The sequence below is a fragment of the Poecilia mexicana genome, unplaced genomic scaffold, assembly GCF_051168715.1.
Source record: "Poecilia mexicana isolate PSO_F unplaced genomic scaffold, ASM5116871v1 scaffold_4, whole genome shotgun sequence".
NCBI classification, from domain to species: domain Eukaryota; kingdom Metazoa; phylum Chordata; class Actinopteri; order Cyprinodontiformes; family Poeciliidae; genus Poecilia; species Poecilia mexicana.
In genome coordinates this window covers 26,399,561-26,460,508 of record NW_028263373.1, presented here as the reverse complement: position 1 = coordinate 26,460,508, position 60,948 = coordinate 26,399,561, and the positions used below count along the sequence as shown (strand labels likewise).

At 39.8% G+C, this 60,948-nt stretch overlaps 1 protein-coding gene and 1 long non-coding RNA gene across 2 annotated transcripts; both read left to right on the top strand.

The window, feature by feature from the left end:
* The first annotated feature begins 20,297 nt into the window (after positions 1 to 20,297).
* On the top strand, positions 20,298 to 23,753 carry sox14 (SRY-box transcription factor 14). The gene has a single exon (XM_014975715.2). It carries the CDS (start codon positions 22,011 to 22,013, stop codon positions 22,728 to 22,730), a length of 720 nt encoding a protein of 239 aa, XP_014831201.1. The 5' UTR covers positions 20,298 to 22,010; the 3' UTR covers positions 22,731 to 23,753.
* A 14,860-nt stretch (positions 23,754 to 38,613) lies between these two features.
* LOC148160017 (uncharacterized) lies at positions 38,614 to 41,453 on the top strand. The gene is made up of 2 exons (XR_015762774.1): positions 38,614 to 38,690; positions 40,283 to 41,453. It is a non-coding gene; the product is annotated as an uncharacterized LOC148160017 (long non-coding RNA).
* Positions 41,454 to 60,948: the final 19,495 nt, after the last annotated feature.

Below are 60,948 nucleotides of genomic sequence, written 5' to 3'. Positions count from 1 at the left end.
ATCTTTTATATTTTACGGGTCAAAAGCTACAAATTGTTACTTTCCTAAGTTTTGGGTTTTTTGCCAAAACTGATTTTTATTTGTTTTTTTTTTGTTGTTGTTGTTGATTTTCCCTAAATCAATCTTTGGAAAGAACCAGGTTGTTATGATCTGTGTTTTCTGTGTGGTTATTTTTGAGGTTTTTCTGTGTTTTAGTTTTCCACTGTGAGTCTGTCTTCCCTCTTGATTGCTTCCCAGATGTGTCTACTTACCTGATTACCCTCCCTGTGTATTTAAACCCACCTGTTGTCTTTGTCTCTTGTCGGGTCCTTGTCTAATGTTGACTTACATGCGTCGGTTTCTGTCGAGTTTCCAGTGGTACTGTGAAGTCCTGGTCAACTAAGCTCCGTGTCAGTCTTCGCGACAGGGCTACCGGTACTAGCCGTGTGCTTTAGTTCTCTCCCATGCTGCCTGTCCTGGACTGTCTTTGTGCATTACTGTCAGCATTAAATCCATCATTTCACTACAACCTGAGTTCAGCCTGCGTTCAACCTCTCCACCACCCACACCTTATGACACAGGTGGTAATTTTATTTTTTTTTTATAAAAACTTAAAAATAAAATTACCAACAAAACAAAATTAATTTCAGCTAGAAATGACTTTAGCCATTATTTTAGAAAGGTGACGAAATGTTTCCTATATATATATATATATATATATATACTGCTCAAAAAAATAAAGGGAACATTTCACTTTAATTTTGTGTGTGGCTCCAAATCCAGGCCTCCATTGGTTAATAAATTTGATTTTCATTGATGATTTTTGTGTGATTTTGTTGTCAGCACATTCAACTTTGTACAGAACAAAGTATTCAATGAGAATATTTCATTCATTCAGATCTAGGATGTGTTATTTGAGTGTTCCCTTTATTTTTTTGAGCAGTGTGTGTATATATATAATTTTTTTTTTTTCATTCAAATCACACAAAGAAATGTACAATTTGCTTCAGTTTCCTTCAAGCTAAATCTCAAAATCAAACTTGGGAGCCTCATCTTTCCTTCTATTTTCAGACGTAGCGGACAATGACCTACAGACATTCAGACAGACTTGCAGCTGTGCTGAGGTCACGAGGGAGGCACGCCAACAATGAGCGAGCGACTGGGCAGGCCTTGTGCGTTCTGTACATCCGCCATGACACAAGCTGACCTCCAGCTCTGGCTAAGGACTTGGAGAATAAGGATCCAAGAGATGAAAGACGCGGCGGATGTAAAACCCGGGGCTTTTGGACATTCTGAACAAGATTATGTTTGCCCTTCTCTCCGTGCCCTCCTCTCTGCACCATACTTCAAATGCTCCTGCAGGAGACTGTGGAATGTGCTTCACTTGTTAACTTTACTGCCGCTACTCCTTCAGAGAGGTCAAAAACTCAGAGAATGGGCGGCGGCGGCGCAGCCTGCTTGTGAATGAACGGGACCGACACTGGGAGGTTTTGAAATTTTCATACCGGGTCGCAGGCGAACGCAGGAGCTGAATGCCATGTTTTGGTGTCAGGCCCGTCAAATCCAAGAGCAAGGACTTCCTCACACACTCACAGGTCAGACAGGGAGGAGGAAACATTAGTGGCTCTGCAAACTGTCCCTTCAACAGACCATAATGCTTCAGGGCCACAAGTCGCCGTTTTGTCGTTGGTTCTTTCACTGTGATGTGAAGCACTAACTAACTAACACCACTGACCATGGATCTGTATTTAAAACCAGCTTTGTTAAAGATCTAAGATGTTACATTTACATATTTGTAACAAGTTAGCTCGACTTCAAAAACTATATTTTTCCATCCACAGACATCTTCAGGCTGTTTCTTTCTTTTTTTTTTTTCTTTTTTTTTAATCATGCTTCAGTTTTTCACATCATCATAAAAAAATGATGATGTGATAATGCAAGGATAATTCAATGCAATTATCCTTGCATTGAATTATGCAAGGATAATTCAATTAAATTTTATTTTATCAAGTACAGAACTGTAATGGATGCTGTGATGAAAACAAAGCGTCCATTTAGTGTGAAGGTTTAACCTCAGTGCAAAACATGAAAAGCAGTTTTCAAACGACAATTTATTCCATTAAGTGAAAAAGGTTACATGTTCCGATATGTAAGAAGTTTTTACATGTCACTACCAACAACTGGCAGTGACACTCTGAAACAGCCATCATGCATTTGCAATAAGAATCTTTTAGGGAAACATTTGTTCCATTTTCAGTTGATGTGCTTCTCTTTCATGCTGCCCTGTGTGAAACTAACCAAAGCCTGTTCACCTCATCACCTGTGGTGGCACTGCAACAGGAACCACAGGAGAAATTGACACGAAAACCTCGGAGGAAGACAGGTTTTTTTGAGTGCATCCTCCGTCTTCACAAAATGTAGACACAAAAGGAGTAGTGTGAGTTTTTAGCATTTCTCTTTTGTCTTTGGTAAAAGACTTGAGCCATTTGTCCCACTAGAGCTACACTAGCGTGTTTGTTTTGGTTGCGTTTACCCAGAATGCTCTGCGCTGCTGGTGGAGCAGTCTCCAGTCTGTTTGATGTTCACATATGAATTCAAAAAGCACCAGAGTTCATTTTAACAGAACTGATTCCTAGGTCTATTGGGGAACCAGAGTTCGATTCATTCACACCTTCCCAAACGACCAGAACTTTCTAGACAAACGAATCAGAGTTCAATTAAAGCGGATTAAACAGGACTGGTGTGAATGAGCCCTTCCATTGATGAGAACCAACCAACTCAACCCACTCTTCCTTGCAGAATTGTTTTAATTCCATAGCCTATCAATAGAATGTACATCCAGACTTTGACTATGCCACTCCAATTTCCTGTTTTTTTTTTTTGTTTGTTTGTTTTTTGTTTTTTTTAGTCATTCAAAGTGAGACTTGCTGATTAGCTTTAAATTGTCTTGTTGTTTGAAACTTTGGGTCAAAAGTAAAAAATAACCTTTGGATCAGTCCAACCAAACATTAGTTCAGCTTCTTTACTAAAGCTTTATTATGCTTTGCAAGGAAAACAAGTCGTAGCGCAACACTTCATACTGTGATGCAGAGTATTAATAACCACACTGTTAATAAAAGCACAATTTTAAGATGTAAACAAAACTATGGTTTTGGTTTTGTTTTTTATTTAATGACATTTCTAAGAGATTTTAAATTACGTTGGGTTCATCATAACAGATCAGAACAGCAGTAAAAAAATGAGTTGCTCTTTTAAAATCTACTTTAAGCAAAACATAATCAAAGACTGCAGCACTTCATCTCACTCAAATACAAACCACTGACAGAAAGCATTGGGTGAGATTTATGTCCTTTAGATGAATTTCTGTGCTTTGACTGGACCAGAATGATGGGGAGCTGAACAGTGAAATACAGACTGGTTCTGAATAAACATGAGCAGTCTCTCACTGGGTCAGGCTGTGGCTGTAAAAACGGTTCAGACAAATTAACATCATGTCAACCAGGGTTGAAATGAAATTATTTACCCAACCGATAGCCAGTATTAAGAAACATAAACCTTCTAATGATATTTTCTGTTCCAAGTGTTCATCCATCCTCATACCTTTGGTAAAAACAAATGACTCAGGTGTTATATTTTCACTTTTGTTTCTCTTTAACCTCTGAAAACTTTAAATAAACAATATTATTATTATTATTATTATTATTATTATTATTATTATTAATTTCCTCCCAACCTTCTGCAACCTTCAGTAGCAACATTTCCCTTGTCCCGTTTTTTTTTTTTTTTTTTTGTCAAAGCAACATGAAACAAACCAGAGAGCAAGCAATTTTATTGTTCAGTGGTATCTTTAATTGTGATGATAAAGGATTATGTAGATTTCCGTAAGCCTCCCTGACAAGACATATTTCAAAGTGAATAGGCCACAGAACAGGAATATGTGTCAGCGGTGGAGGCTTAGCGGAACGTCTCCTCAGTAATAGGGTAATCCTGGAGTCTAGGGATCCCTCATTTAGCCTCTCAGCCGACGGATGATGTGCACTGGTCTCCAGTTAGAGCTCATGGTGTCTTACAAGACAAAGAAAAAAGACTTAGACTGTATCTAAATGTCATAAAAACATTGCTTTTATCTTAATTACTCTGTCCACTATTAAAGAGTAATAACGTTAAAAGCGGCCAAAATCCGCCTTTTGATGCGCACAAAAACTTCTAAGTGATCCACACAATGCACGGCTGAACCCAGGTGTTTTAGAATCACGTCTTGTTCTTTTCTCACTGTGTGTTATTAAATCAGATCGAACGTTTCAGGCTTAGAAGTACCAATATTTATTTCTCTTGGCGAAATGTCAGAAAAATTAGTTTTGTTTTATTGACTTGCTTTATGATCAGAAATTTGCACACTCTAAGATTAGACGCCTTTAAACAATGTGTGAATGATAATGGAAGAGGAAGTGAATCTAATGACTGGTGTCAGATTTGGAGGAAGTAGATGAGCACAAAGTACCAACTGTGAAGTACAGGGGAGGCGGCATCATGCTGTGTTGGTGTTTTGCTGCCTGAGAAATTGGTGAACTTTACAAAGTCGATAGTTTTGTATCTGTATGGGCCGAGCTGAAGAAGTAGGTCAAACATTTGTGCCTGGAATTGGACTTTGGTCCTATCCTGCTCTGTCATTTTAAATATAAATACAGTAAAATGTTGATGGGATATAAGTTTTTATGTTTTTTTTTTTTTATTTTGATCAATGTATATGTAGATTGTTTTTGAAAACAATAAGCAAAAAATTCTTCAGAGTTATTGTAGATGGCTGTGAACATGAAGGCTCTCCTGTAGCAGTCTGTACTACTGCGAATTTCAAGAAGTCTCTGACTGAAGACACTCTATTTTTGTAGTTGGCACCAAAGGCGTACTCTAAGTAAGAACTTTGAAAAAAAACAAAACTGTTTTTCTAAGGTTGACATCCAGATCACATTTAGTCTCTGTGATGGCTATGTCCATACACATTTTGTTTTCAGTGACGTTGGACCAATGTGATTGGTCCACTAATTCCTGATCATCACTAAAGGCTCCAACATAAATTGTTAAATAAACATAAAATTATTATTTTTTTTCTCTATACAGTTCAGGAAGTTTAAAGGTACATAATTGTGCCAACTGTGATTTTTTTTCTAGTAAGAAATGTAGTCCTTAGGGGAACTAAATTTTGCACTCAGTTTCCAAATTTTGGCCTAATAGGCCAAAATATTTTTTTTGTTTTACATATATTAGAGGTTGCATGTTTGAAAAATGTTGTAAATTTGAAGATATTCCAGATATCCATTAATGCAGCTGGCCGCCTGATCACTGCCTGACTGTTGTGTTCCTGTCAGTGTCTGGGCTCGGACGGACAAATAAAAGAAGTTTCGCCTGTTTTTGTTTCCCCGTGATGAAGGCGACGAATTAGGGTGGAAAAATAAAGAATGAAAAGAAGTGTGTGATTTGCGGATAAAGCGGGCATAAACAAAAGATGAAGACTAATTACTGCTGGGGGGGTCAGCGTTTCAAACGCAGACTTAAAGGCCCGGGTGTTGCCAGAAATTTATAGCAGTCACAGTTATTTAATAAGCTGAATGGACAATTTCGCAGTGGATCTGCAGAGAAAGGGGACATGGAAACTTGTGAAGAATTGATGATCGTCTCTTTGAGAGAAAGTGAGATAAAATTGACCATGAAATCTGGAGCTTGGAGTTAAATGGACTGGAAGAAGAGGAGGGGTAAAAGGTGCGAGGCATGATCACAAAGACGCCTGTGTCTTTGTGAAAATGCCAAGGTTAATTTGCGGCGCAGTTAAAAGGAATATTCAAATGGTTTTGGTCAAAGGGAAGCAGAAAAGAGCTGAGCTGGATGGAGCGATTTCTGCACAGTTTGGCTTTTCCCCTTCACCGCTCGTCTTAAAGCGGGTTTCGGTGTTCTCTCTTACGTCGTGAAAAGATCGGGTTGTGCAAGCAATTTACAAAGTCTTATATCTTATAACTTCAGTGTTGCATTTCTGTTCAGATAGACAATGTCACGGTAGAAGAAAGCCCATCTGAACTCCAGGCTTTACTACTTATATAGCTTTAAGGATGTTCTTAGTTTTTTTACAGACTTTTTTTTGTAGAAGTTCTAAAACAACATCTAGAGGTCATGACTCTCCTATGAGTCATGGGAGAGTTCAAAGATAAAAGCCACTTCTGACCAGATTTACTCTTGTTTGTTTTTTAGGGCAACAAATAAAATCTTAAAATGAAAAAAACAAAACAAAAAAAATCTGAAGCATAACTCAAATAATTTCTCCTTTGTTAACCAGGTTTCTGCATTCATCTGAATTCATAATGTATAGCACCACAAACATCCAGGAAGTTTGTCTGAAATCCACATTTATCTGCCTCTTCATTAGTGCAGCCGAGCTTAGACGTAAAAAATTCTCTAACCCAAAAAATGAAAACAATAGCCCCCAAAATTTGAAAACAGTATGCCTGTCTTATTTATTTTACAATTGTGGAAAACATTTTTTCTGTTATAGAGCTACAGTAAGTCACAGATCCATTTTCTGCAAAGAAGCTATAAGCTAGCTACCTATGTAGCTATTTAACTATCTGTCAAGCTACGTGTAGCTTTACATCCAGCTCTGGAAAACATTAAGAGGTCACTTAAAATGATCAGTTTCTCTGATTTTACTTTTTATAGATATATGTTTGAGTAAAAATGAAGATTGTTCTTTTATTCTATGAACTACTGACAACATGTCTCAGAAATTCAAAACAAAAATTAAGTATTTATTAGCAGAAAATGAGAAATGGTCAAAATAACAAAAAAGATGCATTGCTTTCAGTCCTCAAATAATGCAAAGAAAACAAGTTCATATTCATTTAGAAACAGCAATACTGATGTTTTAACTCAGGAAGAGTTCAGAATCAATATTTGGTGGAATAACCAGGAGGTTTTCATTGGGGTTCAGTCCAGTGGTTTTTTCCAGAGCTGTATGTGCAGCTATGTAGCTACTATCTATACATAATATACCTACCATGTAGTCGTACCCCTGGATGGACAATATCTATGTTTGTCTGTCAGGCATATCATTGTTTTTAGATTGCCAAATCTCAAAGAAACACATTTTTACCACTTGTTTCTGACTTTTATTCGACATTTCTCCTGCAATATCAGTGCAACAACATAATTCAAGTAACTTGAAATTTGACTCAGACATTTTACTAATCAAAGCGAAAAGCTTTGCCTTTGGTTTGTCAAGGTTGCAATAAGTTTTGAAAACTGTGCCTTGTGTTATTTTTATTCAAAGGAAGATCCAGAAATTTTTCTTTTATTGATAAAAGAAATCTTTGGCATGCTTCCAAACAAAGCCCTCCTTTCTAACTGAGCCCTTTGCAGGGAGTCGGTTTATTTGCTACCTCCGTCGGGTCTTTCTCTCCCAGCAGCGCGTCGGTGCATTCACTCTGAGGCGTAATGGCTCTTACCTGCACAATGATAGCATCCTTTACTTCACAAAACTTTTTTTGACAGCCTCTGTTTTTGTCACTCCAAACCATGCTTCTAGAGAATTTGTGAAAACTGAAATTTGTTGAATACCTTCAGATAATGAAATAAATTGAGTGTTTTTAATGGTTTAATGGCATTGTGATGACCTTACCAGCTGCCTTCAGCATGTAGAGGATGGTGCTGGTGGAGGACGGATTCTGTCTTGTCCCATTTTCATTTGCATGACTCAGAACAGAGAGCTCTTTTGTTCTTCAGTGACTCTTTCTTCAAAATCTTTCACATACAGCTGTTAACATTCTTTTGACTTTGTGTCAGCCAGTGCCTTATTTTAAAATGATTTAACTGTTTTATAAAATCTGTCTAGAGACTACATTAAGTTAATCTACACTAAACCGGATTCAGCAGGATGTGGATCACTGGGACAGAACCAGTGTTGTTGCTCTACTCACACACATTTCTTTAACAGATGAAAATAGTTAAACATCAACTTTAAGGTTTTGAAACCGTGTTTTTTGTAAAAATTGAAAGAAGTAGGTTCTTCATTAGCTGTTGTTACATCAGACATTTCTGGTCTGATCTGAATATGCATTTCTCTTTGCATGTTTTCTCAACTATTCCCTCTAGTTTTGGATCCTGTGCAGTTGGAAGGATTTTTGCTCTTACTTTTGGACATCTATAATTGCTGCAAAACCGTGGCAGCAAGGTATTGTTTTTACATCTGGGAGCAGCTGATGAGAATTTCAAAGGTTCAAATAACACCTGAACGAACTACGACCCTGAACGAACTACGACCCTGGAAGTAGTTGGAGGATCAGGTCTTTTGGCGCCTTACCGAACTTATTCACGTGATTTTAATTTCCTATTTAACAAAAACCCTGCAACTGTGAAACTGTGACAAAGTTTTAAGCACATTTGTAATGGAAACTCAAACTGACCACAGCTACTGCAGATCCTTCCTGCCCACAACTCTTTGAAAATACTTGGATGAATTGAGTTACAACATTTCATTTCTATTTGGCATAAAGTATGTTTTAATTGAATTGAATTGAACTGAACATTTGAAATAACTTAACGTTACTTTACCTAGCCTTAACCCGTAAGCAGCAGCTTCCTACGGCGCTCAGAAGAACATCGGTTGTTCTGATGAATCTAGCCTGTCGTTAAGGTTTCACTTCAAATCTCTGTCACTTCCTAGAGCCTAGTAAGGCACTGGCTGCACTAAGGTCCTTTTATACATCACAGTAGAGAACAAAGAAGGCCAAAACTTTACACTATTCGATTAGATTCACCAAAACCAATTGTCGAACGTTAGCGTGAAGACGACACAGAGGAACAGACGACGGGGTCTTTGTGGTAGACGGAGTTTCTCCCCCCATACCATGAAATTTGTATACTTGGCCACTAAGAAAACAATTCTCGCTGGTGCGTTGAGCAGCCTTTTTGCCTCCCCCCACCCCCACGTTCTCGTGCAGAAGAGTGTCGCCGGGTGAGTGAGGGAGTGTGAAGCCTCTTTAATTGCCTTCGGTCACCCACAACGTCGAACCGGAGCGCCACGCGGCTTAGCGAGGGGAACCGGGCAGAGGGGGCCTGATAGATACTTTATCGCTCAAGTTAACGGTTAATGAATTCCCAAAGTGAAATCTGTCACTTCAAAAATAAAGAGGGAGGCAAATTAAAGGAAGATAGAGAGAGAAGAAGGGGGTGGGGGGAAGAGAAAGGGACTGGAGAGGGTGACACAGTTTTAGAATGCCCTATCTTCTGGCCATCCCCGTTTTTCAATGGAATAAAGAAAACTCAGCCTCTTTCTTCTCCTCTTTTTTTCTCCCATCTTTTTTTCTTTCTCTCCCTCCCATCCCGCTATCTCTCGCGCCGCTTTTCTCTGCAAAAAGAAAAAGGGGGGAAAAAAAGAAAGAAAGAAATTCTCATGAATGATTTATATGTGTCTTGTTATCAGCGACGATTTCTATAGACCCCGACGCATTCACCAAGACATTTGTGGCATAATTGTTAATTTTAATGCCATAATGGCTTCAGATGGGAGCTCTGATTAGACATTTATTACACAATTAAATGAAACATACTCAAGAATCACAAAAGCCTCCCGTAATTATTTCAGGCCATTAATAAAATGGGCATTAAATTATATTGGACACAAAAGAGAAGTGAAATAGATTTCCATTAGAGCAATAGAGGAAGGGGTGGGGGGGTGAGGGGGGGGTAATAGATCCTGGCTGAATTCGCTCTGAAATTAATTGTTGCCCAGCCTATTTCCACACACAGTGGAATAAATGAATGAGAAAAGAGAGGAAGAGAAGAACGAGTTGGTGGCCAAGAGGGTGAAAGGGGGGGGGGTTACATTAAGAGCCTCTGATAAAAACCTTTTGTTTGACACTCGACAATGGACCCTCAACTCGAGAGAGAGTGAGGGAGAGAAAAAGCGAGAGAGAGAGAGAAAGAAGTCGGACCAATTTCAATCTCCGTCCACCCCTGCAGAGTTTCAGCTCGAGGCTATAACCCTCTTTTCAAGTTTTGTTTGCTTGTGAATAAACAGCTATCGCACATCTCACAGGAGAATGCACAAAAACCCGAGAGAGAGAGAGAGAGAGAGACTTTTACTCAGCAGGAAGGTGAGGAAGACAGAAGCAGGTGGTTGGAACTTGGAGGAAAGTAAAAAAAAAATGCATCCTGTAACTCTGAATCAATTAAAAGCTTCCAGGATAAAATGTCAGGGAAGCTAATCAAATGTGTGATGTGGTTTAAATGAAATGTGAAGAAGATGATGATGATGAGGATGAGGGGTGGGGGAAAGGACAGAACACTGGAACACATTTATTTTCCGATTAGGACAGTTAAGACACATCAAAGCCGGATGTACGGTAAAGACTTCCTGAAGCCGTCTCCAGCGGGCGCGCCGAGCCGAGGCGCCGTTTGAACCGCCACCCTCATGAGACACTCAGTAATAAAAACTGATCATTTGACTGAAATTAATCAGTCACTGCTACAGATTAGTGAAATTGTATTTTATTTTCCTTCTCTCTTCTTCATTCTAACACATGGAGTAACTTCTCTTCATTTCGGCCCATTTGTGTGGCTCAATCTGCACCGACTTGACGTTTTGGCATCCGTCTTTCATAACTCATGTTGTTAGGGTCAGTAAATACGACTAACAGGAAGTGGACCAAATGTTAACCACACCAAGAGCTGAAAAGGAAAATCGTTTCTTTTTTTCACATTCAATTTTGGATTTTAAAGGGGCAGCATTATGTGTTTTACAGGCACATAGAATCATTTTATAGCACAGTCAAGTACTTGCTTAAGTTGTTATAAAAATGCTGTATATATCACATGACTTAAAATTAATTTTACGTAATTTAATTGGGCCTCTGTCTCTTTAAAAACTCCTCTTTCTGAAACTGCGCCTTCAGGAAGTCATCACAACATGGCTTCTCTTTTACCTTTAGCAATGTTTTTACCAGTGAAGTAGCTCCTATAATGAGATGCAGATTCGGTTAGTCCGCCAGCAGCAATCTGTTGACGGACTAGCCAACAGATTGCTGTTGGCTAGTCTGAATGAGTCAAGGGGGAGGGGCTGCTCTGTGAGGTGGAAGCTTGAAACTGCAGTTCAGAGGAGGAGCTGCGCATTGAAGGCGGAGCTAGGTCCACCCAGGCTTTTTGAATAACTGAATGGTTGCCATGGAAGATTAAATGATTTCACTTAAGGAATCAAGTCAACACTCCAGGTATGTTTTTGACGAAGGAATAACACTAAAGCATGATGTAAAGCTGTAAAAAAAAAAAAAAAAAAGTTGAGCCTATTTTACATAGTAAAACATCTTGGGCTGTTAATAACTTATTTGATCAATCACCAGCTGGCAGCAGTTATGTAGGGTTCCATGTAATGAGACAGATTTCACTTTGATAAGAAATGGTGAATAATATCCTTGTTTCACCCCTACTAAGCTACTAACTTGTGGAGAAAACATATTAGCTGCTCATAATCTCTCCGCAGAACCCCGCTTTGTAAAAACCCAACTTTGAAGAGAAATAAGAATTCTGTTTCAGATCAGCAGCAAACCTGCTTCATGGTGACATCGAGTCAATTTCAGCATAAAAACCGTCATTCTGAGGTCATGTCACATTTATTTAGGATGAATTAAAAGCTCCCAGGAAGCGACGTTACGTCCAGGGACTCTGTCACATTAAGCAGCTCCTGTTTACAACCTTCTAACTCAAACATTGGTGATAACACTTGTGACACGTTTACATGGACTCATTACAGCTGGGAGTCGTATCTCATCAGCGGATGTAATTTGTCTGTGGAGCTGCGTGGTCAGGCTCTGTTGGTCTTCCTTAATTACAGGGAAAAGTTTTTATGTGGACCTTTTATGAAGGACAATGTTTTTAATAATTGGACTAAATTGGTTTCTGGAGCGTGGAAGCTCAGATTTAATGAAGATTAAATTATTTTTGTATTGATTTCCCCATAAACAGCCTAAAGACCACACCAATATTAATAGAAATATTGGAATAAATCACACTTGTTGTTTTACTTTTATTGGCATATTTCTACTCAGGCCTGCCACTGAGAATCTGCCAGTTCAGATATGTATAGTCCTCAAACTTTATTTTTACACTATTTTTACACTATTCCACACATCATTGTATTATAATGGGATTTCTTAGACACACCCGCATAAAACAAATACACAGTTAGGAGGATGAATAAGAAAAATAGATGGTTTTCAAGTTTTTACAAGCAAAAGAAATCTGAAAGGTGTCCTGTGTTTTGTTATTATGACTCATTTATGCAGATATAATACAGCAAAAGTAAAAAAAAAAACGTCTAATTTTACCTCAGTAAAGATCAAGGAGTTCGATAAACCTATTAAAACTACTAAAACATGGCCAACCAGACTAATAGAGAAGAAAATGAAATGAATCTGCTTTCAATTTTTATGCTCCTCTAATCTGAAACAAACTTCCAGAAAACTGCAAAGCTGCTGAAACACTGAGTTCATTTAAATCAAGTCTAAAAACCCACCTGATTAAGAGTTGACTTTGATTCATTATAACTGGAACACTGATCAATACATTTGATGTGTATTTGCTTGATGATTTTGATGATGGCATTTGAGAGAATGTAAATGTTTCATAACTGATAACTGATGTTTTTGTGGCGTAAAGCACTTTGAGCTGCCTTGTTGCTGAAATGTGACACAAATAAACTTGACTTCATCAGAGAAGCAGTCAGGAGGGAGATCCATGGTAACTGGAAGAGCAGTAGACATCCAGGCTCAGGTGATGATGCAACATTTAAAACCTTTTCCAGAAGAGTGGAGAGAAAAAAGCTTTAAGGATGGAGACCAGACATCGGGTTTACAGTTTCCTTCAAAACACGACATAGTAGAAGAGACCAAAACTCAGCTTTGTTGTTCAACACAGAAAAATATGAACAACATCCTCCAAGCAAGATATGTTGGTGGCAGCAGCATGCTGTGGGCTTTTCTTCATCCTGGAGGCAGACTGAATCAAAAACATTCCTGGAGTGTTGCTTTGATTCTTTCATGCATGTTTCAACCATTTGGCTGTGCAGAATACCTGGGTGGAGCTAGCTCCGCCTTCAAGGACATAGGTGCAGTTTCCAAGTTCCCAAACTTCTGCCTCACAGTGCAGAACTCTGCTCCAACTTCCCCACTCAGCTCCTTCAGACTAGCGAGCAGCAATTAGCAACACCTGGTGGAACTGCTCATCTGCTGAGCTCATTATTGGACAGGGGTGGGCAACTCCAGGCCTCGAGGGCCGGTCTCCTGCAACGTGTCTCTACTTCAACACACCCATGTCAAATAATGAGGTCATTAGCAGGACTCTGGAGAACCTGACTGCACTTAGGAGGTGATACAGCTGTTGGATTTAAGTGTGTTGGACCAGGGAGACATCTAAGAGTTGCAGGACACCGGCCCTCAAGAACCTGGATTACCCACCTCTGTTATAGGAGCTACTGCTCAGAGCAACGCTGGTAAAAATGTTCTTAAAGGGTTAATAGAGAAGTGATGTTGTTATAGGCGGAATTTCAGAAAGTCCTGGAGTTTTTAAATTCCAAATTTCAAGATGTTCAACTGCAAAGTCCAACTTATTTTGTTGTATTTGATATATATAGCGCTTTTATTTATTTATTTATATATATATATATATATATATAAAACAAATGAAAGTAACATAGTTACTTAATTGTGCTGGAAATGGCAATAAGTACCTGGAAAACGCATAACACTGCCTCTTTAAAAGTGCTTTAAGCTTCACTCAGTGTGTTTATTTGTGATGATCTTAATTTGAAGTAAGAGCGGAAGTAGGTCTTGAGTTCCTTTGTTGTTTTGATGGAGTCGGCTAAAAAGGCAGGTTGTTGAACTCACCAGCAACACTTCGTTAGAAAAGCAGTGAAGCTTTCGCCACTTTAAACCCTGAGTGTGTGTGCGTGAGTGTGTGTGTGTCAGTATTTCACAGTGACAATTAGGATGCTACAGCCGGCTTCTGCTTATTGGCTCTAACATAAAATGCTTCTTCGTTGTTTTTTGGTGGGGGGGTTTCTAATGAATCTGGAACACATTTATCATGTCTTCTTAAAAATCTAAAATATTTCGGCTGATCTATTCTTTAGTGGATATTTGTTTGAGGCTTATTCTGTTTCTGAAAACAAACATTGATCATTTCGTTGTCCGTTTTGCATGTTACAGTAATATGCTACTCCAGCACGAGGATTAGTCGAACCTTGAATGAAACATTCTAAGCTGATTAAACGTTCTGTTAAACACAGGTTGTGATTAGTGAGACCTTTACTCTGTGGAAACCAGAGTAATTACAAAATATTTACTCATATATATATATATATATATATATATATATATATATATATATATATATATATATATAGTCTCATCCTCAATAGACCAATGCACAGGATATTTGATGTTTTATTACACCCTCACTGGATATTGTCCTTCAGGATCATCTTCTATGCATCTGCTGTCATGGAGACTGTAATATTTTCAGCCTTCATTTTTTGGGGGGCAGTAGAATCAAAACCAGGGACCAGATAACGGGATAAAGAAGGCCGGTTCTGTTCTGTTACAGATGAAGGCACAACAAAGGATTTCGCAGCATCCTCTTCATGAAGCTGCTTTACAACAGTGTCTTCAGTCAGAGGATTCTTCAGGGCCGCTGTAATACAGACTGCTACAGGAGATATCCTTCCCGCTCACAGCCATCCGAATCTACGACTATTTTTAGAACCGTGGATAAAATGAGCTGTAACATTTTATTTCACTTTATTATTAATAAAGTATGTTTGAATCTGAATTAAATAATGTTAGTTGCACTTTTTGTTTTTGTCTTGTGCTCATAATCTCCCATTTAACCCAGTGTTAGAGGTTTGCACTTTCATTGATGCTATTATTTAGATCAATTATATGCTAATTTGATTAGATGTCACCTGTTTTTAGAGTTTAACACGTAGGAACAGCTGAAGCTCATCTGTGTGCTCTGTGTGAGTAATCTGAAGTAATGATGATGGCGTTTAAAATCATACTTCAGCTGTAGATGAAACAGAAAACCCACCATCATGAACGCTAGATCTTCTCCTGACTGAATGTGGCCACTAGAAAACGTCATAGAGCTACGTTCATAGATCTCACAGCACTGAGGGACCAATCCGTTCAAATCTGGATAAAAAACCAACACAGTTGTTGCATTTAATTCATGAATAACGGTAACATTCTCGGTACTTCCTGCGCATTTTCAACGCACCTGTTTGGTTGGCGTTTGATAGCAGCTCCAGCTTAACTTCACATTAAACAAATGTTATCTTTTGAGTCGGTCTCATGTGGAAAACTCAAATCCCCCTGCAAGGAAAGGCGGGCTGTAAATGAGATTTTTTTTTCCCTCCCCTGTCTTAATGAAGGTCAGGAGAGAGTCACATCTTTCCTTGTGTGATAATTTATCCCCATCTTCTGTTATCTCTGTTTTGGCCCCTTTAATCCTAATTGTATTGTATAATTGTGGCGACGCGGACCTCACGGTCTTTGAAGCGCTGGCCTGCTCCTTTCATTATTACCTGATGCCTTGAACCTCTGCTTACTTTTCTTCTCCCTCCCGCTCTCTGCTCTGTTATCCGGCGCTGCGGAAGAAAAGGGAGAGCAGCTCAAGTTCAGCCATTTTTTTTTTTTTGGAATTTTATTCAGGCCTGATTTCACTATCATGCCGAGGAAAAGCGTTCCAATCACAAAGATGCGATGCACACGAATCCCTGGTATAATATAGTGCCACGTGTTGGAAATGCGGCTCGGAAGCGGCTTATTGCTGTTTCTGATTGCTTCTCACTGTCAGTGAATGGAGCCTGAAAAGGGATCCTGTCAAAAGGTCTGCGGCATTGTGAGCAGAATATGAGTTTTCTAATTGCTTCCAGAGAAAAGGGGAGCATGTTTGTGTTAAACACTATTAGAACAACAGAGATGAGTCTGACTGAGCTCTGCCCACACACACACACACACACACACACACACACACACACACACACACACACACACACACACACATATGGGTAACTTCACCTTGTGCTTTCCTCTCACTTTGCTGTTTCATTTGTTTTAGGAAACAACAAATGAATTTACCACAAGAGTTTATGCTAAATAAAGACTAGAGGTTTATGCTAAAGCTCAATAACTGTTTGCATTCTCCAGAAATGTTTTACTTCATTTAATAATTTCACAGAAACCATCAAATGAAAACTTGTAGATATTGTGTATTGCTTGATTTTGGGTTAACCAAATGCTTTAGTGGCACTGACAAATTAACTGGAACTCCATGTAGGCTGTATAAACAAGCTAACATCAGATTACTTGGCTTTTTAACATGCAGTTTTATCACAATATTTTGCAGTACTGTTGTGATAAAAGTGATAGGAACTGTTTATTTCATCTTCTTTAGGTAACTGTATGACTGCAAGTGTGTGTCACAGCAATTATAGTCCCACAAACACAAACAATGCTCTTGAGAAACATTCCCTTTCTTACTGTGTAAAGAAGTGAGGTTTGTGTCACAAAGTTGCGCGCAGTAACTGTATTTTCAGACCTATTGATGCTTTTATTGGAAAAACAGTGGAGAAAAATAGTAAAACCTATCTGTCTCAAAAACAGAGACAGTTTTGGTGAGTTTTAAACATCGTTAACTGGAATTTATTGTGTCGACAGTAAATCAAAATTCTTCTGACAGAAAATGTATTGCGATAAATGATAAACGATACAATAAGCGTCCAACCCTCATAGAACCAGCTGAGGTCGAAGAAGATGTCAATTGAACAACAATTATTTATGCACAGCAAAAAGTTTGGCTACTGAAAAACTTGAACTTGAAGTCCAACTTGAAAAAAAATTTAATTGGTCCCAGTTAATTAAAGTTTGTCAAACCTACTTTATTAATGTCAGTTTTAATCGACAACCTAATAAACTTCATAAAGAAACTTGGATAAACTTCACTGTGCTCCTTGTAGCCTAATAACAAAATATATTTAAGTCGGATCAGCTGTTCTCTTTTTTAAGTGTAGGAGAGTGACAACAGGAAAGCCATTGTTAAAGGACACATCATGTTTAAAATTTGACATAAATAACCAGGCAGACACCAGACCAAAATGCGCCCTTTTGGTCTACAAAACAGTGTGTGTGTGTGTGTGTGTGTGTGTGTGTGTGTGCGTGTGTGTGTGTGCGTGTGTGTGTGTGAGAGAGAGAGAGAGAGAGAGAGAGAGAGAGAGAGAGAGAGAGAGAGAGAGAGAGAGAGAGAGAAAATTAGAGCACAGAGAACCATGCAGCATCATGCTACGGGGTCTTCAACAGGGATTCTGGGTAAGTTGGAAGAAAACCTCCAGAGGACGTGATGCTGACTTGAAGGCTTTGAGCAGGACGATGTTACAATGAACCGGTTTGGATAAAAACTCTGTATTTAAACATAAAACCAGGAGAGAATGTGTGACATTTTTATTTTTTAAAAAAAGAAAGGGAAGAATTCTTACTCTGCTTCACAGAGTAAGAATTTTCGCGTTCTGGCTTTTTCATAGAACCGGAACCCAGAAACAGGAAAAAAAAAAAGTTTATGGTTTGTGAATGTTTTAGTAGTTCCAACTTAATTCTGATAGCATAAAACACTGTACATTGAAAAGTAACTTTTCAAGAATGGAAAGTTGTACATCACTCAAGTTGTCTGTGCTTTTGACATTTTATTTATTTTCGTCATGGTGAACCACCAAACAGGATGAAAGTCCAATGAAAGGCATTGAAATGTCAACCGGAGCTTTTAGCTGGAGTTATTTTTTTTTATTATTATTTATTTTTATTTATTTAATTTCTTATAAAGGGGGACAACGCGGGATCGCAGTGAGGAAACCCTCTTACCGCTCCAGCACCATGGCCAGCTCCAGCAGCCGGAGCTTACCTCGGAGCTCTGCGGGGGCCCGAGTTGACTAACAGGCTCTGCGCGTGTCAGGCCGCTCCCCGCTCTCTCTCCTGATGGACGGACACGTGTCCGGAGATAATCCCGAGGTTGTTTTTTTTTCTAGACCATGCGCGCGCACGTTTCCCGTCTTTCCCCCGCGCGCTTTTGTGTGTAATTTAAAACGGCTGTTTTTATCAGTAATACACTGGTTACTGACAGCCAACAAAACCTATGTTCCTAAACCACTTTATGGGCCTAAAACTGATACTTTTTTTTTTTCTTTTTCCTCCGACGGTGAACAAATTTTAAATGACCTCAAGTTTGGACACTGTAGGTGGGATTTTAAACGACGCAGCCAGCTCGGTTATTATATTTTCCCATGTATTTACAGCAGACTATAACTAAGCGGATCTGAAACCCGGGCGACGCCAAAAAGAGAAAATGCGGGAGCCAATAATCATCTCGCTCCTCGACGAAAATCAAAACCTATTGCATTTCTCATTACCCCGTTAAATTGTCGAGGGAACTTTCAGGCGCGCGTTTATGAGACAATCAGTGTTTGAATAAGAAACATAGCCGACTGCTCCCCCGTGAGTGGGGAGGCTGAGCCCCTAAAATAATTCCCCCGTTATCTGACTCACCCATCTCAAATGAAGTCTATAAGCCGGTGTGGGTATGTGCGCGCCCGAACGCCACATGTCTGTGTAAGATAGCATAACGCAATTTAAAACTTCAAGGCGACTCGGAATTTACAGTGCAAAACATGCAGCATATATATATATTTATACTACCTCGTGGTTGCAGATGAACATATCGACAGCCGATTGGTAGGACTGGAGGAGATGTTTAATTTGTTTTTGGCAGACAAAAAAAAAAAAAATTAGAGGTATCCTCAGCTGATTGTTCTGAGTCTGGATGGAGAGGATCATTTCCCCCCTTTTTCCGCTTGTTTTTTTTTTTTTTTTTTTTTTCACAATTAGACCTGTTTCAAGGTTTTGCCACAACAAATATGATGGAAATCTTCCTGTAAGCAGCTGCCGACTGACGCATGCGCATGAGAGATGTAGAGGGAGAGGGCGTGAGAAAGAGACACAGATGGACTTAAAATATGGAGATAATAGCAACACCAGAAGGAGGTTAAAAAAAGAAGAAAAATACTGAAAAATTAGGCAGGGACTATTCGGTCCAATATCCAAAACAAAACAAAAAAATCGGATCTGAAAACAATATTAATAAGACAATGTTAATAATGATAAGGTACACTAACAAAACGAACTTGTAGGATTTAACCAATAAAATACGTGTAAAAATGTTCACGTGTTATCTGGACATCAGAAATGTAACTTTAACTATAATGCTTGCTAATTATTAAGGTTGTGTTTTCTTGCCTGATTCGTTCTCTCATGTAAAAACTAAAATAATAATAAAAATAATGATTAAGTTAGAAAATATTACTGAAGTAGCAACTTTTAAAATATATATTGCAACAGTGTGACATGTGGACATTTTCCCTGTCAAGCTAAGATGGTCCATCAACTGCCAACAACTTCCAACTTGATAGCATTATTGACTATAGCATTAGCGCTATTGCTACGCACTAAATCATACTCTTAACGCCAAAATTTATTTATTTATTTATTTATTTATTTTTACAGTATAAATAGATTTATAGCTCAAGGCATAAATATATTTGCCTTATCATTCTCTGGTGAACACTGCAAACCACAATTGATCGAACCAACATTTTAATCCAGATTCAAGATGTTAGAATGTATTACTAAAAATTAATCACTAATATTAGAATTAAAATAAGCTAATGTGTCTGATTAACATCTGAATAATTTTAATTGTTAATATTTAACACCCATTAAAATTATGTTTTATAGTGCAATAAATGAAAATATATATGCAACTTTCTGAAACCTTTTCTGCCACATTTTTATATATTTGTAAATTTAAAGTTTAGAATTGTTATCATTAGAGTGTGACGATGATTGAGCTATTTTTGAGCTATTTTTTTGGCTTCGGACAGAATGCTAGGGTAATTCGCATTACCAAAGGAAAAAAAATGGACTAAAGATTCCCTTAAATAAATCAACAAAAGTACCCTACTGTAAGTACAACGTTCTCATTTTAATAGTACTCTTAACATATGTGTGATGGAGGGAGGCAAAAAAGGGTCTTCCTCTCGTTTAATAATCACAGCTGAAAGAATCATACATCACACAGGCCCCCATTAGCCGGAGGGCTATTAGGCAACTACCCTCGTTTAAAAATTAGCATGTTAAAACGACTTCCCCCCACCCCCTCGCTGCCCCCCTGCCTAAAACCACACTGTCAAAGCGGGACGTCAAAGATGCAACAATTAAACACACCACGGCGCCTTTTCTGACGCGCTGTGATTTTGACGTCACACTTTCTGGCTGTTCGTAGTTCCGTCACTCGAACTTTTCCAGTGACTGGAAGTTCACGCGGAGTGAGGAGGGCGCGCGTGATGTCCAGCCGGGCCTATTTATTATCTGCAAGCACGCGCTTGTTTGTTAGGTCCGCCGTGTTTTTGAAACTATAAAGAAATGCTGTTCTCCTTTGCTATAGTAGCTTTACATGTAATGATTTTCTCGAAGGCAAATATGTCTTTTTAATATTTTTATTTATGAAGATTTTCTTTTTCTTTAGTTGTGAGATTTTGTGAAAACCGCTTTTCCGAGTGGGGAAAAAGAGACCAAAGGTACAAGTTGAACTTAAGTGTCCTAACGGTAAAATACAACCCACGGATTTTTTTCTATTTATTTTATCATTTTTATTATTTATTTATTTTACTATTTTCGTTTTTTGAGCTCAGCTCGCATTTTACTAATTATTACATTTAAATAAAACAATGTAAAATCCACATTTATTTTATTTTGTCCAGTTAATTCCACGCCAACCGTACGTAATAAATCCAATTCAGTCCAATTGTAATGCGATATATCCATTATATATAACTTTTAAAAAGTTCTTATAAAACACGGGATAGCATTTCATGACGGCCGATGTATACCAGAGTAATTTGGGTTTTAAAACTTTTACTTTTACTGTACTGATTACGTCAGCGCGTAATTACAAAGTCTCATCACCTCTTCGGATTGAAGTTGTTTTAACTAGAAAAGGTACTGAAAGCTCATGTCTGTTTGCCAGAAATGGAGAATCATCCCGTCACCCCCAGTGTGTGTGTGTGCGTGTGTGTGTGTTCATAACGTACACACACACACTCCCCACGTACAATACCCCCCACCCCCTCTTTTTTGTCTTCCTCAACCACCCTGTCTTTGTTTATGTTGTAATGTACATAGCCTATATTTTCTCCCTTTTCTTTGCAGAAGGTACTCTAAAAGCCGGTCTCGGTGCTGATTGGGCGTTCAGGTTGGTGAGTGAACGCCCTGCAGATTATGTCAGATTGCGTGCAGAAAGCAAACCAGCCCAGCCTTTGAACTTCACCGCTTTTGGCTCGTATTCACGCTCTTCCGCTCATTTCCAAGCCAGGTGCTTGACGACGAACCTCACAGAGGGAGAGAGAGAGAAAGTCTGTGATAGAGGGGAGAGCGGGGGAAAAATTATATATTATTATTACTAATAACAACAATATTAAGGCTGGACACTTTTTTATGACTCCTGCAAACCGAATGCGGAACGCTGCTTTTACCTTTGTGGATTTTTAACGTGTGCGCATCTTGCATGAACGTTGTTTTCTTTTTCCCTTTTCTGTTTTTTCCTCCTCCATGCCGCAGGTCTGACAGAGTTTTGAGCGGACTGCAGAGATCGCGCTTCAGTGTTTCACCTCGGGAAGAACCGATCGGGCGCTGGATCTTTCTTTTACTTTTTTTTTTCTTTTTTGCCCCGTTTTTCTTTTTCTGTCCCCAAGACGCTGAACATACTGGCATGACCGGTACCTGGCAATTACGCAGGTGAATATCTTCGCTTCCTTTCCGATAAGAACTTTTCCTTGTCATTACCGCTGGGGATAAAAAAGAAAGAAAAAACAGAGAAAGAAGTGAAGTTTAAAGATGTCGAAACCCGCTGATCACATCAAGAGACCTATGAACGCGTTCATGGTCTGGTCTCGGGGCCAGCGGAGGAAAATGGCTCAGGAAAACCCAAAAATGCACAACTCTGAGATCAGCAAGAGGCTGGGAGCCGAGTGGAAGCTGCTGTCCGAGTCCGAGAAGAGACCGTACATCGACGAGGCCAAGAGACTGCGGGCGCAACACATGAAGGAACACCCCGACTACAAGTACCGACCCAGGCGCAAGCCCAAGAACCTGCTGAAGAAGGACCGCTACGTCTTCCCGCTGCCTTACCTCGGGGACACCGACCACTTGAAGGGACTGCCCGTGTCGGCCGCCGACTCCCTCCTGGGCTCCTCGGAGAAAGCCCGGGCGTTCCTGCCCCCGACCTCCGCCCCTTACTCCTTCCTCGACCCGACCCAGTTCAGCTCCAGCGCCATCCAGAAGATGACCCAGGAGATGCCCCATACGTTGAGCACCAGCACTTTGCCCTACGCCTCCTCGCTGGGATACCAGAACGGCGCGTTCGGCACCCTCGGGTGCCCCAGCCAGCACACCCACACCCACCCGTCGCCCACGAACCCGGGCTACGTCGTGCCGTGCAACTGCACGGCCTGGTCGGCGTCCAGTTTACAGCCCCCGGTGGCTTACATACTGTTTCCAGGTATGACCAAGACTGGGATAGACCCCTATTCATCCGCACACGCCACCGCCATGTAACCCTCAAGACTCTTCTCCTCCTCTCCCCCACCACACACACACACACACACACACGGACACACACACACACACACACACAACCCATGTTTTTAATGTCATTTGAATACAGAAATGCATGTAAATATGTTACGGACAGCGCGGCCAATTAAAAAAAAGGCACGAACAGTGTTATCTGAAGGGGACTTGTTGTGGCAAAAATGAGGGAAAAGACGAAAAACTTAAAAAAAATAAATAAATAAATAAAATTTAAAAAAAATCCAACAAGTTCCTGTCCGGTCAGAGGAGCTGGAGTTGGATGTGAAGGACGGAGCGCAGTGAACTGTAAGAAATGTAAATGTTATAACGTTTATGGCAACCACAAAGGGAGGCCTTTAACTTTATTTATTATGTACATTTCAATGATATGCTGATTTGTGTTGATGATTCTGATACAGGCTACTATTTTTTTTTTTAAGAAAAAAAAATTGGCTGGCACAATTAGAGATCAAATACCTGTAAAGGCCTAATTAGTCGACTTGTTTTTCGTTTCTTTCTTTTTTCTTTTCTTTTTTTTTTTCTTTTGCAAATTTAGAATGACGTTTTTGGTACAGAACGTTCAGACTCATAGGCTGCTTTTTATACGGGTTTTATTATTTATATTTAACAAAAACATAATAATAAAAAAGAAACATAAAAGTAGACAGTCTAATTTAAGATGACAAAGCAGGAGAAGGGGGTAAGGGGGGAATCAAAATGTTTAATTTTTACCTTCTCAACGTGGTTCTGTGCTAATATAGTCCCAAACATCATTTCATTTGAGTTCTCTTTTTTTAAATTGTTTGAGTTCATTTTTTTATTTTTATTTTTAAGGATATCTTCTAATTGAATTCAAGGAGTTCTATGTGTATTTTCTATCTGAGATGGTAATTTAAAAGCTGTCATGTTATGGAAAGGATCCTGTATCTGGAAGGTTGATACCTCCGGCTCTTTGTTCAAGTGCTGAGCAAAGACTTTTTGAATAAAGACAATCTGTCTTCAACCAGGTCAATGCCCTGCATTTGTAGGTTATTGAGATAATAAGTAAGATAATTATCAGGTTGGCAACTACAAAAAAAAATAAAATAAAATAAAATAAAAACATCACTTGCCAGATTGGAATAAAAAATATAAGTTTATAACATACAATATAACATAAGATTGCATATATATTTTTTACGATACATGATTGAAAGTTTGTCAATGCACTGATAAAAGCAAACCAATGCAATTTCTGTAGTCATTTGCAGAAATTAAATTTTTTTGTGGGGTGTGGAGGATTATTTTTCTTATTAATATTCCTGACTTTGAATTATGCATGTTTAGTAGTTAAATGAAAAATATAGAAAATAATTTTTAGCACTTGGTACTTACTGAAGTACATTAGTTAAAAATCTGACTAATTACAAAATATGCTCATTTCACCCTTCAAGTTTAAAAACAACAACAAACAGATTAATAATCCCTGAACAGAATTAAAATCGAACAATTTATTACATTTGTTCGAACTGTTTCCTTGACAACCACTAAAATGTGCTGATCTTTGACTATCAGATTAAGAAACTGCAGCAGGTTTTGACACAAAACTTTTTCAGCCCACAAGTCTTCCGACAGTTCTTGACTTTTATTAAAGTCTCATTTTAGTCATTATATAAAATATGTACATTAATCCTCTGTTGGACTGTGTGATAATATCTGATTGAACTGATTTGTTGTGTTCCATTTTAACCAAAAATGTTAAAGTCGGACATCTCACCAAAATATATTAACTATTATTGTTCGAGTTTAACCGGTTGTTAAAAATATTCGATGCCTAATATTAATCACTTTTCAAAATTCCTTTTATCGGTGCGTGAATAACATTAGGATCAATCCCTCTCCAGTTTCTCTCTGGTGTTTAAGCTGTCAAGCCTCTTCAACTCAAATCATTTTCTCAACAAGGCTTAATTACCTCCGCATTTACCTGCTTCCTTCTCTCTCTCCATCTCTCTCTCTTCTTTCATTAATACTGATTCGTGTTGTTACAGAAGCGAGGTCCGGGCGTGTTGCGCTCTGCAGCCTGTAAACGGTGAAGGCGTTTTTTTTTTTTTCTGTGACCCCACCTGCGATGAACCGGTTTTTTTGATGTTTGACAGTTCACAACAAGAGGCCTCCCCCTGGAGGGATTCCGCCCCGTCCGACCCGTTTGACTGCTTAATCACTTCAAGGAGCCGCTTAATTATAGCTTTAATGGCATGAGCTGAATGCGATGGGATTTCTGTCTTTCTTTCTGTGTTTTTTCCCCGCTTAACTTTCCCTTTCAACATGTCCGCGTCGAGCATGCAGCGCTGTATCACCCCACTTCTTTTTTTCCTTCTTTTTTTTGTGCGAGTTTGGCCTTTACAGCAGGACTTGAGTGGGAATCGAACCCGCGTTTTTCTTTTTTCTTTTTCCTTTTTCTATTTATTTTTTTAATTGTCAATGCGTTTGTTGCGATTCTTTTGTTCAGTTTGGATGACAGCTCAGCCTTCGTCGAGGAGGCTCATATAGTTTGGCTCCCATTCGCAGTGTGGCATTAATTAAAAGAAAGAAACATGGTGCATTCAAATTATTTACTTATCTGCCAAGAACATATGGCGGATCGGCTCCCGTTCTCTGCTATTCTGCCCGGGGTGCAATCCAGTCCTGGGGAGGGAGGGAGGAGGTAGGAGTATGGTGGTAGGGGAGGGAAGTGGGGTGATTTTTTTCTTTAATTTTATGACAGACTCAGCCTCCTTATCTGTAGCTGTAAATTAGGATGATACCTTATTGAACCCAAGTTTTACATCAGCTCCCTGAAGCATCCCAATTCAGCTCCGAACTGACGCTGTTATAATTACTTTCAGAGCTGGAGCCACACAGTCGGTCATATATTTAAGAAAAAAAAAGAAAAGAAAAAAAAAAACACTCGTTCATATCAAATCAAATCTTTTGTTTCAGCTTTCAGATTTGTTCGCCACACCTGTAATTATAAAACTTAGTCACGGAAATTGACTGCGGTTACAAACTAAATACCGGTACAAAAAAAAAAAAAAAAAAAAAAAAAAACGGTCACTGAGAGGAATATAATGGGGAGGGAAATTATTATTTTAAATTATAGCGGTGGGGGAGGGGGGTGCGTTTAACCTGCCCCCCCTCACTCTAAACCCCCCACCGCCCCCTCCTCTTTGACGTTTTTTATTGCCGCACAACAGAGAGAATTCAATCCGCCTTATCTCTCCAGGACTCCTTTTCAGCGTCAGATCAGAGAGGGGAGAAAAAGGAGAGGATAATTGTTCTTTATTTTATTTCATTTAACGCGACAGCCGCCGCTTTCAGGTCATTTATATGCTTCATTTAGCGATAAAAGCCAACGAGGAGGAGGAGGAATACAGCCCGCTTTGACTTCTTTCATTATATATATATATATATATATATATATATATATATATATATATATATATATATATATATATATATATATATATATATATATATATATCCTCTTACATACCTAATACTGACAACAGGGAAACAATTTTTTTAAAAGTCAGATGGTATAAAATAGTGAAGAGGTGGGCAGTGTGTGTGTTTCTAGTATTGTGCTTTAATTTAAGCTGTGAAATAATGATCAGTGATCCCTATCAAAAAAAAAAAGTTTTGTAAATAAAGACAATGTCGGCTCGCGCCAGATAAGTCCTAATATATAAAAGTAGGGACTGGGGTATATTCTCATTTCAGCATATTAAATATTGTCTCTAAGAGACCCCTCCCCACCCCACCCCCAAATACCCACTCCCCCCTCCAAAAAAAAAAAAAAAAAAAAAAAAAATCATCACTGGCTAAATCCTGCTCTATCTAAAATTGAATCTGGGATACCATTTTGACGGGAGGAAAAGTAGAACCGTACAGTTCCTGTTGTTTGAAGACACCGAGAAGAGGGGAGTTAGGGGGGGAAGCTTGAATTTTTGGGGGTCCCTGAATTCTCATTTGAAAGAAATGATGCTGATAAAGAAATAAAATAAAACAGATTGAGGGGCAGAAAGCAGAGGGAAGGAAGGAGGCTGCGGTTGTTTAAAGCCCCGCATCGGTCGGAAATGTGATTTAGACAAAGTCTTTATTTCCCCCCGGACTGATGCAAGTAAAAAGAAAAAAAATCAATCATCTGTTTTCTTTTTTTTTTTTTTTTTTTTGGCTATTTGTCGGACGATTGCGCGCGTGCACGCGGGGGTCTACGGAGATCATCAGATCACCGGACACGCGGGAGGCATCGGTGTTGATGTGATGCTTCATTTTGGAGACATGAAGCTGCAAGATCCGCAGACTTCACACTGCGCTCCACTTTCCTGCTCCCATCAGTTGCAGCGAGTCACAGTCACCTGACTTTTAATTGTTTGTTTGTTTATTTATTTTACAGTAGTGCATTTTTCCAAGTATTCTCAGTGGGAATAAATCCAGTGTTTGACCAACAGTGCTGACTAATATTCAGAAAGTAACCAGAAAACAAAAATATGCTTATGTTGAACTGTAAATGTGTCCAGATGAAAAATGCACCGATGCACGAGATCGGAATCGGGCCAGTTTTCCTTGGATTCGCTCTGATTGGTGATTGGCCTAAAAATACTCCTCCTATTTGATGAATGCTCAAAACTACTAGCATGTAGCTCCCTGCTAGCGACATATGTCTGGTTGCACATTTCCAGTTGATTTCATACCACCATTTATCAAATCAGAATATCTTTTTCCTGACAAGAAAAAAAATCAGGTCAAGTTGGTGAAAATTGGAAATAGGGAGCTGAAACAGAAATATATATATATTTTTCTTGATGCTTCTGTTTAATAATTATCCCTGATCTGATGTCTGTGCTTTCAATCTTTTCATCTTTTGACCCATTTCAAGTACATGTGGGTTATTAATTTTTTCTATGTCACCAAAAGAGAGAGCCACAAAGGCTTAAAAAATATCTGCAAGATGAATGGGGGTTTTTTTCTCCCCCATAAGAAATATATTTAATTTAGCATTTATTTTCCTTTCCTGTCTTTGCAAACCCTTTGGGTTTATTTTTAGGCCTTCAGAGTGAGGACTCCCAGACAACAATCAAAGTTTTAATCACATTTTTATATTTGACACCATTTGTTCTTAATTTATTTCATGCATCTTTAAGCAACATGTCCTTCATGTCCTTTCTTTAAGATTTGACTGCTTCATTGACAGAATGTTAGTTTTAGCCATTGATCATACTCTTGTCAGCCTTCTAAATAATAATATAATTGATTGTTTTTTTGCAGCTGGGTGTACATTGAGGTGTTTTTACTATTTTCTCAAGCTTTTTTTTTCATTTGACAAACTTCACACACTGAAATGCCTGAGCATTTGGGAAAAACAGCTCATGAATTCTCAGAATAGTTTAACAGAACCTCCTTACTTTACAACATGATCAGTATTTTATTACTAGTGTGTAGTCACATGATGGGAGGGCTACAGATATTAAAAAATCAAATAGTACAATGAAATTGCAGGGGTTCTTTTTTATTTTAGATCCACAGATATACATACAAATACAAATATAAAATGCTGCATTTATGAGAGACATGTTCAATTTTGATTCCCCAACAAAAAATCTCTCTCAAGTAGAATCCTTTAGGGTTAATTTACCCATCATTTCACAATAAAGTTCTCTTTTTCCTAACTAGACTTGACATTTTGTGTTTACATGTCAGGCAAATTCTGGGTTCTGCACTCGTCACATGTGACATTAACAGAGTCTGATTGGTAATCACCACACAGCTTTTGCTGCATCAGCTCACATGACTCTCCTTCTTTAATCAGGTCTTGGTTCCTTAACCAAACAATCCCTTCCAATTATCTCCACCGAAATAACCGGGTGGAAAAAAAAATGCCACAGCCCGTACGTCACACCACACACAAACTCCTACCGGAGTGAAGGCTGCAGTTGCTGCCATGTGCTGAACTTAGAGATGAATGTAATCACATTTTTGCAAAGAGGAGTCTTGTGTTGGGCGACAGCTGTGGACCTATGGGGGGAATTCTGAACCGGTTTGAGTTCGACCCGTCGGTGGCCAGCGGCTGCTGGGGATTTGGAAAGTTTAGGTAGAGTTAGTATCATAAAAGATCTTTAAAAAATATACAAGCTAAATCTGAGGGGATTGGTGAAGCTCTTTAGCTACAAATGTTCAGAGTTTGGTCATCTTTTCTGATCTTTGTCTTTATTTTTGCTTTGGGAAACTTTTTGAAAACACTACTGTTTCAGGATGGGGACAAGTTTGGTCAACTCCAATCACCATTCAAACAGTTTTAATAGGGATCCACTGATATGAAAATTTGGTGCTGATAACTGATATTTACTGATATTACATGTATTTCACCACCATTTTGAGAACTTGGAAACAAAAAAAAAAAAAAAACATACACACCACTGACTACTCTACTGCATTTCTGCTTCAGTTAAGCTAGCCATGTTCCTGTGCTGCATTACCTTACTTTTCACTTTCATTGTCATATGACCAAACAGAAACCACATGACCACCTTTCCCTCACGCCTCCAGAAACAAACACCAACAAGAAATTTTCTTGACAAAAAACGAAGTCAAGTTGGTGAAAATTGTCTTAGATTTCACAATTTTCTTCAATTGTCAATTTTTGACAACCAAAAATAATCCATTACATTTGATATTGGCCCAAATGTATCCATCGAACCGATACAGATATGCTAAAAAAATTACTATCAACCGATACCGATGTTAGTGCCAATATATGGTGCATCCCTGATATTTTGACATCAACTCTTCTCTAGGTTCATCATTCTACATTAGAATTAAATTGTCATTCTTAGACAGAAATTATTGTCATCTTTTTGGTGTCGTTTTCAGCAAGTTTTCCCTCCAGAGATCATAGAGTTCTGCTTTCTAACCCTCGGTATGTCTAGAAATCTTTCTATGTTTCTACTCCTAATGTACAGAACATTCCTGGCCTTCTGTAGAGGTAAGTAAAGAAGTACCTCAAATACCATTCTGTGAGCACAGTTCTGGAAAGGGAGGATGCCGATGCACACACAGTTATTAATACTGCTACCTGGCTGATGCAGCGCCTCCAGCAGCCCAGGTTGAGGGCAGTCCGAGCCGATGGAATCCCTCGGTAAATGGGACGTTAATCAGGAGCGTCTTGTGCCTGAGCGTGTCTTCCTGGGCCAAATGAGATTAGAGGGAGTGGGATACAGCAAAAAAATGACGTGAGTGGGGTTCCAGGAGGTGAAAGGTAAAGGCACTTATCAGACGGGTTCCCCCTGGGGTCCTCCGACGGCTGACTCAATCAAAACCCTGCATGCACTTCTCACTGGATTAGACTAATCAGAAAGGAGCAGGGGATGTATGGACCACTTATCTGAAGGAAAAAAAAATCCAAACACAACACCAGGCTCTCTATTGCTTTGAACAGACCCTACAGAAATGTTTGTTAATTTGATTTATTACAGGATTCTTGTCGACGTGGCAATCTTCCATGGGATCATTAAGGAAAGGGGGCTCTTCCACTCACTGAAGGCATGAACTGTTTACAAGCTGCAAAGATAGAGGAGCCTTTGATGTTCCAAACATAACCCCCCCCCCCTCCCAACCACGCCCCCCTTCACTCGTCTTTAATAATTATATATTTACCACCATTATTTTTCCTAATTTATTTCCACCATTTGTTGTTTCTCGCACCACAACAGATCAGGCTGATGGAAGGTAGTCAGAATAACAAAGAGCCTGAAAGGTAAATGAATATTTATTACAGAGGGGGGGCTTCAGAGCCTGACGGCCGTTAGCATTCAAGGCAATACCAGAAAGATAGCAGCGATTTTCACACTTATGATTACCTTCAAAATTAATCTCTGTTTCTAGGAGGGATACTTGATGGCTGACTTGCGTTTATCTCTTATTCTCAAGAGAAAACAAAATAAATTTAACCTTGGAGTTTCAGATGTCTGATTGACAGAATAGCTGAAATAGGTTGCAAAAATATAAAATGGTGCAAAAACAAAAAGGCTGCAAAACCTTACTTCAGTCAAAATGAAGGCTACTAGAGCCAAAAAGATCCTTAAAAATACAATTCACTCAAATGTGTCCAATCAGAAGTTTTCAAAGCCATGACATCATCTTCTGGGCTTTCCGTCAGTGTTGGAAGAGATGGTTATATTTCTGTATGTACACTTTGCACAAAGAACCTTAATACTAAAAGTAGCTCCAGGTGACGTCATTTTCAGAAAACTGAATTTTTTTAAGTTGAAGAATTTTTTCAGAAATTTCACCTCAGATAAAAGTAATTCTCAAAGTAGCTCAGACCTGAAAAGAGCGGCTACGTGACAAAATGTTAGGTGTAGGGAGGAGGACCTTTAGTGAGCTGAAGAGTGTTGAAAGCAGAAAGACGGACAGAAAGGAGAAATTTAGTCTGAAAACTGGACAGAACAGATCCAACAGCAGGCTGTTCTGTTTGACGTTTACGTCACCATTTTGTGTTGGCCTTTTCTCAAGATCAGACAAGTTTATGCAAAGAGACAATCGCAGTGAAATGCGACATCATCGAACAGATTATGCAGTAAAATGACGAACATGGCGAGAAATTGTAACAAATCAAAAATAATGTAAATAACGTGTGATGACGTGTGATCAAACTTGTTGATGTAGCAACAAGTTAATCAGTTTGGCACAGTTTCTTAGTCATGTCTACCAACTGATCACTGGGGGGGTTTTGTGTCTTATTATGTTTCACATGTAAACCAATATCTTGATCTTATTGGTTGATTTCAGAAACACTCAGGTAGTAAAAGTTACCAGGCCAATACTGTATTTTTAAGAAAGTGTAATTTGTGTGATATGAGTTTCCTTTTATTATTTTGATGAAATTTGGTCCACACTCCTTACCAGTTGGTGGCAATAAAGCAGTCATAGTCTCCAGAAGACAGGGCTACACCTAGCAACAGGGTCAACCACATCTCCTCACTAATATGGGAATTTCTGTCAACTCTTGGAGTTTTTGGTATGAATGTTCAGGCCAAGATAGGAGCTCACTGAGAAGACTCTGAAAATGCTTGTTCGTACACTAATATTTAAACCTTTGACATTTTTTTCTATCATTATAATGGAATTGCTCAAATATGTGGTAATGTTGGTAATTCTAACACAACTGGTCAGACCAAACAAGAAAAATTTGGTCTGATTTAAAAATGGTGTGTGTGTGTGTGTGTGTGTGTCTTTTGTGTTCGGTGTATGTAAACTTCTGGTTTCAACTCCATCCAGGACTTTTGAAGACATGGCTCTCAAAGAGCTTTTACACCCTACCATGATCCAATGATAGTTATCTATCGGTAGATAGATAATTGGTTGATGAAATATGTTTGGTAGCAAATACACATGATGTTCTCAAAGTCGATGTACTAGCAGCAGAAAATAATGTTCCAAGTCTAAGGATTCAAGCAAGTTTGACACAAAGGGCCAAACTATGATGGTTACATGACTGGATCAGAACATCTGCACACCAGTAGTTCTTGTGGGTTTGGTCTCTGCCTACAGCGGTCATTCTCTATCAAAGGTGGTCCAAGGAAGGAACAATGGTGAACTGTCAAATGGATCATGGATGACCAAGACTTGGTGATGGATGTGGGGAGGCTCTCCCACTTGGTAAGTTCCAAGAAGTTGTTGAAGCGGTTAATGCTGGTTCTGATGCTACCCATGCTGACCCCTGTTGATCCGGGCAAGGGGCAACAGTGACTAGGGAGGTAGGGGTTCATCCTGTAACTGGTGGGTTACTGGTTTGAACCCTTGCTCTGTCCATCACAGTCACTTTGTCGTATTATTAGGCAAAGACACTTCACCCGCCTTGCCTGGTGGTGACGGTCAGAGGACCTGGTTGAATGGTAGCCTTACTACAGTGTGTGTGAATGTGTGTATGAGTGCGTGAATGACTGATTGTAGTGAAAGCACTTGGAGAATTCAGACTAAATAAAGCATTGGATCTGCTTTCAAAATGTTAGAACTAGATTCTGCAGCACAACTTCAGGGATCTAGTGGACTCTACACCGACACGAGTAAGGGTTGCTTGGTCAACAAAATAAGGGACTAACGCAGTAGTACGTGGTCATAATGTTGTGCAAGACTGGTGTAAGTTACATTCTTGACCAACTGTTGCACAGTTTTGAGTTTTGTACTAGTTCTTAAGGCTGCTGCTGTACCAGGTCTGCGGTTATCGGTAGCATAGCTGCTCTTTCAGTGGTTTCTCTGATCCTGAAACAGTAGGTGTTGCTGTAGGGCAACTCAAACTGCTACACCGCAGAAACGCCAACAGATGCAAACTGTATTCTAAGCCTACCTAACACTGACATTTCATTTTTTAAATATATATGTATCATTTTACTAAGAGTGAACTAGTCTCAACATTCTTCCTTTTGGCTCCTCCCATTTTTCAAACACTACTTCAGTTTTTTGCATCAGGATAGTAGTTCATAGAATAGAATAGACTTTATTAATCCCCAAGCTGAAATTAGTTATTAAAGCTACTCCATCCAGGGTGTTGAATATTAATAGTACAAATATAAGCATAAGCAATAAAATTTATAAAATGTACATGTATACCTAAGAGTGATGTGTAGGTAATTCAAATATGACTAAATATAAATAAATACACAAATGAATCAAATAAATCAATAATATCATTTTAAAACTGGTGTAGATCTTTGACGCCAGGTTTATTGACATCGCAGGTGTTTGTGCTCAAACCTGGGAAAATCAGTGTAAACAGTCCATAGTTTACATCCACCTGTGTGTCACTACTCTGGAGCGCTTAAGGTTTCTTTTGTTATTAGACACAAAGAAACCTGACAGGTCAGGTGTGTCTGCACAGACTTAAAGTAACTGAGTGTCTAATAACTAGACACAATGCATACAGACACAATGAGCTTTACTGGAATGCCTTGAAGTTGTTTTGCAATTGTAATCACCCAAATTAAGAGTAAATCCAACAACAGTCTCTGCTTCTTTTATCCAATGTTTACATCTGATCTCAGCACTTTCTACCTCCTCTGACCAGCTCTCATCTGTCAGACCTTAACAATGTGAAAGCTAAATGACATGATCGTTCAGATTGCAGAAGTTTAGAAAAACATCAGATGCAAACCCAATTCAGGATCACATCTGAACAACAAAATACAAACTTAAACTGACTTCATCAGTGTGCTCTCTGTTTGTGTCTCTTTCTTATAAGCAGCTTCCACAAGGACTTCAGTCTCACTGCACTTAAAGCCACCAGAGCCTGATGGGCTCCACAGGGAGTTTTTAAATATTCTGCAAAGCAATTCTCTCTGCATTTCCAGTTGGAGCCTAGATTATAATGAGCTACAACTACATGACTTTTTAGGTCGTTTTGCATGTCAGGAAACCAGCAGAATTAGCTACCTGTTGTGATCATGGATCAAACTGACTGTAGTTGCACTCAGGTTCCTTGTATTGGTAGTTCTGTACCAATTTACTTTCAACAGGGAACTGTGTTCCTTGTTGAAAGCTAATGCTAAGAGGAAAGGATTTATTGATTGTTTGTCACATTTCCATCCAATTGTCATTTCAATTTTGAAAATTTTAAAATGTTCCAAAAAAGAAAATGGCGTCTTTCCATCTCGTCGGGAGCAAAGCCTGACTTCATCAGATGTTAGCATGGCTATAGTAAGCAAGATGTAGCATGGACTATACCAGTCATAAAAACAAATAGAGACTCCCCTCTGTGCTGGAGGTTTGGACCAGGATTCTCTACGTCAGAACTTATTCAACAAATGATATTTAAAACTTTGCAGTTTCAATCAACATTACATAGATACTGTTAGAGCATCTTTTTATTTTAGATGAAAACAGATGCTTTCATCTGTTTTTTTCAACTGTAAAAAAACAGATGAAAACACGGCCAGTATCAGTTACAGACAGAAAGTCACATAACTGGTGATTCTCAGTGTTATGTAACATTATGATCTGTTCCACACCCTCTGTTCAGATCATACAACTCTGATAACTTCACCTGAGCTTAGCAGAGAGCAGCTGAAACACTAGTCATTAAATTTTACATTGTTCAAAACAAAGTAATTCTGTTCATGTCCAATTAACTGAAAGAGTACAAAAGTGTGACAAGCCCAAAGATCAACAAGTCATATCAAAATACAGGGGACGCTACTAGTAACCCCCAGCAAACTGTAGAGCATCAAACATGACATTTTATAGACTGTCATAAAATTATTGGGCAGATCATTAAGTCCCTAAGAGCTCCTTATCAAAATGTTTGTTTATAGCTTTCATAATCACAGTGGCCATTTTATCTGCCAATGGAACCAGTGCTTTTTCATCAATATTAAGGACGACAATATTACAGATAATATTAAAGATAAATTAATACGCTAGAAATGAATCAAAATGCTTTTCACAGTATTTGCAGGATGTGCAGTTTTAAACACACACACACACACACACACACACACACACACACACACACACACACACACACACACACACACACACCTCGGTTTAGTGTACAGATTTACCTCGCCCCTGAAAGAGCGGTGCCCCCTTCACTGTTAATTTGGCGATCGCAAAAGGAAACGATACGCGCCGCATGACACGGTTATCAACACAAAGCCGAACAGAGTTGATTATGCCGACTAATTATCCCAGCAAACGCAGAAAGCAGCGCAGAGCAGCAGATGAATGAGATATCAGCCTTGTAGAGGAGCTCGGTTCAACACATTGTTGAATAAGGTGCGACTCAGGTGCTTCTGTGCGTGGCGTACAAGTTGAATGGCTGAATTAGCTTTGTTTCTACTTATTGGAAAAAAATGTAACAGAAAAAGTGTAAGAATGCAACATATCCCACAGTATCTTGCTTTACCATTGTGTAAATACAGTTAGAGAATCTGATTCTCAACGCTTCCTGAAAGTACAGTATACTTTCTGATGTAACGGAAGTGAAACATTTTCCTTCTCCGAGCTCGGGGCAACAGTAAACAAGTCGCCTCCTTTAAATAAAGCTGAACAAATCGGGGTTGTCAGAATGCGGCGAAAGAGTGCCATGAATCCTGAAACAGATAAGTGAGGAACACACGGAGTACGGCGGCGGTTAAACTCGGGATTAAAACCAGTGTAACAAAAATCCGAATGAAAGCCGTGAACGAGTGAACATAAACGGCAAAGACACAGAGATTCGAATACAGTTTAAAAAGAAAAAAGCTTGTTAGCCGTGAAAGCTGTCCTGCTAATACATCCACTGCTGAGTCTGGAGCTCCGTGTGTGATGAGGAAAACTGGCTCTACAGCAGCAACACTGCTGCTGGAAGCTGCTGCTTGTGTTTACTAATGAACTGAGTAACGTTTCATTTTGCAGCTTCCTGCCTTAAAGTACAAAGATAGCACTGTGTTATAAAAATAATATTTTTTGGAAGTTGTCTATGCTTTTTGAACTGAATTAGGATTATTTTTGCGCCACTGAATCCAAAAATGACATCCATTTTTTTCGTTCAGGTCAGGCTTTTATCCTAATTTAATTTAGAGGAATCCGATCTTCTGACTAAACTGATGACATTTTTGACATTATCAGATCATTTAATATTTCTCATCCAAAAAAAGTTGTAGGAGAAAAAATTGCTTTCTAACAGATTGTATTAATGAAATGTCACAAACTTGGATTTCTGTAAATTGAATAATAAACACTGATAAGGGGAAGTACGAACATTACATCTTCATTGTGCAAAATTCTCCATCTCTTTTCTGTCCTGATGGAATTTTTCCTCCTGCTCATCATTCCTTCATCCCAGAATCTCAGGAAACTGATCCAGATGTGAGAACAAGTCATGAGTTATGATGCTCATCAAGGTTTTCCCCTGAAAACCTGCTAAGCCTGGCGGTTAGGCGATAGGGCCAGTCATTCATCCAGCAATCCGTCTTTTTTTTTTTAGTTAAAAAATGTTTAAAGTTGACAGGAAATTTGAAAATATCACTTGATAATTATTTGTTATTGGAAAATTGGAAGATTAATATCTAAACACCAACTATAAAGTCTTAAAAACATGCAAACATTTTAAAAAGACTTAAATAAATAAGTAATGTTTAGCCTGGTGGGGGCACAAGCAAAGCCTGGTGGCCCGCCAGGCTTATAATACACTGGGGGAAACCCTGCTCATGTTGCATCCATAGTTCAGAAAGTTGACCTGATGGAGCAAAGCCAATGTGATTTTTGGATTTAGTGCTTCAAAATGACCCTAAAACTGTTGAAAAACCCCAAACAATTTCTTTGGCTGTTGTCCAGTGTGATAATATGACACTGGACATATTATCCAGAAGGAGCATGAATTCTAAAGTGAGGTAAAATGCAGATGAGTGGTCAGAGAAAGCAGCAGGAACACGCCCATGTTGCCTCTGTCGAGGGATACATTTTGAAGCGCAGCAGACAAAGAATCCGCAGTAAATCTCGGATCAAACAACATCCTGAAAAAGTTGGGTCTCAGCTTGAATGGCTGCCGCCAAAGAGGGCTGCTGCTGGGGGAAGGAAGAGAAGATTGTCTCAAATGAAAGACACCCTATTGAAATCCTATTGAGCTATTTTCAGTGTGAGCCCCCCTCAGAAAAAAGCCAGAAAAAAAGAGTGCACTGGTAAAGGTCAGCGTAAACCCAGATCAGAGAACCTGAAACATGCTACAAAGATAAAGGACCCGGGGAGAAATATCAATTACACCTTGACATTTTCCACAGAGACAAAAGAGGCTTGTACAGCACCCTGCTGCAGGCTGGTGCTGGCCACGCCACTGCCTCTTCAGAAGTCCTCAACACTTTCACAGTCCAAATAAACCCTCACTGTTGTTGTTGTTTTTTTTTTTTGTTTTTTTTAAAGATTTGTAACATTACCTTTAAGTTATTTTAGTATATTAGACCAGAATGAGTCACAGCCGATGTTGGGTTTCACCATTTCAAATTCAAACAAATTCAAGTTGTCTTTCTTATTTTGAAGAGGCACACCTTGATGATTTCATGCATGTTTGAGAAATCCTTTAATCTCCCATGGCAATCATTCAGCTGTACAAAATGCCTGGGTGGACCTAGCTCCTCCTTCAAGATGCAGCTCCTCCTCTGAGCTGCAGTCTTTAAGCTTCCACCTCACAGATCAGCTGTCCCCCAGTCAGTTCCTTCAGACTAGCCACCTGCAATTACCAAACACCTGGTAAAACTGCACATCAGCTGAGCTCATTATAGGAGCTACTTCTCAGTGCAACACTGGTAAAAACATTGTTAAAGGGTTCATAGAGGAGCCATGTTGTGATCACTTCCTGAAGGCGGAGTTTCAGAAAGAGCAGAAGTTTTTAAAGAGACAGAGGCTCAAATTTCAAGGTGTGAAATTACAAAGTCAAATTCCTTTTACGTCATATTTGCTTTCATAGTTACTTGATTGTGCTATAAAATGACACCATGTGCCTGGAAAACACAATGCTGGCCCTTTAAGGATAACATTGTGACCCGAATCATTTCACACCACAAAGCTGCAACTTTTGTCCAATAAATAAATAAACAGCTTATTTCTCTCACCGTTGTGACATTTTGCAAATAGAAATAATTTTTAACTGAACTAAAGCAAAAGAAGTTTGGTCTGACTTTTTCAGTGAGAATAAAAGTTGTACGTGTCTTTTGTCAATTGTTTACTGCAGTTTAATAAATGAACACACTAAGTGGCAGCTAAAAACACAGAGTATACTGCAGTCTGACAGAGGAAAAGCATTCTGCAGGTCTGGGCGTTACCGTTAAAAGGAATGTGGACGAACAGCAACTGCTGGAAAAGCACAGCTCTTGACAGGTCCAGTGTCATCACCTCATGCAATGTTTTCAGAGTGGAGGATCAGCAGAAAACACACGTGATGTCACCAATGTTCGACAGGTGAGAATGTCAACATCTTTCTGCTAATTTAAATCCAATCTGCCACTTACACATAAAGACGTGCGGAATAAATAAATACCGAATAAGATTCAAGGCGTTTTGCATTAAGCTTCTTAGACGTTAAATATAGTTTCTTTTTTAACAGAGACAGAGAAAAGATTCATTTTTCAGAGAAAAAAGAGGATTAGATAGGTGGTTTTACTCTTCATTTTAACATTGTTCTGTGTTTGACTCAGATCTATTTTGTTTCAAAAAGATTATTGTTCTTGTTGCCCACATGGCAACTGATCTGGATTTGTTTGAAGATCTGAGTTTTTTTCATTGACAGATTGTTTTAGTACCAGGCTGCTAGTTCTCCACAGGCATGGAAATAGGTACAGAATCAATTTGCTTTATAAATGTTGTCGTCAATCTACAGGTGACTGGTATGAAAGCTTTGAGAAAATTTTATTAAATTTTGTTTTGTGTCTTTGGGAACAAACTTCTAGTTGCTAGAAACCTAGCAGGATTAAATTGGAATTCCAATACTATGATTCAAAGAACTCTTAAAGGGGCAGTATTATGTGTTTTCCAGGCAGATAGTGCCATTTTACAGTATGACCAAGTATGTTACGTTCAGTTGTTATAAAAAGGCTACGTATATCAAATATGACTTAAAAGAAAATTTACTTTGTAATTTCATACCTTGAAATTGGGCCTCCGTCTCTTTAAAACCTCCTGCTCTTTATGAAACTCCGCCTTCAGGAAGTCATTACAACTTGGCTTCTCTATTTACCCTTTAGCAATGTTTTTACCAGTGTTGCACTGAGAAGCTGCTCATATAATGAGCTCAGCAGATGTGCAGGTCCACCAGGTGTTTGCTAATTGCTGCTGGTTAGTCTGCAGGAGCTGAGTGGGGGAGTAGAGGGGCTCTGTGAGGTGGAAGCTCTGAAACTTGGAAATTGCAGCTCCCTGAAGGTGGAGCTAGGTCCATCCAGGCGTTTCGCACAGCTGAATGGTTGCCATATAGATTAAAGGATTTCTCAAACATGCATGAAAGAATCAAGGTAACACTCCAGGCATGTTTATGATGTAAAACCCAAGAACATATTGATTTCACATAACATTACCCCTCTAATATTAGCCCTAGATATTTTTTTCATTAATTGCCACATTCTTGTATGATGTGCCAATGATCAGGATTATCTAGAACCAAATTATCGCAGTGTTGTTTACCAGTCAAAAACATATTGGTAAAGGTATTTATATTTAGCAGAATTGACTGATTGTATCACCAATGATAGTCAGTGGTTTTCTTTTTTTCTTCTTCTTACATTCAACAATGATGTTTTATTATTTCAGTCTTATTTTGACACAGTTGACCTGAGCTCACATCTTCCATCTCTTCCCATAAACATTTTCTGAATATTTTTGGAGCGTATTATTTTTTGTTTTTGCAGTCTTATATTTTTCTAAGTCAGCGTACTTCAGCCACTCCCCCATGGCTAACCAATGATATAACTTGGCGAAACAGTTGATCTTGAGCTGCTATTTGTTGAAGTCTCTCCTCCTGACGCACTGCTGATCTCTTTTATGTTCCCAACAATCTCCAGTATCCCTTCCCAGTGGATCCTGTCAGGACATATCTGGACTTTCCCTCGCCACGGGCGACAGGTCTTCTAAAGAGAGCAGGAACAGGAGGTGTTTTCGCAGCCCTGGTGTTCCCTGTGATGTCTCGGTTGGGATGATAAATAATGTGTCATATGAAACATCAAGAATTGTACTCGCATGCGATGCAAAAAACATAAATAATAATAATAATAATGAAGGTGGAACAAGAAGGAAAAATGTTTTCTGTGTGTATTGTGTAACTCAAGGAAATTAATTACTTGAAAGGACTGAAATGAGTTTTATGACTGATTGAAGAACCACATCAAAGATTAGAAAGTTTCCCTCCAGGACAGTGATTTTGTTGTCTGCATTCGGTTTTACTGCCTTCACTTCTCTTTCATTAGACATGTATAATACTACATCGATAAGTACGCCGTTGCCACGGCAGCACGGTACTATTATAGGCTACAGGTTTCTCAAACTCAGATGGTCAGTATTAATTTTGGAGTCTAATGCTTTACTGTCTCTGTGAAAATGTGTTTTAGTTTTGTTCAATATGACAGTTTTTCCCGTTTTGTATTAACATTTCCAGTAGAAAGCAAGAAAATAAGCGGCAAGTAAACAAAATATAAACTGAAAAGTTTGCACACCAGAAAATATAAGAAAATATATTAAATTAGGACAAAACAGATCCTCTAGCCAATGATAATCAATCTATGATTTTATATTCATTTGTCACCTTATCTGAAAAAAAAAATCAATGCACCGCTCACCATCAGAAGCAACCAATCAGAGCCATGGAGGAGGGGCTTAATGCTGTCCACCAAGCTCATGTACTTTGCTGCTAAATGGAATAATGGCGAAGATGCAACTTACAGTTGTCATGATGGTGGGTTTGGTGAGGTGAGGGAAGACACAGGCAGACCCATCATCATCACCTTCTGTTCTTATTCTGTTCTTTTGGACAGTTTGTATTCTGTCCAAAAGAACAGAATACAAACAGGGAGCAACGGGGAAGACAGAGATGTACACACGACAAGGATCCGACAAGAGACAAAGACAACAGGTGGGACTGAATACACTGGGAGGGCAATCAAAGAAATGAGACACAGCTGGGAACAATCAACAGGGAAGACAGAGACTCACAGGGGAACAGGCTAATACACAGAAAAACCTCAAAATAAATTCACAGAAAACACAGATCACAACAACAGTTCCTGGAAAACTGTTTATTGGCTGTCATCACTGGCTATGCTAGCTAACTTGAGCATTCACAACAGGTTCTGTTGTGAGAAACTAGTTTTCGTGTAGCAGAGAGAGCAAGGAAGAGGGTGTGAGAAGCGCATACAAAAGTTTGATTGACAGCGTTAAGACCCTGGCGGCTCTGATTGGTTGTTTCTGACCAAGATGTGTATTCTGGCAAAAAGCAGAAGAACTAGATTTTTTTCACATCTTATCTGTCTCATATTATACTGTCAGGACATAATGACAGTTTTAATATGTAAAAAAAACAAACATATTTTTTAAAAAGTTACATAATGCAGCTTTAACCCAAAAGTATGAACAGTCAGTGTTGTATTATTACATAACAGACAACTTAGCCATGAATCTAGAGTTGCATCTTTAAGACACTTAAAGATACAACCTTCTGTCTGTTCCAAAGCCACCATTATTCCCCTTTCTCAGGTGATTTTATGTGGTTTAGCAGCAGAAAGTGATAAAAATCTGAAACTTTTGCACAAGGCAGAAAGTGAACTGAAGGATGACGCATCTTTCAGGTGCTAGCTCCCTGTAGAAGTTTTCTCCTCTCTCTTAAAGGCATGGCTTTGTCCCACCGTTTATATCTGCTGACTCGGCTCCTTTTGTCCCATTCTTCCACTTCTTGTTTTTTTGAGAAACACGTCGCACATTATGCGGCCATGGTCAGGTACAAGGACTGAAAAGAAAAGCTGCCAAAAGTTTTTTATCACGCACAGAAAGTCTAAAGAACTACTTACTGCATGAGACAAAAAGTCACATCTGACTCTGTGGAAGCAAAGTACAAAGAAACTTTTACACAGTTCTTTATACTGTTAGAGATGTGGCTAGACTTTCCATATGATTTTGCAGTGAAATAATAATTTATGTCTATTTGTTCATCTCTAGCATGAATCCTGTTTTGAACTGTTGTCTTATTTTAATAAAGCTTTGTTTTGTAGTGCTGTTTGCTATCAGCCCCATGTGAAGAAAATTAAGAATCATCAGAAGAACCATTACCAAGGCTTTCAAAGAGTCCATCCCATGATAAGTGTCCAGGGATTAAATGACCAACTATGTGGTTTGAGTCCTGCAGGCAGAAGACCTGGGGATAGAATCAAAACCTGTTGGAGGAACAACAGGTTTTAGTTCATTTGCTTAGAAAGTTTGTTTCATTTTGGGAGGTCTGATGTGTAATCAGACCAAAATGCAAACTCTGGTCCACCTATAAACCCAGGTCTTGGTTTGGTTGAAGTGATCTCTGGTGGTTTGAATGCTATACTGCAGGGCATTCTGGGTAAATATAACCAAAACAAACCTGTGTTTAGTACTGGCTCTTTGCCAAATCCTACAACCGCTAAAATCTGACGCCACTCCAGCTTTGATAACATTTCATGAAGAAGGACTCTGCGCACAATGTCTTCTTCAGAAGTTTTTGTGTCATTTCCTTCATTGGTTCTGAGTGCGGCGCCACCACAGGCGAGGGGCGGGACAGGTTTATCAAACGATTCGGTTTGTTTGACACAGTGAAGCATGAAAGTGAACAGTGCCAAAAGAAAATGGAACAAATGTTGGAAACTTCCCCCCCCCAATGGAACCAAGTCTGCTGGACTAAAACAGCCTGTGTTTCCTTTCTGAGCAGGAAGCAAACTGGGAATGTCTTACACTCATCCCAGACAGGGATAAAGATAATGGAAGAACAGACGTATAGATACTGTAAGTTATATGCGTATCTGTTATCATATTAAGTATATGGTATCAGGAACTAAAAAACAACAATAACACGTTGTAATGGCTTCTCTGGGTTTTCTGGCAGCATTGACTCGTTAACGTTCTGTAACCTTTGTGTTTTTTGCTACCAGTCTTGGTCAGGACTCAGGATTTTTAATCTCAATTGGATTTTCCTGGTAAAATAAAGGTTAAATAAAACGTCATGCATAAAAAAAACAATATTCTTTGTTCATCAGGTCCTAAAATTCTCCAGCAGTCGTTGACATAGGAGGATGGAAATTTGTCGTACATCTTTTATGAAATGCTCCACCGTCCATTTTGGTGTAAACAGCGATTCCAATTTGGCTTTTCTGTATGTAAATCCCATTTTCTGCAGTTTGTTTCTTACAGTTCCCTCAAACACGTCGACTTCTGTTTGTTTTCCATTTGTTTTGTTGTGCATTTTCTGTTGTTAAGTCGCTTTTGAGTTCCCTGTCCTGAGGCTTTGATATCTCCCTTGGCCACCTGGACACTTCCTTTTTTACGGCCTCCCTGTTCTGTTTGTACTTGTTTCAGGTTTTAAACACAGCAACTGGGAGCCACCAACACCTTTTGTCGCTTTCTGTGTTTTAAAATTCTGTTCCCCCTGACCTTTCTGGTTGGGCCATTTGTTCTGCCAGTTGTCCTGATGCAGCAGCTCTTTATGTTCTGCAGTAACTCCCTTTTTAAATGCATAACTCTCTATGCACTATTAGATTTGTGCGCATGTTTTTAAAAGCGCAAAGATAAAAAGTCAAAAAAATTTTCAATGATCTGAAAAAATTGTCTCTAGTCCAAAGAGGTTTTAGAGTTTATACACTAAAAAAGAGAATGCAGCTCCAACTTTTGAAAAAGTATGTTAATTGGTCACAAATAATCAAATTTATGAAGTTTATTAAGTTGTCAAGGTAAACAAATGTACATAAAGTTAGTTTGATAAACTTCATTCAATTACTTGTGACCAATTAATTTTTCTTAAGTTGGAGATGAATTCCCTTTTTTTAGTTTAAGCTGGAGACATTTTTGAATTATTTTGGAGTCTCCTATACCCCTGTGGTGCTGGTAATTACACTAAAAATAGGAGCACTTATTTTGGTAGACATGTACACCATTTTGTTTAGTTGTTAGGATCTGATTCAAAATCAGCCAAACGAAACAACGAGAAATAAGAAACAAAGACAGACGCTGGTTCCAAGGCACATGCAACCGTTGTCATTCCCACAAGCGAGTCTTTGTGTAGCTGAATGTGTAATCCCTTTTGAAATGCAAAAATGCGCTTTATATATGATATGCTTGATTGCATGCAATTACGGCCTTTAATTTTGAAACAATTTGCTGTTGAGACGTAATGGAGGTGAAGTCTTACGTGCTAAAAATTTTTGGGTTTTTTTTTGTACGCTGCAGTCTCGCACACAGGAGCCGGCAGGACAAAAACGAAAGCTTTCATAACTTAAGTGAAAATCACCCAACCTCGCACAAGAGTTAGCTGATGGCCTTGCAGTGGTGTGTCATTAGCATTCATTAAAGTCCTATAAGCGGGAGTAATTACAGGCCCAAGTGCAGGGAGGAATAGCAGTTTACACTGCTAGTAATTTGATTTGCATCTACGCTAATAACTTCCTTTGTGTGTGTTTATGTGCCGTGTCAGAACACAAGTGCCATTTGGCTGCAGGCTGTATGAAGCAAAAAAAAAAAAAAAAAAAGGCTTTTTAGCTTGAGTTGCTGCTGCTTTCAAAGCTTCCCGTCTGCTAAGGCGCTCCGATTAGCGTGATGAGAGAACAAGTGATGCTACATTTCAAAATGTGGAACAGCAAAGGAACAAAACAAAAAAAAAAAAAAAAAAAAGGGAGCCACTCCTATTACTTGTGTTTTTTTTAAAGTGTGGCTCAAAATCTATGATGTACAACAAGCTAAAAGCTAAAATATTTTCTCCCCTCCAACATGTCTCCCTGTGTCCCATTAACCCGTTAAGTGAAAAGCTGCTGTTCTCACAGGTTGCAGTGCTTGTGTCCTGTAAGTGCAGCGGTCTGGCCTGAGGGGACTAATACCTGTGAAAGGAGCAAGGCTCCCTCTTCTGATGGCTGCCTGTGAATAGAGGAGCGTTCCCCCGAAGCTGATGAGGTCACAGGGTTAAGACTATGCCTTTGTCGTGGCACAATGACATCCTATTTACCTGGCGGGGTCCGGCTTTCTTCTCCATGCAACTGTGACCTCGGTGTGAAATTCAGGCCTTTGTCTTCCTGACAAATGGAGGCTAACGTTCGGATTCACTCGGTTACACCTCAGTGGTCCTTGGTTTCGGGGCCCGCGGGCTCCTGATGCCGTCACAATGTGGCAGCCTCTGGAAGACGCTTGAGTGACAGCTTTGCTCTCTAACCTCGATTTTTGAGCCAAAATCCGAAGCATATCTAACTCGTTTTTTATCTTAAAACATGTTTACCCTCTTGTCAGAGAAAGACATTGCCACTTAACTCTACAGCTTTTTTTGTTTCCTTTTAAATTTTACAGCGTTTGTGTAGCATTGCTAACAGTACGATGGAGTCATGCTGGAACAGCAACATGTTTCAAATCTCAAAAAAGTTGTGTGGCAACAGAAAGAGATCTGAAAATATTGCACATAAATTGGTCAGAAACCAAAGTAAAGACCAAAGCATTCCTAAAGTTTTATTTGCTAAGTGAAAAACATAATTATTGTAGTAAAAATGGAAGCTAAAATGTTCAAATCCTAAAATGTAAATTCAAAAAGACTTGATTAGTTTGACTTAAACAGTGAAGTCAATTAATATTTAAATTAATTTGTTTTACATAGGCGGATAGATTTAAGCAATAAAAAAGTAGCAGTAGCAGTAAGGATCCACAAAATTATAGGCATGGTATCGGACGATATTAGCTGTAAAATTTTGTATCAGAATTGGCCATTCTGTCAGAATCATTCACCAATATAAAAGGCAAACCTGCAGCACAGCACAATGTCATGACATGAAAATGTCAGTGGTGTGGAAGTTTTTTTAAAGAAACTGATGGCAGAACTGCTATTTCCAATGACTGCTGAGCATCAGTGATGCGAGAAGGAACGACAGCAAAGTCCTACAACACTTTGAACCTAACTAACCATTTCAAGAACCGCTGTTACAAATACTACAATAAATTCACAGAGGCCTAGAGGAAAGTTGAGAGAGCGGTTCATCATGGAGAGAAAAAAAGTCTCATCAGTAGTTAACTCTACAGGCTCTGGATAAAAATCAGTATTGGTATCGGTTATTGGCCAGATGAGTTTTAATATATCGACATATCGACCAAAAGTCCCTATTTAGCAGTCTTTATTGGCAGAATTTATTCCAATTTTTTACTCTGGTGGGAAAAGACAAAGAAGACAACAGGAAGTAGTTGGAGGATGATGGAATGTTTTTTTTTTAACATCTTATCACCTGAACAGATTTAATCACATGTGATTTTAATGTGTTTCTCAGTTACTGGAAACACTGCAATTCCAAAATTGCTTTTCGTTCAACATTAGTGGAGTATAAACTATTTCACTACCTTCGCCACGGTGGACTTGCTTTATGTATATCAAACGTTTTTTCTAAATAAGCAAATAATAAATATTTCAGCATTTGTACTTTCTAGCAACCTCTTCGTTAAGAAGTTTTATAACACTGCATGTTTGACAGACTTAATTATACACAAATGATTAAAAGAGCATTTCATCCATTCACTCAGGGATAGCCTTAAGCTACTTTGTAGCCACATCTGCCGTCTGGCAGTCTGACAGAAGCGAAGCTGCCACTCAGCCGGCACCACTGTGCCCTCTGACCCCCGCCAATAGGCAAAGCACTGCAGTGATTTAGGCAGGGACACAACGGTAAACTCAGACGCGGTAAGAAGAAGTCTGTTTTCAGAACACCCTGTGAGGTATTCACTCATTGAATGAAACTCATTAAACCATAAACTCCTACAAACCAGGCAGAAACCTAGAGGACATCAAACGTTTTCAGTTGTTGCTCAAATATGTTGGCGTGCATTACCTTTAAATATTAGACTGGCGTGTTTGCATCCTGTTTTTAAGTCTCTTTTAAAAACACATTTTATGTCATGGTTCCTTGTCTTTTGTTTGTCTTAGTTTTTGTATCGTACTTTGGGGAAACCTGTTGGAATCAACATCATAATCATCAACTGCCACCTACGCTGTCTTGTCACTCTGCACGTCTTAATGTCACTGTATTGTTAGGAGTGTACGGCCAATCACTTTATAAGAGTAAACCAGTTCACTCTCACTATGGGAGGTAAATACTTTTCTTTGGAAAACATGAAAGCCACAATCTGTTCTTTGCTACATTTCATCCAACATTTTGTTGAAATTGAGGCAGATATGAGCAAGTTTAAATCCACAACTTATCTAGTCTCCAACCCCGGATGGTCATGTGAGGAAATCAGTTATTAGAGCCACCTGATAGCCGGACCCCCAGGGCTGTTCCTCCTCCGTTTACCAGCTCTCCTAATCCACCACTAATGGTTAGCAATGGGGTCCAAAAGGGAGATTCGAGTGTTGGTGTGTGGAAATCCCTGCTGGAGTGGGAGTGTCGCGCTTGAGGAAGTACTCAGCGAAGCACGCCGGAGAGAGCGACGGGACCCTCATGCCATGTGCGCCGCGACGCTCAAGGTGACCCGGCAAGACAAATTTAGCAGCCGCGCACTCGCGTGCACGCTCAGCCGCAATGAACACACAACTCCGATTGTGATCACTGGGAGGAGTGGGGGGAAGCTGTGCTGTGAAGATGGGATCTTCCCTTTGGAAAATCTCCCAAATCTGTTACGTCGTTGAGGTTAATTTGCTGGGTGCCCTCAGTTGTTGCAGTTGTTATGAGTTCTGTTGTACTCTGGAATAAGGATATCTGACAGAGGAACTTTTGGTTGGAGTTGACAATGAGACCGCGGCAGAAGGCAGATACCAACAGAAACAAAAGAGCTGAGAGAAGTGTTCAGCAACAGTAAATCGCTGCAGGCATTGAGAGCGACGGCAGAGAAGTGGTGGAAGAGATGCGATACAGCACGATTGTACATAAATTGCTAATTAAATGTTTCAGGGTTGCAGCCGTGTAATTTCCTTCATCAGCTGATAAGAGACTTAAAGGTTTGTTCTCCCAGATTTCCTCCGAGTGCTTTGGCCTCGGCTTTGTTAGCCTTTGATTGATGACTTCATGTCATTATTTCCCAGGTCCAACTTTTTCATGTGGAATTATCGCCACACTCAGGCACAATGGGTTCAGGGAACCGTGTTGTATGGCCTCATTGTTAGAGCCCCGGGGCCCAGGGTCATGTTTAGATGTGATTTGTTAGCAAGCGTGTAAGTGTTTGGGGTTGGAACTTTGACCTTGTTCATGTCTGAGCGGGTTGCTAGTGTCAGCCCAGAACAATGGAGGGGTGACACCGTAGACCGATATGTTGTGGTAGAAGCTTTTGCCCCACGGCGCAGGTCCAACCTCTGGCCAGCGGTGCTACTAGCATAATAAACTGTTAGCTAAAAGCTGCTTTTACCCCATTTTCATTCAGCAATTCTTTTTAGGAAGAGATTATTTGTCTGTCTTAAGTTAACTGAATGCTAACGATAACCTCTGACTTATGCACATGCACATTTAGGAATCAAAAAGTTGATAGCGTGCCATGGTAAGGTTGAACATATTCACTTTAGTCATCATTACAACGACATCATGAAGACCAACAGTGTCAGCATTGAAAAATATATTTATATTTTGATTTTATGATGTTGTACAGTGATTGTAGGCTGTATCGGAACTTTCAATGTATGTTTTATAACATTAGACTGTTTTATTATGCTCAGGGAGTGCAGACAGAAACTAGCTTGAGCTAAATCTGGTGCAAAGTATCTTTTATTCATGTTTGTTTGTTTTGCTCATTGTGCCTGCTTTGAGTAAACTAATACTAATTAAACAAATGTTTAATTAAACAAATTGATGTATTTTATTGGGATTTTTTGGGGGCTAGAATAAACCTGAAGTAGTATCTAATTCTGAAGTGAAAAGAACATGTTAAATGTTGACGCTTTATACGAGTAAAAATTTGAAAGAGTGGCGTACATTTGGAGTCAGCCCACTTCAAATCTCTTCATGTCAAAATAAAATTCAACGCAACCAGGTACCTTCAGAAGGTACCTGGTTGCGTTGCGTGTAACACAGCTGGACTGACGTTACACTGTAACGTCTCTGTAACAAGCTTCAAAATCATTATTCTGAAATGCTTCCCATCATTTCTGACTGAAGTTAAACTATTTTGCAAAAAACAACGCGCAAAAAACCTTGTCGTGGGGGTTGATTCTAATCAACCCCCACGACTATATGCAAATGAATACTTCACTTTGCAATTATGCATTTCTTTATCTTGGCTGATCGCATAAAAGAAATCTATTTAATACACTGAGGTTTGTGGTCTTCATTGGAAAAAAAATGTGAAAAAGTTTGAGAAGTATGAATATTTTTCAAAGCGATTTTTCTGGATGACCTCGGTTGTCTCGACAACACCCCAGCTTTGTCATTTGAGAGGATAATAATACGCCTGTTTTAGACCCAAAAGAGGGTAGAGGGAGAAAAAAGGTGCTAATCTCAATGAAGAGAGTGGTAAAAAAAGAAGATTGTTATTAATATCAAATCAGAGGCAGTGTAGCGCGAAATGCTCAATCTAAACCGTAGGGACGTCGGTTGAGGAAGCACTAAATGTGGACTGACCTCCTTAACCCAGCCACCAGGATCCTTTTTGCTGTAATAAATAATAGAGGATTGGTTGGGTCAAGCGCAGCACCAGTTGGGCGCCCTCTCCTCCCACCCGAGGTGTCCATATCCTGATCACCTGAACGACACAATACCCAATGCGTCCCAGAGGCCTCAATCAATTATTGATGCCTGATGAGAGTGGGGGGCAAGACAATCTCCCAACTTCTGACTTGTTGGCGATATCAAAGTGAGATTGAATGGCGTCGGTGTGCGTGGCGGACCCTCCGGGTTAATTGTGGTTAAGCGTCGCTTGTGCGCTCGCGGCGCAATTGCCGCCGAGCGCAGCTGAGATGAGGCCGACCTCCGAAATGGAAGCGCTTTGAAATTGCTTCTGCATGCGGCTTTTGTCCCATTAAATAGTAAATTTATTAAAACTCAATCTGAGCAAAAGCGCGCGATCTCACTTCAAAAATCTCTTCCTTCTGTTTGCACCGACATTCCAGACTTCTTCCTCCGCCGGTATCTACCGCCCGCCCGCCTGGTTTAGATGCTGAACAAACAGATGAAAAAAAACAAAACAAACAAACAAACAAAACTCCTGTGCAGTCTCACGTTTCTGCCCGAACGCGTGTAGTGTCCTAAACAGAGATTATCTGGCCAGCTGATCGTGATTGTCTTCCCCTCTTTGCGCTCCCAGGTGGCAGAGCGAGGTCCGCATGTTTGTACAGGCACAGCGGCTGTCCCTCGGGGGCCAAGGGGAGGGGGGCCTTACTTGCTTGCAGCTAAGCCCTCTGATGCTTCTGATGAGCACATCAGTCCATGCATCTGTTTGTGCGTTTATCTATCTACGTGTAGATGCATTCAAACCGTGGACACGTGGTTCAGGTGGTTGATACCTGAACGGTGGGCGTTAAAAATATCCCAGACAGATAGAAGCAGGTTTGGGTGGAGATGCTAATCTGCTTCACAGGAACACACATTCACCTCAGGTGATCTAGCGCGGGGCATCCTGTTCTGGTGCTTCAATAGAGTGTCTTCATGAAGCGTTGAACAATAGACGAGCATTAGTTGCTTTGTGCTGGTAAATGTTGACTGATTTGCCATCACTTGGATCCATGACAGTAGTTTATTGATGCCTCGGGGCCAGGCGACAAAATGATGAATAGAGAGGAAGTAATCACAAGTGCTCTTGAGATGCACAGCAGATATGCTTCCCCTCCACAGGATCTACCATAGTCCTGTTTAACAATCAGTTTATTAGTTACCATGTTCTTATTAAAATGTAACGTGTCAGGGAAGAGAAGCCCAGATGAATCGATGGTTTTCTGTTCAGTTCATCACCTTTAAAATCAGCAGTTATTAGGTTCAAGATAATACGAACAACAATTAAAGTGCTTTTGGCTATTAATAGCAGTAATGAGTTGTTTATATTACAGGCAAATAAGTCTGGCCACTTGTGAGTGAGAGCAATAAAAGACGGTTTTAGTATTATTTTGAAACTGAGACAAACATTTTTCCAGAGTTCACATTTTAACTCTTGTGCGAGCGAGGACTGAGGCAAACGTAGAGGACTGAGGCGGACTGAGGCAAACGTAGAGGACTGAGGCAAACGTAGAGGACTGAGGCGGACTGAGGCAAACGTAGAGGACTGAGGCGGACTGAGGCAAACGTAGAGGACTGAGGCAAACATAGAGGACTGTGGCAAACATAGAGGACTGTGGCAAACGTAGAGGACTGTGGCAAACGTAGAGGACTGAGGCAAACGTAGAGGACTGTGGCAAACGTAGAGGACTGAGGAAAACGTAGAGGACTGAGGAAAACGTAGAGGACTGAGGCAGATGATACAAGTTTTACGTGTGTGGGGTCGGTTGGACCCCATTTCTAGAAACAAGGGTTAAGCAGTTTTTATATTTGCAAGCAGTGCTGCTAGTGAGATTAGCACAGTTAGCATTACTCTCTGTGTTATTTATCTAAAAGAAAACCCACCAATTTCAAAAAGACTGCTGAAGCTCTGAGACAAACTGCAATAACACAAAATCTTAGTAAGCATTTTAGGTCTAGTTTCCAGCGTAAATATCTAAGCACACTTGAAATAAGGAAAAACTGACTCACAAGTAACTTTTCAGTGAGATAAATACCTTGTTTAATCTTGATGAAAAAGTACTAGTACAGATTATTTTATTTATTGGAAAATGTCTTATGAGTGAAATAATCTGCCATTGGAACTAGTATTGTTTCATCAAGATTAAGGAATTATTAACTTAAAACAAGTTAGTTTTGTTTTACTTCAAGTGTAGCCTGATATTTGTGCTAGAAACTAAACAAAAATACTTTTGTTTGTTTGATTTTGTCTTTTTGCAGTGCAGACGAAGGTTGATGGCTCAAAATTAGAAATAACCCCCAAACTTCGCCGTGCTTCGTTCAGCCTTTCTGTTTTCCTCTCACAGTCTGAATGAGCAGACATTTCTCAGGATGTTGTAGAAAACAGACGCGTGCAGTAGAACGTATTTTGGTATTGATTACATGCCAAATAAATACAGAATCACCAGTACAGACACCTTTGCTGATTTCAGTTCAAGATATTATCAAACTTCTGACCTTTACATGTTTTTGTGCTTTTTCCCTTTGAATTATTTTGTTAAAACCCAAACACAAAATTTGCGCAAAGTTTATAGATGTCTACAAAATACTTTAACATTTTAAGATGATGAATAGAAACAAAAGAAAAAACTGATTTGTGTGTATTTTTTATTTTAAAAAAAGTGCAAAAACTTATAATTTGAGAGCAAATGAAAACAAAACCTATTCTGAGGTAGAGTTGAGAAACTACAACACAAAAAAAGAAAATGTCAAGAGGGAATTTGAAACTAAAGTATCAACCTTGCAATGCATTGATCTGATACCGATAAAAAGTATGTATCGATATTATCAATGTTTTGATTTGATCTGCCCACCGTTTTCCCAAGTGGCCAAGTTCACCTTTTCTCTTGAGCAGTGTTGTCTGAGGAGTTAGTGGGACTAACAACTGGGGCTTCCACTGATCAGAACCAATTCAGTCAATTTTTCAATCTTTTATACGAAAGCTTTGTTCGACACTTTTAATCTCGATGTGTTAACAGCCCAAGGTTAAACATTTTGTCAGCCGGCTGCGTTCTGTTGCTCAAGACTTAAACAATTAAAGAGAATTAAAGTCTGTTTTCCGCCCAACATAATTACAGAGTACGAGATGAGTCACGGCGGAGCTTTTCAGATTCCACAACGACAAAAGAAGAAAACTTGTTCATCCGATCGCGACTGCCAGAACATCGCCCTGTGGAGACACTGAAGGGAAACAAACACACGGAGGGGAAAATAAATCCAAACTCAACTCTTTATGTCTCCACTTCCTTTATTTGCATTCAAAAGATTTCAGTCTGTCTTCTCAACACATGCTCTTCTAGATTTTTGTTCTTAAGCATGGAGGCTCTTCTTCCTGTTTCAGGTGCCAAAAATTTCACTTCTCCTTTGATCAAACGCAGCGACAGACCAAACTTTTCTTTCCGTTTCTGCCACTCGCTCCCTCAGGCAGACAGAAGGTCACGAAGGGTTTAGGGGCTCGTTTTCATTCTTCCTAGTCCTCCAATGCCAGAGCAGCCAGAAGTTGCTCGCCCTCTGGGAGGATTTTAAATATTTTCTAATCAGGAATGAATCAAACTGATAAGTCTTTAAGAATCTCTGAACCCCACTCTCTCCCTTTTTATCTCACGCAACTATCGGTTGTCTTTTCTTCATGTTTTACACAGCTCGGTATGCCACACAGCAGAAACCACTGAAGAAAATGCTTGGCTGCAGTGCCCTCTTGTGGTGACTGCCGAGTTCTGAGTTCAAACAGGATCAAGTCCTGTAAGTTCCTGTGAGTGTCCGGGCATGTAGTGGTGCTAAGCTATTAAAAATCAATAAAGCACAAGTGAACGATGGCAGTACACTTAAAGAGCAAATGAAAGCTTCCTTTGGAGTAATAATAATAGTAGTAAGTATAAAAAACAGCAGAAGTGCCAAGAAGAAGAAACTCAAGTTTTGACGAGTCCAGAGCCAGAAGCTTGTTTGGATCTTTTTGTTCGCTGCCTGCTCAGAACGAGCCTCACGCCCCGAACCCCCCGCCCTGCTCTGGGGGATGAGAGGACAGAAGATAGGATTATGCGATGACTTGTGTTCGCCCGATGATGAACAAGCCCTCGTTAGCGAGCACTTTAATGTGCGGACAGATAGCGGCGCTCATTAGCTCTAGTAATGACCACTTCACAGTGTGCCGCGGCTCTAATTGCCTGTTTTGTTCTTCAGGAGGCTCTCTGCCGACTCGGAGTGGAATCCAGCTCTCCCTTCTTCCCCTCTCAGAGAAACTCACTCCTCTTCTCCTCTTCCTCACCCATCCATCACAGCTGATAGCATGCTGCTGCATAGTTGTGGTCAATCCTTCTGTCTGAAAGATGCATGGGCAGATCAGCAGCTCCACAAACAACAGCAACTCATAAACAGAACAGATGAGTCTGAATGAAACCGGACAGCAGAGGCTCCAACTCTGTTGTACTTTCATCATAAGATGGGCGACATGGACTTAGAATTTTGTCATAGTATTCTGCGGTACTATTGTGATAACAATAGAAGTGACCATAAGAACTGTGCATCACGTCATTTGTAGGTAACTGTATGACTGTGACTGTATGACGCATCATTCATAGCGCCACAAACCCAGAAACTGCTCTTGGAAACGTCCCTATTTGAAATGAGCTTCATCTGGAGGCTACTTGCTTAAATATGCGTGATTTATATCAAACCATTTAATCATATTTTTGAATTTACAAATGTTTATTGTTGCTTTTGTGGAAAAAGCAGCAGAGTAAATAGTAAAAATGGCATTATAGTCTACTTTTTTTAACGTTACCTGAAATTTATCGAGACAGCGATAAATGTAAATTTGTATCATGATTAATTTTAAATGATAAACGATACGATAAATGCCCACCCCCTACTTCCAGTTAATATAGTTGAGCTGTGGTAATAATTTTGAAGATATGAGTTTGGACAAGACATGTTTAAGATCTCACCTTTTACTGCCATGGAGGAAAACGGGGTTTTAACTTCCTGTATGAAAAAATCCCAATCGCATCGTTTTTAGGCTCCTTTCTGTCCCTAATTTTTTCTTTCTAACTTCCTCTGTCGTACTGATATGTCATGTCAGTCGGTATATTATGCACAAGTGTTGTCTTTTTTTATTTTTTTTATTGTGTATTCCACATCGGGTGGGACATTTGATATGGAGGCTCAGAGGGTTCCGATGCCCTTCTATTTTCCTTGATTTCGTTACCAGTGGGACATTTTTGCCTCCGTATTCTTTCATGTCCCTCCCTTCTCTGAAAGTAAGTTGTTTATTCTCCGTGATGACTATCTCTTGCTTGAAAAAAAAAAATCTTCTGAAAAGGCTTCTGAGCAAATCTGTCTAGGCCTGGTCCCTTTTTTAAATCTAAGGTTTGGGTAGAAGCCTACAATGGCTTAGACTCCTCGGAGGAGGCTGCTTTTCTTTTACTCTCTTTCCCCCATTCCCAGTCATCTCTGTGATACTTGTGAACACACAGCTTTATGACAAGGAGCTAACTTAAATCAATTTGAACAGCTTTTGAAATGCCTTTCGATATGCCATTGTGTTTACTCGCAAAAGATTGAAAAGAGAATCTGAATTGTAACATCTGTCACATTGGGCGCCCCCCCGCCGCCCCTCCTGCGCCGCTTTCGTCACACGCACAATGAAGGTATTGATCGATTCGAGTCCATTTAGGGTTTGAAATAAATATATAGAAACGCATAATCTAGCCGGGCTGGAAAGCAAAGGGAGAGAAAGAATCGGAGAGAGGGCCCGCAGGCAAACAAACGCATTAAAGGCATCCAGAAGCACAGAGGCAGCCAAGCTATGCTAAGCCAGCAGGATGATTCATTTAAGCCCGTCTCTCTGTGAGCGACGCAGCCATTGTTGCGCGCCGCGGCGAAGAGCGCCTCAGAGTGGAGGGGAAAACTGCGGTGGTCACTGTTTGGAACAGGCAGAAACTCTCAAAGTTGAAAAAAAAAAACTGTTTTCTAAAGCCCTCTCCATACCTGAGCTCGAGTGCCGCGGCTCCTGAAAGCGGATCAAGGGGGCTCTTGAAGACCCCGGCCTGGTGTTTCCGCGATATATCTCGCAAGCCATCGGCCTGGCTCACAATGCAACCCGCAGACCCTTCGAGTGACACCTTAGAACGCCAGAACTGTGGCGTGTGTGTGGGGGGGGGGGAAGTTACCTCTTCGCCGGCGCCAACCTACGGTACAAGCAAATCCTTTTAATCCAGTACAGTGTACTTAAGGACTGACCACTGGTAAACCCTTGGAGAAGAGAGGAGTATTAATAAGCTGTCACAAGGCTTACTCATTCTATGATTTCCACAGACACTTAACTGCCATGGTGAGAGGCAGGGGAGGGCTCGGGGATGAGTGCTCACCCCTGATCTTTACCCCCTCTTAAAGCAGTAGGGAAAATGGAGGCAGGCAGGGGATTATGGAGTGCAGTAATTGTGGAGAGGTGTTGGAGTCAGGATGCAGCGTTTCTGCTGGATTAAGACAAGAAGACAGGCTAATCTTGGATTGGGAAAGGAGACACAAGGGTCGGAGTTGTTCCGGAGCCCTGAGGCCGGTTGGAAAGCTTAAGTGGCAAAAAAAGAGAGAGAGAGAGAAAAAAACACTGCTTATCCGTACTTCTCTTGTGCTGCCTCCTTCTAAATCACGCAATGCATCTTTTAGAATTTGAAATTCTGCTGTGCGCTAGCTGCTTTGACCATAAAACTGTACAAACTGGGATTCTAGAAACAAATTTGCTTAATGGAATCGGAGTAAGCAATATGGACTTCAAGTTTTATCACAATATTTTGCCAGCAGTATTGTGATATCGATAAAAGCGATAATACAATCTGTTTGTTACTTCCTTTTTAGGTAGTAACAAACCGTGACTTTATTGGTATTTATTGATGCTTTAATTGAACAAACAGTGAAGGAAATAATAGAACTATGTGTCCTGATAACATGGACAGATCAGAGGTATTGCCATAAACGATAAGTGCCTTCCCCTAATGGAAGCACGGAAATTTTGAAAAAACTTTTTTTTTTTTGATAAAAAGTTTTTCCCGCTAAGATAAGATGTTTTTGTCTGTATCAAAATTAAGACCATTTCGCATCACACGAGTCACATGATCGACAACTGGTGGAAAAAAACGAAGAAGACGACAGGAAGATGTAGGGGGACAACAACGTGCCGTGGTTTTTAATGACATCGTATGAACAAACTTTTTCATGTGATTTTAATTGCGTCGCTTATTGAATGGAAACTCCACAATAGCAGGTTTTTTTTTGCTTTTTTTTTTTCCAACTTTGGCTGAATATTGACAAAGTTTTGTGCAGATTCTCTATGGACATACAGGTACTTGTAAACATAGCCGCTACCAAGTAGAAGGAGTTTTTCGCTCCAAATCCTCAAAAAGACGCCAACATTTCCTCCAATGGCTTCTGGTGAGTGCTAGAGCCGTGACTCAAATATGGACATATCTCACATAAGTGAGTTATTTTCAATAACTTTTTGCATGAACAAGCTTGTTCACCTGTGACTGTCAATTGAGTTTCTTATTTAACGGAAACAACCCAATCGTGAACTTGTTTTTATCGACATTGGCCGAATATCGACAAAGTTTTTGGCGCATTTGTAACGAAGCGCATGGAGCTCTTGTACCTTGCAGAGAACGGTGGGTCGCTGTCCTCCGTTGACATTCAGCAGCCCTTGACGTTTCATAGCAATAATAATCATGATGGAAAAACGAAGGCAAATTGCGTTTTCATTTTCCACACACACACACAACGCGCACACACACACACACTTCATCCCCTTTCTTCTGGATGCCTTTGTGCCCGCCGCAGTCTCCGGTGCTTCCTCACTCTGGTTTGTTGTTGTGCCTGCATTGTCTCCCTGAGGGGAGGTGACCCCGTGTCTGTTGGTTGTATCAGCAGCCCTGCATTGTACTCCGGGGGGGATTTAGGCTCTCAAAGCATCTTCTCGCTGCAGCTTTTCCAGCAAACACCCAAAGTGGTATCTCGCCTTTTCTCTCGCTCAGACATTAATCTTGCTCTGCCGTTCGACATCAAAAAATGCTTGTATTGTCATGGAGCGCTAATGTTTTGCCTCCTATTCACTATATATACACATATATGTATTTTTGTGTCTGAGGGAATCAGTGGAACACATTGTTCCCAAATCATTGTAATATCTATTTAGAGTGGCAACAGCACTGGCTGCCGATGCTCAGTATTCATAGAGCATAAACCAGCCTTAAGACTTAGAAAAGCTGAAAGGGCTTATCCCTATATTCTTAAACTCCCCTCTTTTATGTTGGTCTTAGGCATTAAGGATAGGATTGTGAATAGCAATTGTTCAAGTGCTGCACTCAAGAGTGAGTGTGTATACGTGGGTGGGGGTGTTTTATTCCCCGGCAAAATCCGTTCCTTTTCTTCTGTTTCCTTTTTTTTCTTCTTCTTCTCCAACTGTAAATATTAACTGTGTTCTTAACTCTTAACGGTGTATGGGACACAGTAATGTGCTTTTAAGGATATATTATGTGAAAGATTTTCCACTGCATACACTGCTGCTTGAAATGAGAAAAGGCTGTTTTATGTGGCCTGAAAACAAATTTGCAACGGCAGAAGAGAAAAAACAGAAGAAGAAGAAGATAAATATATATATATTTGTATATATATTTATTTATTTAGAACTTTGCAAGCATCACGTCGTCAGCGAACAATGAAAGAGAGATCTGAAAGGGGCCGGGGCGGATCTCTGAAAAGCGATTGCGTTCCTGTCTTTTTTAAAATGTATTTATTTCTTATTTTCTTCCTCATTCTCCGCGCCGTCGCTGTGTTTCAAATCCGTGCTCACTCTTTCTTCTGAAAGTGTGTAGCGCTAATGCATTTCAAAAGCCCCTTTTCAAAGCACAATGGGGGAATATCGCCACAGAAGTTTTAGCCGCTCCCGCCGGAGAGCGTGGCTCAGTGGCTGAGAGCTGTAGCGCTTTGTGCCTGGAGCCTAAGACATCCTCTCTGAAAACTCGCCACCGTTTCTCACTTTTTTTCTCCCCTTTTTTTTGTTTTCCTAAGCTGCGGTTAAAGGGCTTGTTGTATAAGCTTACATTAGGATCTTTTCAACTCCTATAATAATTACTTTTGTGAATCTAAACAGCGGCGCTAAGATTAAATCCGCGTCCCGGAGGCCAAGTCGTGGTACGATCCCCTACATCCGGTGGAGTCTTCTGAAACAAGATTCTGAGCGATCTAATTACGGCGAACGGCGGAGTGTTACAGTGAGGTGAAGTCATCTGTGCATAATCAAAACAGAGAGCAGCACTTTGGTGGGTTGTGACAGCTGCAGCCAGACCTGCTGGTATCAAATAAGACCTTCTGAAAAACCTTAAGCATGAGTTGGCATGAAACAAATTGCTCCCTAATTGTCAGGAGGATAAATAGTGACTGTGGCGTTGTGTCAGCCACCGTTCACCCCCTCATCACCATTCATCCGGGGCCGAGCTCTTTAATTGAGAGGGTCTAGGCCTGCCTGAGTAGGTCTGTAATAGAAAATAAGGAGTCAGGGTGGATATTTTAATCAGTGCTGACTTCTGCGTCGCGCCACAGAGTGGCGGCCCATCCATCTCCGGGGCCTCGGCTCGGGGATGGAGGAGAGGCTTCGCCATCGGATATGACAGTCACTCATGGGACCTAATGGCTTGGTTGTCCTTACTGCTGGTCAGTGTTGTGTTCAAGACCACCTAACCCGAGACCAAGACAAGACCAAGACCAGAGTGTATCGAGACCGAGACAAGACCAAGACTTTTGGGGTCCAAGACCAAGTTAAGACCAAGACCGAGGGAAGTCGAGACCGAGTCAAGACCAAGACCAGCGGCCCGCGCTACATGACACAATAAAATGTAAAATATGATCGAAATTGCTTCTCAAAATAATCTGAAAGATCCATATTACCATAAAACACCTAGATATTAAATACTTAATACATTTTACCAATATTAAATATTCAATTTATGTGCTAAAAAGTGTGATGGTCTCGTGCCATCCCAAAAAACATAACGCCCTGGGCATTTGCCCATATTGCTCATATAAGAAACCACCACTGTTGCACCATTAAACATAGCAATTGAGGCAATGCCCTGATGGTAAATAACGCTCAACCATGAACACTGACCAAGGAGCAACAAGCAAGAAGTAACCAAACAGAAGGCGCTCATCGTGACTGTTTTCACTCTCTATCCCAGTACATGAAGCCAGGTAGTCTGACACCATGGCAGACATTACAGCTGACACTTTGAACAAAAACAATCAAAGAGCAATGTGCATGCTCTGCGTGCTCTTTCGTTCTTGTGTTTTAGTTATTTGTTAATTTAAATATCAACGTACATAATTAAATAATGATGCAGTGTACACAGAGCATTACAAGAACAAAGAACGGGTGTTCTGTCAGGTCAGATCGTCATACGCTTAACATGAACTCACGGTGTTCTGTCAGATCAGCATACGTTGTCAGATAGTCATACCTTAGCTCAGACATGCATACGCTGTCATTACCATATGATTTAATTTAATCAGCAACATAGAATCATGACGTAGATCATCATACACTTGGTTATTAACAGTTGTATGGCATCCAGCTGCAGCCAGACCTGCTTTAAATACACTTTGAAACCATGACAGCGCATGTATATCTATCTAGTTATCATATTATGACATATTATAAACAATTTAATTACTTATTTTCATCATAACTTGTTGTGTATACTGACAACTACACTGACGGTCGGACTTAATGCGCATGCGTTGGCATGGTACTCACTGCATGTATGCTATTTTGA

Excerpts from the sequence above, each read along its gene's own strand:
- sox14 (XM_014975715.2), top strand. The coding sequence starts at position 22,011 with ATGTCGAAACCCGCTGATCACATCAAGAGACCTATGAACGCGTTCATG.